Raw genomic sequence first — 72,089 nt, forward strand, 5'->3', positions numbered from 1 at the left:
ACACGATCGATGCTCCAAAACCAAAATTATATTCTTGAAGAAAGAGACATAACATCAATTGCCCAATCTTAGAAGAAGAAGAAAATACGAAGGAAGAGATCGCAAAAAGCAGCGAAGTCAGACCCAAGTTCAAAGACCAATATAGTGACTGCTGATGACCCCGTATATATGAATGACGTTGAAGATGATTCTCATTCAGGTGAAACCATGGAGACTAAAATGACCATTAGAAAAGAAACAAACAAGAAAGATCGTCATGAGTTACAATGGGCAGAACCCAAGAACAAGATAGGAACTTACCCAAACCCTACAGAGGAGATCAAGCGAGTCAAGCAATTAATGAGTTTGGTAGAAGAAATCAAAAGGGATCTAGAGCCAGCACCTTAAGTCATCGGGTAGTGGGCGTACTCCCTCTTACTGGAGAGAATGTTTACAGAGGGATTACTGACCCTATCGAAGAAATGGAAATCTCATCTTCCCAACGTCAAGGGACCGAAGCCCAAAAAGTACCACACACAAAGTATTCCCTCTCGCATGTACTCTTTCAAAAAAAGTCTCCTAAGAGTAGGGTAAATCGTTTTCTCCTCCACCCTTAGGGTTCTATACCAATCCCAGTCTTTCCACTCAAAGTCAAGCTTAAAGCATTACTCTTATGCAAGTCATTGTGTTCTCCTAAGGAATCACATATTTGTTCAAATACTTCGATATGCTTTCTCACATCCCCGTCTCCACTAAATTTTTGTGTGAGCTTGGCTATTTGTACTACCTTACTTCTAGGCTCTCTATCAGGCGTATTACTCATATTTTTAGCAATACATCGATCGATAGCTTGAGCAAATGTTTCCAAGTCACCTAAGTGAGCAGGTATAGTGGGGACATGCACTCTCGGGACTGCATGTGGAATGGGTGTTGGCCTTGGGTTTGGTGTATATGCAGCCCTTGAGTTCCAAGTTGGGTATGATGTTGTGCCATGTGGTGGCCCAAAGTTTGTATGTGTAGCCCTGGGCATAGCAGACATCGGATGTGACATAGCTGGTATGGTCTCATTGAAATAAGGGCTTGGATGTTGCGATCGTGGAGCATAAGTTGTTGAAACAATGGGAGGGGTAGGAGCTACATGCGTACGAGGGTCCATAGGTGTATATTTTTGATACACACTTGTAGGTACTATTGTAAGCATTGGGCCACCACATAGTGGCGCTTTACTAATAAATGATTTTCATGGCGTGTTTTTTGGCATGCCCATCAATGGGGTAGGCATGGTAGCCGTGGTGTCATCAAGAGAAAGATGAGCTAAACTTGGAAAGGTAAAGCTATCACTTGTGGGCTCAGATTGTACTGAGACCCTTGGCATAACAACATATGGAGAATCCATCTGGCTTACCGAGGGAGTCTCCATTTGCGATAAAGTTGGTTGCTTAGCCTTCCCTGGATCCAAGAATCTCATGAGACCCGTTGAAGGCATGTGGATCCCCTTGTTCTACCTCTCCAGCTCAATAACCCTATGGATGACATCACAAACTCTTTGTTGTTGCTCCTCTATGCTAGTTGCTCCCGTTGTGGAATGTAGGACATCTAACCAACCCACATGATATGTGTGACCTGTGTATAGGTTGGTTAAAGTCTCCATTTGTAGTTCATACTCCCAATTTTCATTTAGAAACGCTCCATCTAGGATTAAGGTGCTAGGGGTGTCCTTTGAACTAGATGCAATGTGGCTCTCTATGGGTTGACCCTTAGTGGTTGCTAACTCAGAGGCACTCGATTACTCGACTAGCATGGATGTGGAGATAGGGGCCTTCACCTTTAGCTCCCTCCATTGCTCTGCCTTGCGTAGGATCTCAATTTTCTTTTCCCTAGCTACAATGATATAACGCTCAACCTCTTGCACTTTGGCAAGGCTTCTCTTATCAGGTAACATAACCTCAGAGGGGAATAGCTCTGAAGATTCAGGGGGTGCAGTGAATGGAGTATTCACATGCACACTCTCCAGGAGCATGGGGTCTATGTTGGTCATGAATGGTGAATTTACTTCCCCACCCCCTTCATTTACATCGCTAGCTCCAAGTTCAAAGCGAGTGGCTCTACTCAAAGTCTCTTTCAAGCGGTTAAACACGCTCGGCCCGGACTGTGAGCCCATGGCATGCATGTCTTGGCTTAAACTATTGGGATTAGGCATCAGGTAACCTTCCATCATGTCGTAGTCAGAGGAAGAGTCACTAGATGCAAGATGTGGATCCTGAGTGGTACTACCTTAGGTTCCTGTTGAGGGCCCCTAGAGCCTAATGTGGAGGAATAAGAGTGCTCGTGTAAACGGAGACACTCTCTATGTGATCATCCTCTAGCACACGACCAAAGAGTAGGTGCATGTGACCTCAACACTCTAGAAGTGTTGGTGAGTGTCCGTGAAGGCCACTCTCCTAGTTTTTTGGGCATTTGTAACCTAATTTTTTTGTTATATTTGGTCCTTTTTTCTAACCAAGCCAGAGAATATGGCATGTGATAGCTCAAAGCAAGCGTCTTGGTTAGAGGAACGTGCCATGCTTTACAATCCTCGATTCAATTACTTAAAGCCCTTGGAATCCTTAAAATGGTCTTTTTCTAGTTGAGAAGAATGCTAAAATTAGTAAGTTCAAGGGGTAAGTGTGAAGGAAATGGTGGAGGACTTGAAGGACTTGTCCCACATGCCCTCCCCTCACTTGAGATTCTAGTTTTTATATATATAGTAGTGTCTATACTATATCATAAGACTGAGGACTAAGGCATAGGCCTGAGCTCGGGGAATGATCCCGATCCTTTCTTTTAAAATAATATTATTTAATTTTGTTTTTGTTTTTGTTTTTGTTTTGGTCTCATATTTTTTGAGCGTTTTTTTAAAATTTATTTAATTAAAAAAAAAAACTTTTGTGTGGATAATGTTGCACTTGGGCGCCAAGCTCACGCATGCATACAACTTCTCCTGGTAACTCTGTCTAACCTGCCTACAAATAACAATACTAATTAACACTAATTAGCACTGCACACACACTTCCTAACAGAGAAAACTGCACACTCGCAGACTACTCAACCTGCTCACTGTCTGTTGCTCACGGTCTGCTAACACCTGCACATTACAGCCACTTAACAGATCTAACACAACTCAACAAAAATCAAAAATGATAGAAGTGATTAGTTTCATGAGGTAGCGTTGAGTGCTCCTCAAGCTTAGTTCAAGGCAGTCCCTGACAGCGGCGCCAAAAATGTGCGCTTTGCCGCACGTGTCGGAGGCTGGAAACTTGCCAAAACACCATGTGCGAGCCACAAATGGTTGCAAGCACACAATTAGACAGTCCTAGCAAGCTCAAAGAGGCACCGATGTGTCACTCACCACTCAATCCTTCCGTCGTGAAGGATCCTGTGCCGTGAAGAAGAGGGAACCACCGCCGTCGCCTCGTTGCCGCAATGCTCAATCTCTCTCTCTCTCTCTCTCTCTCTCTCTCTCTCTCTCTCTCTCTCTCTCTCTCTCTCTCTCTCTCTCAAGCGCGCACACACACACACACCTGTGGGCACATGAAGGAGAAGGAGATAGAGGTAGAGCAAGGGCACTTCTTAGCATGCACCTCAAAGAATGGGGATTTTAGGTCAAAATAGACCTTTTATAAGAATATGGCCCATTCACACATGAGCGTCCACAGTGGCCAGTCGTTGCAAAAATACTGTAAAAATAAGTGGTGTGCCTCTCATCAGCAATCACGTACACACCTATAGGACCGACAAGCCCGGTCCATGACTCAAATAAGTAATAAGGCGTCCATCAAAGGTGATAGGGTGTCCGTCATGGTTAAAAGGTACCAATCACTTAATAGCAATTTGTATGCAGGCATGAAAAAGGGGCTAGTTTGTGATGAAATATTTATGTATATTCAACAAACCCATTTGTTTAGACCTTGAAGAACGCCTATCACTAGTGCTGTTATAGGAGTGAAGACACAATTTTGGTCATTGGTAATCCACCTAAACTCGTTCTTATGAATCTTATAATTCCTTATTATATAATGGAGAGATAGGAAATAAGGAGTTGAGATCCCTATTTCATGAGCATAAGAGATGATAAAATGTATGATGTTGTCTTCCTTTGCTAATAGTGGTTTGAATTCACTAGATGTAAGTCTTCTATGTGTTGTCATTAGATGAGTTTCTTGCAAATAAAGACATTCATTTGCATTGATTTATCAAGGCCACATACAAAACAATGTTTGAGAATGAAATTGATCCATCCATGAGTTTGTCTTGCTTAGACCAAGATAGTTGATTTCTTCTATGATGTTGTGGGAATTGGTCATGAAATAATGTCATCACTCTATCTTCAATAAACGATTTTTGGCTATTATTACTTTCAATATTGATGATCTTGTAGAAAGTGTTCTACCATTATGTAATTCTTCAATGACAACTAAGGGGTTTAAAGGTATTGTACGTATGTGATTCAAACGTTTAGAGACAAATTCTTGGAACAAGGGATGATGCACATAGTCTATCTTAGTTCAGAGAACATGTGATCCAAAAATATCGACATCTTTAAGAAAGTTTGCAAAGCAATTATGTGAATGGCATCTTTAGTCTAACTAATGAGATCCAAAGGTCCAACAAAAGTCTCAGTGGGTTTTAACAGAGTGTAACTAAGGTTTCTTTTATATCTGCAGCCAGAGAAAACTTGCAGACATGATAATTCTTTCTTAACAAAGAAGTGATCTAGGGTATCCTGGTATAGGGTTCATGGGCTTATAACTGTACTAGGTGATTTATTTATTTACTGCAACTAAAGTAACTATTTGTTGTTAAGAATAAGTGTGTGTACCGATTCCTCAAAAGATGAGACATCTAACACTTTGGAGTGTCTCCAAGATCGTGTCTAGGCATTTTACTCGTTGATCCCATGCTACTTGGGGTGTTGTGACTCTTTTTAGCCGATCTTTCACCTTCAAAGGTTGGAAAGTGTTTCAATGGTGATGGAGACTAGCAGGCCATGATATTTTGCTATTAGTGAATATCCAAGTGAGTATCGCACTACTAGTCCCTTAGCTACCTCAATCATGTGTTATTTTCTTACGTTAATTAATAGCTTGTTACATATTTCTTGAAATTTTTTTGCATCTTGGATGACACTCATCCAAGTAGTGCATTTTTCCATAGTTGGAGTTTGTGAGCAAGATATTGAATAAGTTAGAGACTGTTCCTTAAGAAACCCAAAAAAGTGACAAAAAATTCTCATTACTACAAAGGTGCTTACTACTAAATACTCATGTTGGGAATATTGAGTCACTTAATGTATTAGGATATTAAACCATGCAAACTTTTAAGGTTTTTTTTTCAAATTCTTATTTGTATTTAGGTTGATATTTCAAGAAAAGGCCTAAAAAGCATGCAGTAAAGCGTTATTTATGCATTGTACACCACAAGACAAAGGAAATCTATTGAGATTTTGGTAGCATCTTGTTTCTCACGTATAACTTTTTCAAAAAAACCTTTCCTCTCATATGCAAGAGCCCCATAGAGGTGATTTCTGTGTATTGTAAAAGCATATTGAAGTAGAAAAGGAGTAAAAAGGCTAATGCGAGCTTTCAAAAGAAGATTTAGTCATTTTCTCATGTATGAAAAGGGAGCCTTTTTCAGTTTTTTTCATACAATGCATATCATCATGAGCTTTTGTTCGGGAGGCACCGCATACCTAGCTAGGTACGATTGGGGGCAGGGGACCACCGCCCCCCCACCGGGTGACGGTCCCCAATGCAAGCTAAAAATGACAGATCTGCAAACCTGATGACTCGCACAAATCCATAGTCGAGCTAAACGTGAGGAGAGAGAGACAGAGAACGAGATAGAGTGAGAGAGCGTGCGACGCACCTCCTAGAGCAGAGTGCTATGTTGGCACGGCAAGAGAGAAGAAAGGAGAGGGGAGAAGAAGACACAAACACTGGGTGCAATCTCCCCCCGTGCAAGAGTCAGCATTTCCCTCTTGCACGGATTTCATTTGTAGATTCTTCAATGCTAAAAATGGCCGGCCGGCACAAATGACCATAGCTCCTAATGAGCACTTGGAGTAATAAATGTACATCTCCTTATCCATAACATACTCGGGGGTAGAAAAAGCAACTGCCCTCAGTTGCGAGGTACATAAGTGGTGGAGTCGAGTGCGAGATACAAGACGCTGAGTACATGCCTGCATAGCGCAATGAGTAACTAAAAACCAAAAGAGTAACAATGATTACTAGGAAGCAATTTAAAAGTGGAAAAATGTGTAACATGTGTACGGTATGATGAGAGTGCATAAAATGAAGTAAAGGTTCATAAGCGCGGAGTGCAACTTTTGTCAAAAATGTTGTTCCAAATAGACCACCATCTGTCACCCTTCCAACTTTCCATACCAGTTTATTAGATCCTTTCATATCAATCCATACGAAATGTGGTAAGCCAGTTCCACATATAATGTAACCACGGAGAGTCCTGTCGTACCAAGTGTAGGCACTCTAGTACACATGTATCAACATCCATAATTTTCCATAACATTATTGCAAAGCGGAGAGTCCTGCCTCACGAGGCATAGGCACTCTAATATACATGTCAATAACCATAAGATTTTGAAACAAGGTGTGGAGCGGAGGGTCCTGTCCTATTATCCAGGCGTAGGAGCTCTAACATGTGTAGAAATTTTTCCATTGCCATTCAGTCTAACCAATAAGATCCTTGCCATAACAATATATAATGTCTCAACTAGTGTGCTGGGAGAAATGTCAAATCACTAGAAGAAAAATAGTGTTGCTTATGTATGAAGCGTGTTAATACAAAGTGCAAATGATAATGAGAGTTATTAAGGTTAGTCATTACACAAGTTAGCCATCTAATATTACATAGACAGAGAGTACGAACCATGGGTAATTGAAATGATTTTGCTAGAGGGATAGTATCAAAATGTATTAAGAAGTTGCATACCGTAAGGTTCTCCCGTATGATAGAATAGTACGTAGTTGTACCTGCAAAAGTATTTCTCAAAGACAAAGCACTAAAAACAAGTTCTTGTTAAAATGACGAATAGTTTAATCGCACATCAAATGCATTAACATTTTAAAATCCACGAAGAACAAAATTGATGCAAAGTTTGATTTGCCAAGAAAAGATAATGAGAGTAGACAACTGGAAGTACAGAGGAGCGGATAAGAGGGATGTTATCAAAATTGACAGGGTGGTGTGCAATAATGGGATAACCAGTGGATATCGGTCTTCTGAGAAAGTGATGCCATACGCAATGTATAAATGTTAGAATAAGGCAAAAGTAGGTCTCCCAAAGTAGTTAGCTTAAAAATCTGGCGTAGAGGTAAATATCCTTCAGTAAACATAGTCCTACGCGAAGGAGTATTGGAAACATTGGCAGGGATGTGATACAAAAGCAAATAAATGGAACAATATTGAAGAATATGCAGCAACAATCTGACTGATAAATGATGTAACGTTTAAGACAATTTGTAGAGCAAGCAAAGCGAAAATCGAATTACATTACATCAGTACTAATGGGGATAAACTTACATTATGGAAATAATGGCTCTTGCAAATAATGATGAGTGAGGGATTTTCGTGTTTATACTTGTTAATTGGTTAATAATCCAAGTAACAATCAATTTGGGTGTGGGTAGCTAAAAGTGTACATAGTCAGAGTTTGCCGAGGTTCATCATTGTTAGAATATTAAAGCCTGATGTATCTTGATCGAGGGTGAAAATTTGACCCTAGCACGTTATGGTTATTCACTGTGTTTACAATGTAGGGCATGAAAGAATAAAAAATAAACTAAGAGCCAATAAGACCCATGAGAAGCAAATTATTTTAGAGAATGCCATAATAACAATTTATAACATCAATGTGGAAAAGAATTTTTTCTAATTTTTTTAAAAAATTACTCTTCCTCAAGAATTTTAGACATCTAATTGATTGTTAATATTGTAGTAGATTCTAAAGCCTAAAAAGTACCAACTTAATAACAATGATCACTGACTGCAATCCATAGATATCTGTTGATAGACCAAAAAGGAAAGAGATAGAGCGAGAGCCCAAGAATTGGTGTACATATCCATCAAAGCCCCGCAAGCACGATAGCCCATGGTTATCTCGCTCGTTGTGTATGGGTGTGTATGATTACATCAACAATAGATACCCTACTCTAACTCAACATGATCGCCATCTTCATCCTCTTTACCAGTCAAAGTTGCACCTAGCCCCTTCAAATGTTACAGATACTACATATTTGGGTAATTAAGGCTATGTATATAAGACATATCATAATTTAACGTGTAAAAGACAATGGACAAATGACATAAAAATGAACACCCTATTACCAATGTACAAGGAAGGTGTGCCTCATCTTAGCATAAAGTCTGTGAAAAGAAAGCCTAGTGTTGGCGATTGTATCAAGCCGAGGAAGGATTGGTCATGGTAAGCTTGGGATCTCGGATGAAGTTGGAGATTGTAGGACAAGGATTATAATGGTACTTGGGTAGGCTTAAACAATGATTGCAAAAGACTACAATTGTTTATGCTTAGTTTCTAGCAAGATCGTAGCTCCTATTGAAGGGTATGCTTGTTGCAAAATTGCCTTAACACGACACATGAACAAAAACGAATGTGCATATCTTGATGGTTTACCATACGCATTCTGACACTCAGGCTTGCACATAGTAGCGCCATCAAGGGACTTGATAGCCTGCAAAACGACCCACCTCCTAACCAAGTGGTGAGAATCAGGAGGCAAATTCACCTCCTCCTGCACAATGGCACTCCCATGAAGGATAGCAGTGCGTAGAAGTGGTGAAGAGATGCACACAATATGGTCTCCACTTTCTTCCTCAGTGGCATCAAAAACCCCTTGGGAAATGAAGTCGCGCAATTGAACGACTGTCTTTCGTTCACATTGAAGTTCCTCTACTTCTAGCAAGTTCACCATTAAAGGATAAATTTCATTCTTATTTGCATCATGTCTGACAAATGGCATAATTCGGCTGTATGTGGCCATGCCAAATACGTAAAGCCCCAAACGATAAGACTCAACCCGATGAAGCCATGCCTTCAGCATCCACAATGCCTCTTGCACAAGGAATGCCAAACATGTGCCAGTTAAGCCCTTGTGGCCCCATGTCCGCTGCATGATTGAAGTCGCTATCGAATCCACCTCCATGTGGAAACTTGGTCAATCAGCAGTTGCCTGTTGTAGGAAAGACAATATATAATCTAGACGGAATTTTTTTGAAGTGAGCACATGATTGTGAGGGAAAGGAGAAAGCCTACTTGGAGTAGACCCTACATCATGGTCATGACCACCTCCCAGTGCATCTTGCACGCGCTTATGATACTGAGCTTCAATGAGATCACACACACACTCCGTTCCAACTAGGAGAAAACCATAAACATTGTATGTTTCGGGTGTTGAAAGAGCTAGCTGACAACCGTTATTGGCTGTGGGTGTAGTTGGTGGTCAAGAAGGTACGAGTGCGTGCAGGGCACGATGCTCTAGAGTTGGTAAAGTTGGTAGGTGACGCCAACCCTGCATGGAGAGTGGTTGGTTAGAAGTCGATCGAGGTGTTGATAGGGGTAGCTATATATATATATATATATATATATATATATATATATATATATATATATATATATATATATATATATATATATATAATATATATATATATATATATATATATATATATATATATATATATATATATATATAGAGAGAGAGAGAGAGAGAGAGAGAGAGAGAGAGAGAGAGAGAGAGAGAGAGAGAGAGAGAGAGAGAGAGAGAGAGAGAGCTGTAGGGTGGCCAGCACATCGAACGTCACTGATGGTTTGTTGGCTCGCCAGGTGCGAGCTGCATGGCGGTGGTAACTTCCACTCGAGGGGGTTGAGTAGAGCCGGTTGTAGCAAACTAGGGGGAGAAAGAGTATGAGATAGAGAGAAACAAGTAGTTTCCGTGTAACTGTGTCTGCCAAGAGAGAGAGAGAGAGAGAGAGAGAGAGAGAGAGAGAGAGAGAGAGAGAGAGAGAGAGAAACAACTAGATTGATGCATGTGCTCTTATGCGGGTGTGTACCTAACAAAAAGAGTATTGGGCAACTGGTCGAGAGAGAGAGAGAGAGAGAGAGAGAGAGAGAGAGAGAGAGAGAGATGGTCTGCATGCTTGATAGGTGAACGAGAGGGAGAAAGAGAAAGAGGGGGTTGGTGAACATGCTACAGGCAATGGCCGGTCACAAGGTTGGCGAGTGAGGGATAGAAAGAGAGTGTGTTTGACTAATTCCCTTTATGCAGCTCCGAAGGTCTACATGTTAATCATGTAGATGATTACATGCTATGATGCTGGGTGTCCAAAGTTGTGGTTTAGCAGCTTGTTGCACGACAGAGGAGTGCGATTCCTTGGAGGTGGTGGGGTTGGAGATGGGGAGTTGTGTAGGGACAATGCATGTCAGCATTGTTGGCCGATGTCAAGCACGTGTGTCAACAATGACACATTTCTGCTAGCCTGCACGTTGCTCTTTGATCCCCCCATCGTGGGGCAGGGTCCCATGCGGAAGAGAGAGAATTGGAGAAGAAAATAAAACTAAATTAAATAACAGTTAAGAAAATAGAATGAAGTATGCTTCCCGTCTGAGCCGAAAACTATTCTCATGCAATTTCTCAACTTCCCTATGCCTATATCATTGGAAGTCGGGGTGCACACGAAGTCTTCTTCATTGGTTTGCTTGTAGAATTTTTGTATATATCTAGCTATGAGAGCTGATGCAAATGTGTTGAATGTTTCAATGGGGTTCAACATGCAACCCCTATGATGCTGCACTACTTTAGTAGGTGATGAAAAATAGGCGATTATCAATATTACTTACCTTTTATCTTTCTCTATACTAGTCTCTTAATTATGCCTTAAAAGAAACAATAAACCATGCTAGAAAAAATGAAATAATTTAACACATAAGAAGAAATTGACTTAGCTCTTGCACTCAAAGCTCTCCATAACTTAACGTGTATATGAAGGAAGGTCCCCAGAGCTCTGATACCAATGCTATGATTGGAAGTGCGGAGAGCCTTGCAAAATACGTAAATAACACACTGCAAGCTATAAACAACAAATTTGCATACCTGACGACGCAGTCGAGCTAAACACGAGTAGAGAGACAGAGAATGAGATAGAGTGAGAGAGAGCGTGCGGCGCACCTCCTAGAGCAGAGTGCTACGCCAGCACGGCGAGAGAGAAGAGAAGAGAGGGGAGAAGAAGACACAAACATTGGGTGCAATCTCCCCCCATGCAAGAGTCAACATTTCCCTCTTGCACGTATTTCATTTATAGATTCTTCAATGCTCAAAATGAATACACATTGGCTGGCCAGCAAAATGACCATAGCTCCTAATGAGCACTTGACTAATAAATGTACATATCCCTTATTCATAACAACCTCTTCATTAAAAATGAAGTCACCCTTTACGGAAGTGGAAGTTTTGGTTGTAAACTTCCTTCTTTGAATACTCCTTGTGAGTAGTTTGTTGATTAGAGGGTCGATTTGCACCTTTCTTGTGGTCTTGAGATAAGCCCGTGGGATGGAGACCTTAAGAAAGAAAAGGCTATGTGGCTTGAGGGTGCTTCAAAATTAACCCGTGGGATGGAGGGTAGTAGCCTCTTTGGTTTGCAAAAGACATGCCCACACGTAGTTAGATTAAAGTTCAATGAGTGAGAGATACAATTAAGTAGAAGAATAATCTAAGGATCTTAAGGATGATTAAAAAATATTAATCACTCTAATAGCTCTCGTACCAATTGTAGAGGTTAGGAAGGGTAGATTAAGGAGCCATTCATAATGTTGGCATGGTATTGATAATGCTAATTGCACAAAAAAAGTGGAGTAGAATATAAACACAAACTTGATTTATTGGTACAACTAAAAGTGTGTACGAAAGACTCCTTATATAGAGCTAATGAAAGCTTTTCATCTGGCATTATTGATGACATCATACAAAGGTTCCAAATCAACACATGAAAGTTGCAAACTCGTGAGTGACTTTTCAAGGCACTTTAGGAGTGCATTAACTCTTTCTAGGTGAGTCAACACCCTTTAGTACTGACCCCAATGGGTACCCACACCCTTAGGCACCTTTTCCACATGCTATCACATGGTTTTATGTCACTTATGCATTCCAATAGAATAGAGGTGTTACACACACACACACACACACACACACACACACACACACACACACACATGCCCGCAAAATGCTAGGGTGTCACAATCGTTTGTAAGGAAATGCCCAAAGCCTCTAGCCCATGTTGGAGTTGAATCACCTCTTGCACGACTAATGTCCACCTCGTCGATATAACTTGTCTTCTACCACCCCCAACTTACACATCTATGCAATCCGACCTTTGGTGCATTGGAGGGCCTCCTGGGGGATGTACCAAAGATGTTGGAGGAGTAGGATGGCAAAAGGGTACACATTGGGCATGAAATTTGGGGGGTAGCCAATCAACTTGCATATGTGATTTGGGCAAGATAACTCGAAGCTCCATTACAGAAGTGGACCGGTGCATAACTAGACTCATGTTAGCATGAGCAAAATCACTGTCAAAGCAGGTATGAGAACAACCATGCATTGGTGTTGAAAACTGCACTTGGATTCCTCCTCCTTGAAACCGCTCCTTAGACGTGGATTGCCTCTGAGAAGCTCGAGGCTATGGGAGTCTCATGTACAGTTACAAGAGTTGTGTGAGATAAGGAGCTCAATGGAACCAAGGGTGGAAAAATCAATCTAACATTGACACTTGCTTTTGAATTTGTGACCTTTGACCATCTATTACCCCAATCTGGTGTAGAGTAACTTCAAAAGCGGTGGTTGGCTTATAATACTAGTCTTACATAAATCTCATACATCAAGTCACGATTCAAAACTTTGTCACGCATAATCTATCAAGAATACAAACTTATCACCAAAAAGCCATGTAAATGAAATTATATATGCTCTTTCTATGTTTTAGTTACGAAATTATCTATGCTTTATCGAAATTGACAAAAAGTTCAAAGTTATGCCCATTTTTATAGTTTATATCTCTCATGTGAAAAATAATTTTTTTTACTGAGTGCAATTTTGAGGTACAAGGATATATGCTACTTATAAATTACATTAACACCATAAATTTTGGTAATTGATTCCCTAAATAGGGCACATGTCCATATAAAATGAAGACTCTTCAAATATACATAACATGATATATTTTAATACAACATTAAAATAACTTTTTATAAAGTACAGCATAAACAAACATATGGGATTAGTAAAGATAATAACTTTGTCCTTGGTTTTGACATTTTTTCTAAGTTTAATGTACCTATCTTTTATATTCATTTTATGCAATTTTGTGGAAGTACTCTTTATGGGATCCATTATACATAAATAATAACCTCAAAAGTATAATGAGACAATTTTTTAAAATTGTATAATTACTGTGTATAAGATCCTAAAAAGAAATTTTTGAAATTATTTTTTGGTTAGATATGGACTTTAATGGAGAGATATTTCATTGAGCATAACTGATTAGTATATAATTTCTAGTAATACTTCATTGCGCACTCTTCAACTCTACCCTCGATTTTAGGGCTAGGGTCGACCTCTTTCAACACTAAAGACCACGGGGTCTTGAATGAAGTCCAAGCCGTGGGACCGACAACGCGCAACACGGACACAACTTCAATTGTGACAAACGTTCGTTGATGGCGGCCAAGTTTACTTTTGCCTACGTCTGTTCACTTTATCAGGCTACAAACTGGAGGGTTGGATAACCAAACCCACACGGATGCGTGGTTAGCACATTAGCTTGCCAACGGGGAGGTTGCCGGTTGGATGCCTAGCTGAGGAATGGGACACCATCTGATTTTTGTGAACTGTCCATGTCCCTCGAGATCTGTGGGAATTCGAGCTCGTTGTCGATCCCATCTCTCAAGCTTCACTAAATATTTCGGGTCACTTAGTGTTGTGGGTCGGCCTTCGGATAGGTAACATTTGAAGTGTTAGCTAGGGATGTTTTTTGCTCAGTATGACAATAATAGTAACCGTACATCCTTCCTTTTTTGTGATTACCCCTGTAGGCCTCCTTGCCTAGGATAGGTAACATTTGAAGTGTTAGCTAGGGATGTTTTTTGCTCAGTATGACAATAACAGTAATCGTACATCCTTCCTTTTTTGTAATTATCCCTGTAGGCCTCTTTGCCTATCTCGTTTGTAATATCTTAGTTTCTCTCTAATACAATTCACTCTCCTACTGGTAGGCCTCCTTGCCTAGGATAGGTAACATTTGAAGTGTTAGCTAGGGATGTTTTTTGCTCAGTATGACAATAACAATAATCGTACATCCTTCCTTTTTTGTAATTATCCCTATATGCCTCCTTGCCTATCTCGTTTGTAATATCTTAGTTTCTCTCTAATACAATTCACTGCGCCTTAGTCTCCTACTGGCTCGCTTTTATTTATATTCGATTAATCTTTGAGATACCTCCTCTCTCAAGGAATCGCAGGAATTTCTACCTTTGCTCCCCTTCCCGCATAAAATAAGGTGAAGAGATGTGAATCGGACTCAGACCAGCGGTCAAGCATCGATTTCGTGTGGCAGCACGTAGCCACTCCAGCAAACTGAGATGCGCTCCCCTACGAGCCATTTAATTAAAAAAAAGCAAGCGCATGCTCCTCCTCTGCGTGCCTCGACCTGTCTCCCCTCCCCCCTTCTCGTCACCCTCAGCCTCTGCGCCCCCAGCCGTCTCTTCTACATGTTGTACTTTCTTCACCTGCTCTCCGTCCGTCTGACTTGCCAGAAACCGCCTTCGTTTTTTTCCAGCAAAGTAGGGCATCGATTTAAGATTCGGCTGCTTCCTACAATTTTGGGTACCCCCTACTGTTTTTTTATTTTAAAAAACAAACAAACATTTGAGGTGCGTCGCTGTCGTTTAATCACGATACGCATAGAGAACGTCCAACAGAAACTCCCACATCCCACTGCAGTGAAGCAGCTGCTCTCTCTCTCTCTCTCTCTCTCTCTCTCTCTCTCTCTGCGTTTGCATGCGCACTACTCGGAAGGAATAAGCCATGGCTGCTACTGCTGGACAAGTAATTACTGCGAGAGAGAGAGAGAGAGAGAGAGAGAGAGAGAGAGAGAGAGAGAGAGAGAGAGAGACGTCCACACACATAAGCACAGGCTGGTATTTGTTCCTTCTCATGTATGTTTTGTTCAAGGAAGCTGTATCATTGACAGGCACCTCCTTGCATCCCTCAGCTTTATACGATTGCCAAAGAAGGTTGCTCTCTGTGAGCAAGGTTGAGGTAGCAAGAATGCTGATCACTGATGCGTGGTTATTTTTTTTGACACTGGAAGGTTGAACTGTTGATAACTCCAACTTCTTGTGTTCCTTGCTCACAGAGTCTTCGGTGAATGCAACAAAATAGCGGTTGAGTTTTTTACTTGTGAATCGTTAAGAGTTTCAGAGTGCCCAAACATAAGGCAGATGAAACCTGGCCTATTAGACAGATCGATGTGGGTATATTGTTTTTACTGAACTAAAAACGAAAAGACTATAGCTAACTGATACGCTGTTCTAGGTTTTGATGTTTGTGGAGAAGCTTCAAATTCGTTTACTATGGTTGGGAGCACGACAAACCTTAATGATGCTTCTTAGAAAGATGCGAGTCTTTTTAAATATAATCAGAGCCAAGATAATACTATTCCTGAAAATAGAAATAGCCATGCATTGATTGATGAAGTTTGTATGGAGGATTTTGATGAATTGGATACTGCTTGATGATGTTACAGTGTTTGATGCTCTTGCTAATGATTTAGAAGAATTCGCACGTGGTGATATGGCTACTAAAGTGGATGCCTATAAGAAGATATATTGGGACAGGAAGGAAGTGCTTGTGGGCATGCCTATGGATATAATAGGGCCCAAGATTGTTGTGATCCTTGAGGAGATTATGGAACCTTATGTACATGATGTCTTGGTTGATCACTTTTAGTATAAGTTGATTGACTGAGAGGAAAATTTTGTTTAATCTTTTCCAAAATCCTTTTTTCTGCAAGTTTGTGATTGCCATATTATTTGGCTTTTTGATCTAGGTGGATGGTTGTTGTAAATGGACTTCTGGCTGCTGAGCATAAATACTCTAGCAGACCAAGATGGTCGGCAAAGTATGTCAAGCATTTCTTTTATAAAAGAAAGTATGAAAATCATTTGAGTAAGAAAATGAATGATTTTTGTTGGAAAGCTTACCATATTGCATTTTGGAAAGCTTACCGTGTTGCATTTGGCCGTCGCATGTGGATGGTGCAATATAAACAATGCGCACAGTGTGGTGCATTTCGGTGATAATCATGTACAATGTGGCTGAGTACGTATCTTGCCTAGAAACTTGACATGTGTCGTCACTGACTCTATGAAAACGGGCATGTGGGCTCATTTAAAATGCGTCTAGAGGCCATGAGAAGTGGAGGTGTTTGTGTTTACATGATTTTTTCTTTGCTATGGAATTTCCACACTGTTTTACTGTTTTCTCTTAAAATTAAGGCCTTTTAGGGTGAAGAATAGGTGTAAAATGACAGACATTACTAGGTCAAAATGTCTCATCAAGGGGAGAGGGGTGGGGGAGGAGTAACTCGCTTAGCACGACTCATATTTCAATACTCCTATATGTCACTTGATCTCGGAATCTACATTTCTTGTCAGATTTTGTATGGCTCCCCAGACTCACTGGACCATCCCCATGGCCCCTCAGAAATTCAACCCTCTTAGAGAGAGAAGAAGAGAAGAGAATTTGAACGTCGTAAAAAACTATGCCAAGAGACCTTAAAGATCTATCCGACGAGGAGAGTTGAACTCAAGACCTCTTATTCAAGAGGGAAATGGCATAACCAATCTACCACACTTTAGAGAGAGAGAGAGAAATGAAATGAAATGTTATATTAACGTCTTCAAAAGGCCATAGTGACCTATGAGACCCGAAAGTTACAAGGTGGTGGATCTGATACAAAGTCAGAGTAACAAAATAACCTAATCAACAGTACAAAAAGATATATATATTATGGGATTCTAGATAGGTCTATGTGAGCTAAGCCGAAAAACTAAGCAAAAATGGGCGGCTAGTTGGGATAGCTGAATCACAAAAGATCTAGCATCGGTCGTTGGCGAATCTCATCAATTTCCTCCATGGTTAGTAGTCTGACCGGGCGTCGTGCATGCCTGGCCAGCGTGCTCTGAATCTTTTGACGTAGCCTCCGTCGATGCTGTGTAGTCCTGCGCAGTCGTGGGTGCCTGGATTTCCCTAGTTCAATCGCTCGGTCAATCAATGTGCCTCTGGTGTGAGACGGGGGGGAGCTCTGCTGTGGGAGTGGCTCTTGCGGCTGTCCCGTGTCTGCTCTGAAGAAGTCTGTAATCCGTCTTTGAGACTGGTTAGGCTCGCCATTCATCAGGCTCTCTCTGTGTCTGCTCAGCTCAAGCAAGAACAAACCCAGGCATCTTTGATCTTCGTATCCCATTACTCTTGAGAGTGGTCCAAAACCCTCTCTGAACAAGCAATGGAAGTGGCCTCGTATCTCGTAGTAGACAGGGCAGCGGCATGTATAATGCAGCTATGTCTCAGGTTCCATGTCACACAAGGGGCATGTCCTGGCCTCTGCTGGTACTCCGCTATATCTCCCGGTTTCAATCCGCAGTTGGTGAGACGATATGCGTAACTAGCCAATAGCACACCGTATCCCATGAGACAGGTGGGTATCCATGTATCTGGGTCTCATCACAAAACCATCTTTCGTAAGCTGGAGAAGGTGGTCTCTGTAGAAAGCCATCTTCGTGCCCAGTTCTTGTGCTGGTTGTATCCATGTCCTCCTGGTGTCTAGCTGGGTCAGGTCTTGGCGGATGAGCTTGGTGATCTCTGACTGTGTAAGAATGAGAGATGGTGCATCCAGTGCATACTGGAGTGGTGGCAGCCTGTCTATGCTGAACCCATGCGCCTGAAACCATGATGTCATCTCCCCATACCAGCATGTTGTATCTCCTTGTATGGCTAACTGTCGGGAGGACTCAAGTGCTATGCGAGCATATCTGTCTCTGGGAAGTTCCCATGTGCGGTTTATGAAGGAGACTGATCTGGGGAGCGCCTCTACCACTAGTGGGGGGGCCGCCAGCTCTGCTCGGAGAATGGCTTGTGGTACTGATAATGAGCCGCGAGATCATAGAGACGAGAGGCTTCTCCATGTTCCCCCATCCGTCTGTGCGACCCGGCCTCTCGTGGTGATCCAATGAAGGTCCCCATATCTCAGCCCCATAGAGCAATGCTGAGGCCACCAAGGTGTCAAAGAGCGAGAGCTTCGTCTGGGGTTCCTGAAACTGAACCTGCGAACACATCCTCTCCAATCTACCCAATGCTGCGTGGGCTCTAGTCAGTCTGGTCTCTGCTGCTCTTCTGAGTGAGAATGTGGGTCCAGTAAAAACCACTCCAAGGTAAGTGTAAGCGTCTGTGTACTCCACAGTCTCCTGGCCGTATGTGAATGTAGGTGCTGATCTCCTGATCCACTATGGGGTGGTATTAAACACCATAACCTTGGTTTTACCAAGGTTGACAGACAAACCACTTTCGTGGGCAAACGTATGCAAAGCATCCATTTGGCGTTGCATTCCCTCTGGGGATTCGGAGATCAACACAATATCGTCCGCATATAACAAAAGTGGAATCCATGTCCCTGCCAACTGTGCACCTTTATCCTCGTCCCTGTCAATGTAGTCAGAAACCTCATCCACATACATACCGAAAAGAGTAGGAGAGAGCGGGCAACCCTGCTTCACCCCAATAGTGGAGTGAACTGGTATTGAGAGTCCCTCCGGGGTGCGTACATGCCCTACTACTGATCTGTATAATGCCATGATCCCCCAAATGAGCTCTGTGGGTACTCCCATTTCCTGTAATCTGCGCATCAGTCTAGCTCTGGGTACCGTGTCGAAAGCTTTGCGGAAGTCCACAAAGCTACAATAGATCCGTCTCTCATGAGATCTGCCTTCCTTGATGATGGCCCTAAGTGTTAGGATATGGTCAAGAGTAGAGAAGCCTCTCCTGAATCCTGCCTGCCCAGTTGCATGTATTCCTTCCCTCTCTACCCATCTACTCAGCTGTTGCTCAAGAATGGATGCATACAACCGTGCCAGTGTGTGTCCGATCATAATAGTGCGATAATTCCTAGGCTTTATGGGGTCTCCTGATTTGAAGATAGGTACGATTGTAGATAGGCTCCAAGTGTCCGATAGGCCCTCACACATGGCACGGTTAAACATAACTGCTAGAAGCTCTGCTAGTAGGTCTTTGGCATGCATGAAATGCTCAGCTACTAGGCCCTCATGATCATATGCTCTCCCAGTCTTCATCCTGTCAATAGCTTTCTTCACCATCTCAACGGTGAAAAAGACACATGTATGTGGGCATGGGTCGGGGGGGTTGGGGAGGGGCGGCTGTTCAGGTACTGTGTACAAAGATGATGCGTACTGACCCCAGGTCTCTGTGGAGGAAATAGCAGGGGGGGGGACTGCTCATGAAAGAGCCGCCACGCCTCACGCGAGTCTTGACTCATGAATAGCTGATATAGATCCTGCTCGAGTCGAGCCAAAAAAGCCCTCTTCTTCCGCCGCACCAGGCGTCGAAAGTCCATCTGTGATTGTCTGTGAGTGACGTCCCCCAACAACACCTCCCTCTGAAGTCTGGCTCTAGTCTGGCGTCACTCCTCATCGTACCAGCTGTTCTGAGGCATGCTCCCAGATCGGCGGCTCTGCTTAGGCTGGGGGTGTGGGTATGCTTCTGCTGCTGCCTCATGTAATGTCTGTGTCAGTATAGTAGTTAGCTCCTCCAGAGGTCGCCCCGGGTCCTCAGTGCATAGGCGTCTGTAGATTCCGTCCATGTATACAGAGTCCGTCTCCCTTGTGAACGTGTAGCGAGTAGGGGCTGCTACTCGTGGCCTGTGTGCTACACTGAAGTGGAAAGAGATGGTCATTGACACCAGAGCATGATCCACTGCCACCCCGACCGGTCTGTGCCCAACTGTGAGATCCTGGATACTAGAGATGAGATTCGGTTGTGCCATGACATAGTCTACCGTGTTAGCTCCATGTCTGTGTGGGAAGCATGTAAAACCTCCCGCAGTAGGAAATCTCTGTAGGCCGTTCAAGATGGCCAATCCATGTGCAGTGTCCATGTCTATCAGGTGTCGCCCATACTCAGTATATTCCATATCGTGTGATAGTCTGGAAAGGCCCGTATTTGCCACATCTATCTCTCTTAGCATCTCCTCTGAAGTATCATAAAACACTGCCTGGTGATGGGCAGTCCTAGCATTGAAGTCCCCGAGGATGATAATGTCACCGTCCCTAGAGAACTCCCATATGTCATCATCCAAAATAGAGAAAGGAGATTGTCCCCTTGGTGGTGCATAAACTGATGTACTCGGGGGAAAGTAACAAATAGCTAGATAGAGGTATCTGCTTGTCTCTGCTTTCAGTCTCACCCACATGTACCTCGCCTGCTCGTCCCTGTGGGCTATATGTATCAGTGGCTGCAGATCCTCTCTAAATAACATTGCCACTCCTCCTGTCTGTAGGCTGTCTCCCACCTATATCCACTGATGTGAGGCATGGATTGCCCCGGGGCCTGGTGTGTCTCAGAGTAGAAGATGATGTCTCTTCCAGTAAAGCTATCCTCAAAAGCACCCACATCAAGACGCATAGATCCATTGCAATTCCAGGCAGCTACTTTGAGTGTGGTCCCATAAGTCTCGCACCGTCATGTGGAGCGTCGCTCCAGTATTACTACTTTTCCGTCTCGGTAAAAAGCGATCTTGCCTTTTCCCCTTGCCGCTCTAATCTCCGGCATTACTTCCTGCATATGAGCGATCTGCGAGAGGGTGAGATCGTCCCCGAGAAAGGTGCCAGTCTCCTTAAGAGTTGGTCTTTTCTTCAAGAATGACTTCTTTGCTTCCATGGAGGGAAAACAGAGGATGAGTGCTCTTTCTTTTGAGGTTTCTCCACTGCCTCCATTTTTCTTTATGTTGCCCACTCTCTATGCCCTTGTGTGTGTTGGCTCATGAATCCCCATCAGGGCTGTGAGTTCTTTTACTTCTTCGTCCACATTGCCTTTGTCTTTAAGACCGCAAATTCTCACATGTAAGCGTGCACCCTTCTCCTCTGCTCCTCCTCTAGTGTCTGGTTAATGATGTTGTTGGGTGTGGACGTGGGCGTTATCTCCTTGTCTTTTCCTTTCTTGGCCACCTTGATCCATTTCTCGGCTTCGTCTGCCTTCTGTTGGGTTTTGGTAAGAACATCCACCCAAGAAGTCGTCATTTCTTTGTGCTGTTCTTCTCCCTCTTTGATGGCCCGTACTTGTTCCTTGATCGTGTTGATTTCTTCAATTACTGAGGGTTGCAGTTCGCCCTCTTCCAGTGTGTTTCTTGATCGGGCTTCGGCGAGTTCTTTCTTGAGTGACGCGATCTCTTCCTCTTGGGTCGTCACTCGGTCTTCCAGCGTGCTTATCTTGCTCTCTTGGATCAGCACACGTCCTTCGAGGATGTTTATTGTGCCCCAGAGATTCCGGTTCAACTTGGTGATGGTCTCCGTCATTTCCTCTTTGCATTTTCGAATGGCATCCTCTAGGGGGTCGGCTTTATCGTTTGTCTTCCTCATGCTTGATCGTTGTCTGCAAGGGGGGGTTAGATGCACGTGTGCACCCACACTAGCAGCGGTCTCGGCGAGTGGTAGAGCGGAGGCGGTACGGCCCGGGGGGGAAAACGGGGGGGACGGGGGCAATATAGGTTGGAGTCTCCGTCGATGGAGTGTGCTCCTGTGTATCGGTCGTGGTTGTCTCGATCTCCCGAGCTCAGTCGCCCTGTCAACGAGGGTGCCTCTCGTATGAATGCGGGTACAACCCTGTGCTGGTGGTTGGTCTCTTGGCTCCCTCGATCCAAAGAAGTCTGTGATTTGTCTCTGCGACTGTCGTGCTCCATGTCTCCTCAACAGACTATCTCTATGTCGGTGTAGCTCAAGTAGATATAAGCCAAGGCATCTCTGATCCTGATACCTCATGACTCTATCTAGGGGTCCAAAACCCTCCCTGAATAAGCAATGGAAGCGCTCTCGTATCTCATAATACACAGTGCAGTGGCATATGTAGTGTAGCTCTGTCTCTGGCTCTCTACCACATAGTTGACATATCCTAGACTCCGGCGGTATCCCTCTGAATCTACCCGTCTCAGTCTCCAGCTGGTGGGAGAGAGAGAGAGAGAGAGAGAGAGAGAGAGAGAGAGAGAGAGAGAGAGAGAGAGAGAGAGAGAGAGAGAGAATGAAATGAAATGAAATGTTATATTAACGTCTTCAAAAGGCCATAGTGACCTATGAGACCAGAAAGTTACAAGGTGGTGGATCTGATACAAAGTCAGAGTAACAAAATAACCTAATCAACAGTACAAAACAAAGATATATATTATGGGATTCTAGATGGGTCGATGTGAGCTAATCCGAAAAACTAAGCAAGAATGGGCGGCTAGTTGGGATAGCTGAATCACAAAAGATCTAGCATCGGTCGTTGGCGAATCTCATCAATTTCCTCCATGGTTAGTAGTCTGACCGGGCGTCGTGCATGCCTGGCCAGCGTGCTCTGAATCTTTTGACGTAGCCTCCGTCGATGCTGTGTAGTCCTGCGCAGTCGTGGGCGCCTGGATTTCCCTAGTTCAATCGCTCGGTCAATCAATGTGCCTTTGGTGTGAGACGGGGGGGAGCTCTGCTGTGGGAGTGGCTCTTGCGGCTGTCCCGTGTCTGCTCTGAAGAAGTCTGTAATCCGTCTTTGAGACTGGTTAGCCTCGCCATTCATCAGGCTCTCTCTGTGTCTGCTCAGCTCGAGCAAGAACAAACCCAGGCATCTTTGATCTTCGTATCCCATTACTCTTGAGAGTGGTCCAAAACCCTCTCTGAACAAGCAATGGAAGTGGCCTCGTATCTCGTAGTAGACGGGGCAGCGGCATGTATAATGCAGCTATGTCTCAGGTTCCATGTCACACAAGGGGCATGTCCTGGCCTCTGCTGGTACTCCGCTATATCTCCCGGTTTCAATCCGCAGTTGGTGAGACGATGTGCGTAACTAGCCAATAGCACACCGTATCCCATGAGACAGGTGGGTATCCATGTATCTGGGTCTCATCACAAAACCATCTTCCATAAGCTGGAGAAGGTGGTCTCTGTAGAAAGCCATCTTCGTGCCCAGTTCTTGTGCTGGTTGTATCCATGTCCTCCTGGTGTCTAGCTGGGTCAGGTCTTGGCGAATGAGCTTGGTGATCTCTGACTGTGTAAGAATGAGAGATGGTGCATCCAATGCATACTGGAGTGGTGGTAGCCTGTCTATGCTGAATCCATGCGCCTGAAACCATGATGTCATCTCCCCATACCAGCATGTTGTATCTCCTTGTATGGCTAATTGTCGGGAGGACTCAAGTGCCATGCGAGCATATCTGTCTCTGGGAGTCCCCCAAGCACGGGGACTCCATGACCCAGTTTCGGGGCCGTCGGCTCGTAGTCGGCGGGTCTCTTCGGCGAGCGTCGGCAAGGCGCTTCATGCGGACAGGTGATCCGTTTTGGACGTTGAAGTACTCCACGCGGAGGTCTTGACTTCCTCTACAAGATCGTCCATGCACATTCATGAACGCGCGCCCGAGGCGCTCCTCGTTCGCAGACGAAGGCTGCGGCAGATTCGTAGTCGGTTCATTTCGGGGAGCGTCGGCTTGGCGCTACGCGCGGACGGTATGTCCGATTTGGACGTTTAGGTGCTCCACGCGGAGACCTCGACTTCCTCTTCGAGATCAGCCATGCACACTCATGAACGCGCGCCCGTGGCGCTCCTCGTTCTGAACCGACGGGCTGCTGGCAGGTTCAGCCCACCCGACCCTAGGCGGTCCGGGGCTCCGGGGCCCATTTCGGCAATTTTACAAGATAGCCCAAAGTGGCGTGTGAGAGTTCCAGAGGGACCTCTTAGATACGCGCTCAAGGCCCGAATAGCCTCGTTTGCTCAACTTGAACATAAAGACGCTTCCGCACTCAACTAAACTTCAACTCCGCGCGGTGCCACCAAGGCTCCTGCGCGCGTCAAGCTAGACGTGATCTCGGGTCGTTTTCTGGACGAGCCCATCAACGAGCCACCAAAGGGACTGAAGTCGGTGGATGCGAGCCTCCCAGCATGTGAGCTCTAAGTTGCGAGGCCAAGGGAGAGAGAGAGATAGATAGATAGATAGATTTTATTATCGTCCTCGGAGGTCAAATATGACCTATGGGACCGAAGTTACATGTGATGTAGTATGTGTATGGCTGATGAGTGACTCTCGATGCTCCAAAATTGTAGTGATGAGAGTCGCAATGGAGAGCCCACACTTTGGCTGGGAGAGGAAAGTGTGTAGGTCTAAGTTATGGCTGAAAATGTGAGAGAAGCAAGTTCGGATGTGATCAAAAGCTGAGCACTCTAGTAGTGTGTGGTACTCAGACTCTCGAACTTGCAGTGAGCATAATGTGCACAATCGATTTGACTCTTCTCCATTGCCCCAACGCCCTATCTCGCATCGAAGGAAATGGGAGCTAAGCCGAATTGCTGCGATAGTGCGTATCGCGGACAAGGGAATAGGCTCAAGCATGTAAATGTGAGTACGGTTCCCTCTCTCAGCGAAGAACATGGTTTTGTAGTTGGGGGCAATATAGGTGGTGTAATGTATGAAGCGTGACCCACCGGATTTCTCCCAAGCCGTAATACATTGGCGTTGTAGAAAAGCTTCATTCACTTGAGAGTTAATTGAAGCATCATGTAGCAAGTGTAATGCATCCCATCTCCCAAACCACTTCTTTATGTCTTGCATCCATCCCGTGCTCAAGATCTTGCTTTTATGCGTCTTTTGAACTTTTTTGCTTGCTTCCCATGCAATTGTAGGAAGTCGATGTGAGGGGTTTTGACGCATCTTTATCATGTACTCCACAACCCTTTCCATGCCCATAACCTCAATTGGAAGAGATCCCGACTCAAGAAGTAGGAGCATATATGGTGTTTGTGTACTTGGAGAAAGTTTGTAAGAAAGCGCTTTTGGACATTCTCAAACTCTTTCCAAGTAGACTTTGAGATGCTCCCGCCCCACACTTCAACTCCATAAAGAAGAACCGGTGTCACCAATGTATCAAAAAGATACTTCTTGAGAACCCAACACTTGATGTTTCCCGCATTACACATGTTCTCAAATGCATAATATGCTCTCTTTCCCGCTTCCAAACGACGCATAGCACATTCATGCCACTTGTGATTGGATGGAACCTCAAGGCCAAGGTACTTAAAGCTCTCAACAACTTCAAGTGTCTCGTTGTTGTACACAATGCATGGCTTCTCCTTATGGTTGGTTTTCACAAGCATAACCTTTGTTTTGGATTCATTTACAATCAGCCCACTATGCAAGCAAAAGTTCTCAAGAACAACCGTAAGCTTTTGTGCATCTTCTAAAGTGTGTGCTAGAAGCACTACATCATCCGCATACAACAAAAGCATGATTACCGCATTGCAAATAGTGACCTCTTCAATGCCTTCTTCTTGCATAAAGTCAAGTACCATTTGTTCCAATTGATCGATGCATAGACCAAAGAGAGTTGGTGACAATGGACATCCTTGTTTAACCTCAATAGTGCTTACAAAAATTTCTGAAATTTCTCTTCCCATGCGCAATTGACAAATCACCTTCTCATAGATTCGAGAAACCGCAAGCATAAACTCACTTGGCACTTGGAGTTCTTTCATCCTTCTCCACAAATTGTTACGTGGAATCATATCAAAGGCTTTCTTAAAGTCCACAAAACAACAATACAATCGCTTGCCTTTCAACCGACTTTCCTCCATGAGAACACGAAGAGTGACAAGATGATCAATGGTACTATGGCATCGACGAAAACCCGCTTGTCCCTTTGCACGCTTGTCATTCTCTTCAGCTCAATCACTCAATTTCATCTCCATTATGCACCCAAACAACTTTGCCATAAGAGACCCAATCATTATAGTCCGTTAGTTGCTTACATTCTTTACATCCCCTCCTTTATGCAAAGGCTTAACCCAATTAGTACTCCAATCATAAGGCATACCATGTTGAAGTGCAAGGTTGAACATATCACACATTCACTCATGGGTAAAATCTCCTGTCCATTTGATCATCTCCGGCTTGATACCTTGAAGATCTCCGGCTTTGCGAGTGGCCAACTTTTCAAGCCCACCAGATACATCCTCAATAGTAAAAAAAGACGGCATACATGGGAGTGAACCATAAAATGGTATTTTTTCAGTATTTGTTTGCTCATATAATTGCCTACAATGTGTGTACATATCCACTAGACTCAAGTTACCAAAATTCTCAACCCGCTTGCCTCTCAAGTTTCTCCAAAATCTTCCACATGCATGTGCCTTTTCTTGGACTTGAAATTCTTGTTGCTTTACTTCCCATCTTCTTCTCTTCTTTTGAATCAATGCCTTGTATGTATGCAAATGACTTTGATAGTTGTCTTTGTCCATAGTTGCATCAAGCTTTATCAAGGACTTTCGAGCATCTTGACATTCTTTATCAAACCACCTTTTGCGTGATCTATCTTTGTTGATACCATGGAGATGCTTTATGGCAAAGCATTCTTCCGCACAAGAACAAATAGCTTTCTTGAAAGCTTCCCATTTAGTTTCCAATGGTGCATCACATTGAAGCTTTGTCATCCATAATTTTTGCTCAACCATTTCAATGTACATTGGTACCCGTTTGAAATCCATACATAGTGATAACTTCTCTTTCCTTTGGCTGAGATTATCATGCTTAGTTGCTTCTCCACATGAAAGGTCAATACATAAGGTGCGATGGTCGGATTCCGGGGTCCATTGACCAAACATAAAACTCTTTATGCGATACATGATGGCTTTAGAGAGTAGCATATAGTCAATCACACTATCCCCATTATGTCTCCTACATGTAAATCCATTGGTTCCACTCCACAAAGATACACCATTGGCAATGAGTATACCCGTGCTATTACACATGTGTAAAAGTAACTTTCTATAGTGATCCGGATCTTTCTCATCCATTGAAGTACGATCATACAAGTGAACTTCCTCCAACTCCCTTGAAATGTATGGTATATCAAATTGTTGAGTATCATGTTGCAATGTTTTTGTGCGAGCATTCATATCCCCAAATACAATAACATCACCTTCACCTTTGAAATAAGCAATGTCCTCTTCCAAATCAGAAAATGGTTGATCTCTATCCATGCAAGCATAAAAGGGAGAATCGTGATGAGGAATGTAGCAACCGGCTACAAAAATGGGTGCTCTTTTTGGTGTCATAATTTTCAGCCATACATAACGTTTGTACTTGTCATCTTTCATAATTGATACAAAATCTTCCAATCCTTTCTTAACCATACATGCTAACCATCCTTGTTCTCTTCGTTGCTTGAGATTCTTTGACCACATCAATGAATGTACATTGTAATCCTCCAAGCTGTTAATCCTTTGTGTATCATGCTCCCAAGTTTCAACAAGAAGTACAACATCGGCTTTGCTTGTTAGTTCATCAATGCCAACCCCTGCATTCCATGGGTATCCATTACAATTCTAAAAGCATATTTTCAATTGTAACTCGGTCTCATAGGTCACACATCCCTATTTGCTTGAGAGACTTGTTTCCTCCTTGGGCACATTTTCTTCATGAGAGATCTCCTTGTTTTTATTATTCTTTTCCTCATATGCCTTGCAACGCATATTTTGTTGCTTAATAGTGCGATCTTCACATACAAAACATTTTGTATCCCTCAAATAGATCCAACTATTATCAAGGATAATCTTTCGCTTGGTGTCATCCGGCATGGTGCATACAATTGGCCGTTCTCCCGAGCGAGGAGCTCCTTGCTTCCCCACTCTATGTGCTCCATAGACCATAACTCCAGACATGCCAAAGTGGGTTTTGAAGAAATCTTCAATAACAATGGCAAGAGAAGGAGGTGTCTCTAACTTCTCTTCGGGAATTCCACGAATAACAATGTTCTTGGAACGTCGCTCCCGTTCCTTCAACTCCTCCACATCCACATTCTCAACATTCTTTGTTTGAACCATAGCTTGCATGAGTGAGGAATTAGAAACCACATTGCTACCACATACATCAGCTCAAGACTTGTTTGTGCATACATTTTTCATGTCGCATACATCCCGGCTCATAGTGTCAAATTTCTCTTCTTTCAATACATGGTCATGCTCTGCTTTGCTCATCCGCTCCTTCAAAGCATTCAAGTCCACAAGAGAGCGTTTACATTCCTTGACTTCCTCTTCAAGTTGCATCAAACGTGTTGTTTGCATCTCAAGTGTCCTCTTGAGATTCTCATTCTCAACCACAAGTACCCTTAGCGTGCCATTCTCCATTGCAAGTGCTCGTAAGTCTTCGCCTTGTTTGTTTACGGTCTCTTGCAATGATACCAAGTACGCCATGATCATGGTTTCCGATGTCGTTGGTTGGGTGGTTGTGTTGCTATCTCCACACTTAGGAGATTTTGAATCATTTTCCACAACGGTTGTGGACCTTGTTGAAGAAGAAGAACCCTTGCGAGTGTCGGAAGACATTGTATGTAAAATAGGAGATGAGAATCAATTTTGTTGAACCTGTTCACTTCGGAAATGCTGCAACAGAAACGCCTTCCATAACTCTGAAAATTTCTGTCTTTACATCAATGCGTAGAGGACTTCGTGCTCTTCAATTGAGGCTATAGATCACCCAAATCGGAGTTCGGATGAAGAAGTTATGATCAAAAGAGTGGACTGCTGTCTAGTAGGTCAAAAAACGGCTGTGATTTTTGAGAGAGAGAGAGAGAGAGAGAGAGAGAGAGAGAGATGCTTCTGTTTCAGCTGCTGTTTGTTGGGCTCCAAAAGAGCCTCTTGTTATGGAAGATATACAAGTTGATCCACCACAGAAGGGTGAAGTGCGCATAAGGATTCTCTTCACGTCTTTATGCCATACAGATGTTACATTTTGGCAGGACTCGGTTTGTATCTGTAGAGGAGGTTTTTACACAACAGCATTATCAGAATTTCGATCTCTCACTGACAAGGAGTGTAGTAAGATCTCACTCACTTTCTGTTCTATGTAGCTTAAGCTTGGACTCTTTCCTCGCATATTTGGGCATGAAGCATCTGGGTATGGAAAAGTTTCATCCTCAAGCTATGAAGGCTCATGCTTTGATTGCAAATGTATGCTCATACACACGAGGTTTCGACAATCTGTAATTTCCACGATTTGCAGAATCGTCGAAAGTGTGGGAGAAGGCGTGACAGAATTTCAAGAGGGAGATCATGTTCTTCCAGTATTTACAGGGGAATGTGGGGATTGCCGCTATTGCAAGTCAACCAAGAGCAACCTGTGTAAAAAATTCCGAGGCGATGTCAAAAGAGGAGTCATGATATGTGACAATAAGAGTCGCTTTTCTGTGAGGGGAAAGAGTATCTACTTTTTTATGGGTTCTACATTTAGTGAATACACTGTGGTTGAGCAAGAGTACGTCGTCAAAGTCAACAGGGCTGCTCCGCTTGATAAACTCTGCCTTCTTAGTTGTGGAGTGACAACAGGTATGTTCTCTATGTGATAATAAGTGTTTCAAATAATTAAGAAATATTATGTAGGGAAAGGACCTCTTGTGGAATGTCAGCCTAATATAAATGAACTTTTCCTTCCATCAGGTACTTTGTTATTGCTGATCCTAATTGTAACCTAAATTAGAAAACTTTATTTCAGTCTGAAAATGAGAGTTGAAGCAAGCCTGAAAATAAAGGATGTTCATGGGCATGGACAAGGGGCATGGCTTGACCCTTTTCTGAATTCATTAGCTCAATAAAGGTCTTGCATAGATGCAGCATTTGCTCGACTTGTATGGCAAGGCTGTAATCCTATATGAAGGTGCGTGATTGGAGCTAGTTCTGCAGCTCTTAGGGAATCATGGGTGTTGTGAGATGTGGTTTAGTGCAGATTATCTCCTCCATTCTCCAAGCAGTCCGATGATGACGACTCATGATTTGTTTACATTGTTAAGTTTTGATCTTGTATGAGCCTTTTACCACCGAGCTTTCCATGCACTGACAATGCTAGTGTCTATTTCACGAGTGATACAGGCATACCGGATCTGACCTCTGCTACCAGCTTAGGTTTTCTGTGATGCCACATTTTAAATATATGAGAAGTACCTTAATATCATTTCATTGCGGCTACCTTTCCCTAACAGAAAATCTTTTGGCTTGCCCGTCTTCCATGCAATCTACAGTAACAGGAAAGTCATAGGGCTTGCATGTAGGAGCTAGAACAGGGAAACCAATCCTTTGAAATGCTGACAAGAGGCTTTCTATGACATGGACGCTTACTGCATTCTGGCTTCAATCTTTTTGAGTTTAATAGAAACAGATGAAGAGCTCTTTCCAGAGCATAGAAGAATAAAAAGGCTGTTTTCTTGCTCTAATCTCTTGAGAGACTGAGCAGTTCAATTTCTTTTCAGAGCAAAGAAGATTGACAAGGCTGCCTTCCTGCTCTTATCTGTTGAGAGGCTCAACATATCATATTTCATGCTAGTGTGACTGGTTTGCCCTTCAGTCAAAGGACGAATTATTTGCATACGAACTTCATGAGAAGAAGCTCTGATTTTTGGTGAAACAGGAAAGTACAAAACTGCTGCAAGGATGGCTGGTTTCCATGGGTTTACACACGCTTAAGAATGACTATGGTATTATATAAAATTAAGAACTTTAAGTAGCTTTGATATTGACTTGATAAGCAGCATTTTGCTTCTGTCCCCAAGGACATTTTAGAAGGATTAGCTGTTTGAGAGATTCTTAATCACCCACAAGTTGATGATGCTATTCAAGAAAGCTTTGATGCATTTTGCACGTCTCTCTGCTCCTGTAATAAATTCGATTATTCGCTTTGTCTGATGTCTTCTCCTTCAAAAAGTTCACCTTATCTAATGTGAAATAGGCTGCTATAGCACTAAGAAATATTATCATAAGCCATTGAAGTTTGCACTAAATACTTTACTTCAATGGAGACAGGTTTGGGTTCATCTTGGAATTTTGCAAAGGTTGAGAAGGGTTCAAGTGTTGCAATCTTTGGATTGGGTACTATAGGCCTTGGTGTAGCGGAGGGAGCAAAGTTGTCTGGTGCTGCTCATATCATTGGGATAGACACCAACCCTTTAAAGTTTGACAAAGGTTGTAAGCTCATTAGTTGTATTTTTTTCCTTTTATACATAAATCGGAAAGAAAGTGACCATAATTTTTTTTTAATGAACCAGCGCGAACTTTGGGCGTGAGGGAGTGCATGAATCCAAATGATTTTGACAGACCAATACATGAGGTGGACTTGCCAGATGCCAAGTTTCAGGCTTTGAACAAAGCATTCTAAGCTTGTGAGTTTTTTTTGTTCTGCAGGTTATAATAGGCAAGACGGATGGTGGTGTTGATTATAGCTTTGAGTGTGTCGGAAGTGCAAACGTGGTACAAACAGCATTACTAAGCTGTCATGAAGTAAGATGATGTACTTTCACGTTAGTTTACAAATTTTTTGTGATGTCAATCATTTTTAATGGCTATTATTGAGCATTCCTTTGACCATTTGTGCAGGGCTGGGGAAAGACAGTTGTCTGCGGAGTAGAAGGGGGAAACAAAACTGTCAATTCACATCCCCAGCTTTTCTTGTATGGTAGGACGCTGACGGGAACTTTGTTTGGTGGAGTTAAACCCAAATCAGAACTGCCAACTCTTGTAGCAATGTACATGAATAAGGTGACTCTCTCTCTCTCTCTCTCTCTCTCTCTCTCTCTCTCTCTCTCTCCCCCCCCCCCCGCTGCTCGCTGCTGCCCTGCCCTGCTCGCGAGCTCTGCTCTGCACCCCCCTGCTCGTGTCCTGCCTCTCTCTCTCTCTCTCTCTCTCTCTCTCTCTCTCTCTCTCTCTCTCTCTCTCTCTCTCCAGCTTACGAAAGATGGTTTTGTGGCGAGACCCAGATACATGGATACCCACTTGTCTCATGGGATACGATGTGCTATTGGCCAGTTACGCACATCTTCTCACCAGTTGCGGATTGAGACGGGGAGATACAGCGGAGTACCAGCAGAGGACAGGACATGCCCCTTGTGTAACATGGAACCTGAGACAGAGCTACACTATAAATGTCGCTGCCCCGTCTACTACGAGATACGAGGCCGCTTCCATTGCTTGTTCAGAGAAGGTTTTGGACCACTCTCAAGAGTCATGGGATACGAAGATCATAGATGTCTGGGTTTGTTCTTGCTCGAGCTGCGCAGACACAGAGATAGCCTGATGAATGGCGAGGCTAGCCAGTCTCAAAGACGGATCACAGACTTCTTCAGAGCAGACACCGGACAACCGCAAGAGCCACTCCCACAGTAGAGCTCCCCCTCGTCTCATACCAGAGGCACACTGATTGACCAAGCGATTGAACTGGGGAAATCCAGGCGCCTGCGACTGCGAAGAACTACACAGCATCGACGGAGGCTACGACAGAAAATTCGGAGCACGCTGGCCAGACATGCACGACGCCCGGTCAGACTACTAACCATGGAGGAAATTGATGAGATTCGCCAGCGACCGATGCTAGATCTCTTGTGATTCAGCTATCCCAACAAGCCACCCATTTTTTGCTTGGTTCACATTGATCAACTTAGGACCCCATAGTATATATCTTTGTTTTGTACTGTTGTTAGGTTATTTTGTTACTCTGACTTTGTATCAGATCCACCACTTTGTAACTTTCGGGTCTCATAGGCCATTATGGCCTTTTGAAGACGTTAATATAACATTTCATTTCTCTCTCTCTCTCTCTCTCTCTCTCTCTCTCTCTCTCTCTCTCTCCCGCTCTGCTCGCTGCTGTCCTGCCTTGCTGGCTCTGCTCACTCTCTCGCTCGCATGCCCCCCCCCCCCCCCCCCCCCCCCCGTTGCGTAGAGAGAGAAACTGCAAGTGTGTAGAGAGAGAAAGTAGACTTTTTTCAAGCGTAGAGAGAAAGATGGAAAGCGTAGAGAGAGAAAGTTTGCGAGCGTAGAGAGAGAGAGAGAGAGAGAGAGAGAGAGAGAGAGAGAGAGAGAGAGAGAGAGAGAGAGAGAGAGAGAGAGAGAAGAAAAAAAGGGGAAAAAAAGAAGAAGTTCACTTTTCTATCTCTCTCCCTCTCTTGTTGCGGCCTTCATTCAATCGTGAGAAAACAAAGTGCCAAGGATGACCCTATGGAGGATGCCATTCAAAAATGCAAAGAAGAAATGAGCGAGTCCATCAGCAAGATCAACCACCATCTCCTAGGTACTATTAACGCACTTGACTAGCGCGTGGCGGCATAGGAAAGCACGATACATACACTCGAGGATCGTGTGAAGGCCCAAGAGGAGGAAATCGCAGTACTCGAGAAAGAGCTTGCAGAGGTGCGATCGTAGAATCTCCTCGAAGAGGGAGAGCTTCAACTCTCAGTAATTGAAGAGCTTAACACGATTAAGGAACAAGTGCGGGCCATCGAAGAAGGTGGGGAGCAACCAAAAGAAATGACGACCTCGTGGGTAGATATCATCACAAAGACCCAACAAAAAGCAGAAAAGACCGAAAAATGGATCGAGATTGTCAAGAAAGGAAAGGGCAAGGAAATAAACCCCTCCCCCACACCAACCATCATTAACTTGACACTGGAAGAGGAGCAAAGGGGACGTGTGCGGGCCTTACACGTAAGGATATGTGGCCTCAGAGACCAAGATAATGTGGATGAAGAGGTGAAAGAACTCATGACTCTGGTGGGGATTAATGAGCAGACGCATACGAGGGCTTGGAGAGTGGGCACTAAGAAAAGTGGGAGCAACGGAGAAACCTCGAAAGAAAGGGCACTCATTCTTCGCTTCCCCTCCGTGGAAGCGAAGGACTTCTTGAGACTCTAAAGAAGACTGACATCTTTCTTGGAGATGACCTCACCCCTCTCGTAGATTGCTCATATGCAAGAAGTAATGCCAGAAATCAGAGCATCAAGGAAAAAAGGGAAGATTGATTTTTACAGGGATGGAAGGGTGGTGATATTGGAGCGACGCTCCGCATGACGGTGCGAGACCTATGGGACCACACTAAAGATGGCAACCTGGAATTGTAATGGGTCACTCCGTCTTGATGTAGGGGCCTTTGAGGGATAGCTTCACAGGGAGAGATCATTTTCTACTCTGAGACGCATCAAGCCCTTGTGCAATCCATGCCACAAGTGAGCTGATATAGATGGGAGACAGCTTGCAGACAGGAGATAAGATCGGAGCATCGAGGACGGGGCTCAGGGGGAGTGGCAGTTCTATTGAGGGAGGAGTTGCAACCATTGATATATATACCGTGCAAGGATGAACAGGCTAGGTACATGTGGGTGAGGCTCATGGCAGAGACGGGCAGATACCTCTACATTGCTATTTGTTACTTTCCTCCTAGTACATCAGTATATGCATCGCCTAGAGGACAATCCCCCTTTGCTATTTCGGATAATGACATATGGGAGTTTTCCAAGGATGGTGGATAGATCCATCTCTGTAACGTCCAACTCCCTAAGCATCTCCTTGGAAGTATCATAAAATATTGTCTTGTGGTGGGCAGTCCTAGCATTGAAGTCCCCTAGTATGATAATGAACTATCACAAGATAAGGAATACAGTGAGTATGGCAGATACTTGATAGATGTGGGAACTGCACATAGATTGGCCATTTTGAATGGCCTACACAGATTTTCGACAGCTGGAGGTTTTACTTGCTTTCCACACCGACATGGTGCTAGCACAGTGGACATTGTTATGGCCCAGCCAGGTCTCATTCCATTCTTTCAAGATTTCATGGTGGGCACTAGTCCAGTTGGAGTAGCAGTTGATCATGCTATCTTGTCTTTCACCCTGACGTTTCAGTTCAGCACAACTCCATTAGGAGAGGTCCTCACGCACACCCGATATACCTTCACGAGGGAGACGGATTCTGTGTATATGGATGAGATATACAGGCAGCTATGCACTCAGGAGTCGGGACAGCCACTAACTGAACTCACTCAGATATTGACAGAGACGCTCCATGCTGTAGCTTCAGAGGCATACCCCCACAGCCAGCCTACACGGAGACGATCTGGGAGCATGTCCCAGAACAGTTGGTATGACAAGGAGTGTAGAGAGTGGAGGATCAAATTACAGAGGGAAGTGCTCATGGATATTACCACTCATAGACAGTCACGGATTATCTTTCTCCACCTAGTGCGACGAAAGAAAATAGCTTATCTATCTCAGCTCCAGCGGGATCTGTATCAGGTATTTATAAGTCAAGACTCAGGCGAAGCATGGAGGCTATTCCACGAGCATTCACCACCACCAGCGGTCACCTCCACAGAGACATGGGAGAATATGCCACATCTCTCTACACAGCATCAGGGCAACCACCTTTACCGGACCCACCAGAGACATGCCCTGAGACATGTACTTTCTTTACTGCCGAGAGGGTAAGGAAAGACATTGACAGGATGAAGACAAGGAGAGCACATGATCATGATGGTCTGGTAGCAGAGCACTTTATCCATGCCAGGGATATGCTTGCAGAGCTTCTTGCTATGATGTTTAATCGAGCCATGTATGAAGGCTTTCTTGAGACTTGGAGTATGTCTACGATTGTGCCTATTTTCAAGTCAGGAGATCCCATGATTCTTGGGAATTATCGCATCATCATGGTTGGTCACACATTGGCTAGGCTGTATGCATCCGTTCTTGAGCAGAAGCTGAGTAGATTGGCAGAGCGAGAGGGCATACGAGCACTAGGGCAAGGAGGATTCAAGAGAGGTTTCTCCACTCTTGACCAGATTCTGACACCCAGAGCTATTATTGAGGAGGGTAGACACCATGGCAAAAGGATCTATTGTAGCTTTGTGGAATTCCGCAAAGCTTTTGACACGGTGCCGAGAGCCAGACTTAAACGCAGACTACAGAACATGGGTGTACCTATAGAGCTGATATGGGTTATTCTGGCTTTATACAGGACAGTGATGGGGCGGGTACGCACTACTAAGGGAATGTCTGACATGGTCCACTCCACTATTGGAGTGAAGCAGGGATGCCCCCTATCTCCGACTCTTTTTGGGATGTATGTAGATGAGTTTTCAGATTATGTAGAACGTCAGGGAGACAGAGGGGCTTAGCTAGCAGGGACATGGATTCCGTTGTTACTACATGTTGATGATATTGTGTTAATTTTTGACTCTCCAGAGGGCATGCCGCATCATTTAGATGCTTTGCATACATTTGCTCGTGATAGTGGATTGTTTGTCAACCTTGGGAAAACCAAGGTTATGGTGTTCAACACCATACCACAGTGGGTCAGGAGGTCAGCACCCACATTTACGTATGGCCAGGAGACTGTGGAGTACACAGATGCATATACCTATCTTGGGGTAGTTTTTGGTGGACCGGTGTTTTCAGCGAGGAGAGCATCAGAGACTAGACTGACGAGAGCAAATGCAGCCTTGGGAGGACCGGAGAGGATGTGTTCGCAGGTCCAATTTCAGGAACCGCGAACAAAGCTCTGGCTTTTTGACACTCTAGTGACTTCAACTATACTCTACAAAGTTCAGGTATGGGGACCCTCAGTAGACCATCATGGGAGATCTGGTAACACAGATGGATGGAGATATATGGAGAGGCCTTTGGTCTCTATGATCGCTCGGATGATTCGGGCTACGGCCTTAGTGCCGCATGAGATTATCCGAGCTGAGCTAGCCCCCCTTCCCCCTCGTGGTTGAGGCATTGACTAGATCAGTATCCTTTATACACAGTTTATGTGTCACGTGACACATCCAACCCTATGTGTCCGTGGACAAGCTACAGCACGACAAGGGTTTAGTCAGTCTATATTTAGAAGTGATCTGGCACTTTTGTGAGTCTATTCGTAGACCGTGCATGCCTAGTCACTTAGTGTAGATGCATATCCTCTGGTTGCACACATCATGATCATAAGCATTCCCATCAGAATCCTTCAGGGGAATTTTCCAGTGATTTTAGCCTATTTTACCGATTTTTGACATTTTTCACTTATTATTTTCAAGTGACTTTTGTTGGAAAGTAGGTAGGGCAAATTGAGTAAGTTTGTATATAAGCAAACCTATACTAGCACTAATTGGCAGAATTGTCAACAGGAGCCAAGCTCAGCAGGCAACTTCTCCAACAAGACCTTGGAAGTTTCCCCCTCCAACCAAGAAAAACCATCCCTCTAGCGTTTTCTCCATCAAGCACCATCGCCTAGATCTGCATCAGCCTTGCGTTTTCAGCATTTGGCTCATCACCAGCAAGTCCCTTGCCTTAGCGTTTTTGCATCAGCAGATCTTCACTGCAAGCAAGCCCAAGCCTAGCGTTTTCAGCAGCCTGCAAACACCAGCGTTTTCAGCCCTGCCATCGCCAATAGAACCCCCCATGACTAGCGTTTTTGGTCATAGCAGATTCAGCCCGGAAGAAACCTCCGTTTTCAGCCCTAAAACCTACAGATTTTCAACGTCAAAGACCTACAGAAACAATCTCAGAATCAGCGTTTTTGGACTAGCCGCAGATTTCAGCCCATAGCGTTTTTGGACAGTAGATGAAAGATTGCAGATTTCAGCCTTTAGATCGGTGTCGTCATCCCTGTCGTCATCGTTGACATAGCCTAGACTTGCATCAGTCACATGCATTCACTTTGTACTAGATTGTGCAATCATAAGTAGACCACTCTCGCCGACGAGAGTGGGGCCTTCGGAGGAGGGTTTTACAACGTCTCTGGTGTCGTATTTCTCCTCTCTCTCTATCTCTCAGTCTCATACACTTGCACGCATAGTGTCCATTCACTTTGTTGTGATCATAGCATTCTCTCATTAAGAACGGAAGGCTCTACCTTCCATAAGAACAAAAGGAACCTTGTGCACAGTTCCGAGCACTCATCTTGAGCAAAGCACAAACATTCATTCCGGTGCACCTAACATTATGGGATCTCCCCAGGGACAAATATGCTCGGCTTTGCCCTCGAGTCATCTCGACAACTAGCGCTACAAGGCGATACAACATGTTGGCATGGACAGACGACAACATGGTTTCAGTCACATGGTTTCAGTCACATGGTTTTAGCATGGATAGATTGCCTCCGTTTGAAAACTCCCTGGATGCACCCTCCCTGTCTCTCACGCGGATTGAGATCACCAGGCTCATATGCCAGGATCTGATTCAGCTAGCAGCCGACAAAGGAGTTGGGCACGAAGATGGCCTTCTACAGAGAGCATCTTCTCCAACTCACATGTTGGTATGGACAGATGACATCATGGTTTCAGTCACATGGTTTCAGTCACATGGTTTCAGCATGGATAGATTGCCTCCGTTTCAATACTCCCTGAATGCACCCTTCCTGTCTCTCACGCGGACTGAGATCACCAGGCTCATATGCCAGGATCTGATTCAGCTAGATACCAGGAGCACATGGATACAGCCGACAAAGGAGTTGGGCACGAAGATGGCCTTCTACAGAGAGCATCTTCTCCAACTCACGGAGGACAGTTTTGTGACTAGGCCTGCATACATGGGTACACTTATCTCATGGGATACGATGCGCTATTGGGCAGATACGCACATCCTCACATCAGCTCCAGATCGAGACTGGCCGATTTCGAGGGGTACCAGCAAGGCAGAGACAGAGCTGCACTACACATGTCATTGCCCGGCGTACTATGAGATACGCGGCTGCTTCCACTCTGTTTAGAGAGGGTTTCGGACCATTTTCTGGAGTCATGAGATACGAGGATCAGAGACGTCTCGGATTGTTCCCACTAGAGATGCGCAGACTTAGGGAGAGCTTGCTGAGGATATCAGGGGGGAGAGAGTCTCATAGACGAATCACAGATTTCTTTACACCAGCAAGGGGAGAGCCAGAGGAGCAGTCATCACAGCAGATCTCAGAGCCCACCCACACTAGAGGTACGCTGCTCGACTGAGCCACTGAGCTAGGCAGATCTAGATGCCCACGACCTTGGGGGGTCTCCCACCACCGACGAAGGCTGCAGCAGAAGATACAGATCACCCTAGCTCGACATGCAAGACGCCCAACCAGAGTATTGACCATGGAGGAGGTTGATGAGACTCGACAGCGACCGATGAGAGATTTCATTTGAACCCCCCCCCCCCCCCCCCCCCCTTTTCTCGTCTCAATCCCGAAGAATCAGCCGCAGATTCATTTCCTTTTTTTCCTTAGGGTTTTTTAGTGTTAGTGTTAGTTGTTAGTTAGTTAGTTCTTTGTAATTTCCGTACTCAGACATGATATCAGATTCACCAATTGTAACTTTTTGGTCTCATAGGTCATTTTGGCCTTTCGAAGACGTTAATATAACATTTCATTTCATTTCATCTCTCTCTCTCTCTCTCTCTCTCTCTCTCTCTCTCTCTCTCTCTGTGCAGAGGATCCACAGGATTCTAGCACGACACCCAGAATGTCGATCGGGATAGGCTTCATGCTACTGCTATATTGTATCATGGTGACATTTATCCCCATTTTGTACCTTTATGGTGATACCATTGCTCAGCCTACCAGCCACCCATAGGAGTCGGTAGCACTCCTATCAGTTTCTTTGTTTGTAGTTTTCTTGTTTGTACCCAGACTTGGTACTAGACTCATCATTGTAATCAGTTGGTCTCATAGGTCATTTTGGCCTCTTGTAGACGTTAATATATCATTTCATTTCATTTCATTTCTGCTTTATTTTCCTCCTTTTTGGGACACTTGGCTAAAATGTAGTCCTGATCCCCACATGTGTAGTGCCTCTGCTGAACTGAAATCTGTGGCTGTCTTCCTTCAAATGTCAACGTGGACTTGTTCACACAGCACCTTACATGTAATGAGACTATTAGCCACAGCCTTTGGGTTTGCCCACATGTGCATATGGTTTGGCGTGCAGTTTGTGCCCTGCTTTTTTGTTTAGGTTTTGGGGGAGAGGGGCGGGGGTGTGTGCACAGGTTTTACCTTTTGGGTTTGGGTTTACAGTTTCTTGGTTCTCACCTTATTCTTGAGGGGAAGGAGAGGATCTTGTTTTCCTATTGACGGATCTCGGCTACCAACAGGGCACATTGGATATGTTTCCAGATAATATACATATGCTAGATGCTTGCATGTTCTTTGGCAGTCAGCCATCCACTTCCGCGGATGCACACAGTGGTATCTTGACTGAGTGAGTTGATGCTCTTTGTAGCTAGTGGGATACTTCAGCCGGTTCCTCCAAGGCAGTGGAGGAGCGCCGCCACCCTTTCTTGAGACGATTTGCATGCGCTGCTACATTTCTTTACAGTCACATGGCTCGATTACTTGGCATTATTCCCCACTGCCATGGGTCATACTAAATGAGTCTTTTACGCCACCCTGAGCTGGGAGTACCTGTACATATAGTTTGATTTGCACGGCTCCTTGACCCGAGCATCCTCAAGGACCCAGAGTACTCAATAACACACACATACACACACACACACACACACACACACACACACACACACTTTTTTTTTGTAAATCGATTGATTAATTTACTAGTGGGAAACTTCAAAGTGAGGAAAACCCACTGAAAAGATCATATACAAGGGGAAGAGCACAGAACTCCTCATCTGTAGAGCGTAGCTAAAAACATTCATATGAAAGCTGATGCATCTCTAAGGTGATATCACCAACTTCCAAAGCAAACCGTAACGATTGCCGAAGAGAAAGCCTGAAGAGAGGGAATGGATCCGCATGAGTACGATGGAAAACATGTAAGCATTACGCTGACTCCACACGGTCCAGAAAGCCCAGCATCTGACCCACATGAAGAAGACCGCAAAATGCTGTAACGTCAGTGAGAAAATACCAAATGCCCAGAACCTTTTGTGAAAGACAACCCCAGGAAAACAGAGCCGCATACACGCCGAGACATGGCGAAGGAAGTCTCTAGTAACGCAACAATCCCACAACAAGTGACAAATATCCTCTTCTGCAGTCGAGCAACGAACTCAAGAAGAAGGACAAATATGACGCGCCCGAAGAAAAGTGCCAACGGGAAGCACTCCAAGCAAACAGCGCCAAAGAAACAAACGCTCCTTCAAAGGCAAATGGCTTTTCCACAAGGCAGAGAGGAGCCTCCTCCACCAGAGGTCAGATTTGTGCATGCGCCAAATGGCATTACAATGACCATCAAGCCATGCTCGTGGTAGAAGAATAGCATAAATTCGACTTGCAGAAATAGCTCAAAAAGGCGTTTCCCGAAAGGCCCAATCAAACATGCGATCACTATCAGGCAAAGGTGAAACAGACAAAAAGTCGAGCAACATGCTTTGAAGCTCTCTCCAAAACTGACGGTAATGCATGCCCAACCCAAAACGACGAGCAGCAAAGGAAAACTCAAAAGTATATCCAGCCTCATCGACCACATCCTAAACCACGAATGCCACGACCAGAGAGAAAGTAAGCCTGACAAGGTGGGCGGTCAACCAAAGTAAGAGAGAATGCCCGGCTCCAATGGAGACTTTCCAATCGGATCGAATCACCTTCCTGCCGAGGATTCCACGATAAATGCATCGTAACCTCTTTCCAAGCAGATACTAAAGAGGAAGCAAGTGGACATCCAGGATTGTGCCCTTCAAAAACCACCTCCCAGAGAGAGGGTTGCCAATGGCCAAAAGCAGAAGTAACAACGTGCTGACCGAGGAATGCAAACATCAAAGTCCAAGGCTGAATTTGTTGCACAAGAGTGGGCAACAACATAGCTTTCCGCGCAAACACATACCTGCACAAATCCAAGATAGTAAGTCCACCAAAACGTTTAGGAGTGCAAAGCTTCTCCATTGACATCAAGCGTAAGCCTTTTTTCGTAGCATGAGTCCGCCATAAATGAGACATAATTTCCGACATAAGAGAATCAAGACATCGGCGAGGCCAATGCATCAATGGCAAAAAGAACTGAACATATGCCAACATGATACTCTGAACAATTCGCAGACGAACATGCAAGGGCCAAGTAGAAAGCTTCCAGTAATACAATTTGACATTCAAGCATTGCATGACCCAATCGACTTTCTGAGAGTGAGTAACATTTCATCCAATTGGATAACCCAAATGCCTAGTGATCACATTTGAAGACACAATCTCAGGTGGCCACAACAGACTATGCCAATCACAAGAACGGAGAGGCAGAAGCTTTGATTTACAAAAGTTGACTTTAAGCCCAGCCGCAGTGCCAAACAGTTCCAAGGCTTCCATAATCACGTTGACATCCACCTGCTGATTACAAGGCATAAATAACGAATCATCAGCGTAAGCTTGGCCAACGAATGTACGACCTGAACGTAACCGCAGACCATGGAGACTCTGAACAGAGGTCAAAGTGATCATAGTTGCCAAGAAACGCGTTTCTTCACTCATGAAACGTACGAAACGTTTCAGAAACGTTTCTGTATGAGTTTGGACGTTTCAAAGGTAAAGTCAAGGCTCATGTTACATGTAAACCTTGAAGCCTCTTGTTCTTTGTTTCGGTCATGAAATCCTCAATGTCATGAATGTAGCTTCTATCTTACTTCTAATGATGAAAGTTAGTCAGTCCTATTCTCCCTCTTTTTCATGTATAATTGTAAGGTAATGCTTAAAACATAGATCTCAACTTATACCACTTAAACTTACGTACATTTCTTTAGTTTGCACGAAACTTCTGTTTTGGCGTTTCTTTCTCGGACGAAACCGTTTCGAAACTTCTGAAACTCGTTTCAAACGAAACGTTTTGAAACTCCGTGGCAACTATGAAAGTGATCAAGATAAGTCAACAACGGGTGAGTAGCAACAGCATACAACAGAGCACTAAGGGGGCAGCCTTGCCAGACCGAACAACCAAGAGGCCAAGATTCAGTTGATTCACCTTCTAATATCCCTAAAGATGTGCTACATGCATACAAAAAATAAACCACATTGGCGAATTTAGGACCAAACCCTAAACACGTCATGGTGGCGGCAATGAAGTCCCACTGTACAGTGTCAAAGGCATTTTCAATGTCAACTTGCATAACCAACACATCTTGTTGAGTGTACTTAGCGTACTCCATGCCAATCAAAACATTAGCTAGATTATCCATAATTTGGCAACGTGGAATGAAACCATATTGAGCCTGATGGAGTCCTGCAAAAAGATGGTCCTTAATGCGGTGCACTAGCATCTTAGCCAATATCTTATAAACCACCGGCATCAAAGTAATTGGACGCCAATGAGAGAATCGCTCACAAAGCGCTTGCTTAGGCAACAATTTAAGTAAACCTTCTTTCCAAGATATTGGCAAATCTTGTTTCTCCCATGCCGCGTTAATCATGTAAAGCAGTGGATGCTCAAGATCCTCCCAGAAGGAGAGGAAAAATTCCACAGTAAGCCCATCCCAGACGGGAGACCGCCAGCGGCCCAAAGCAAGCAACGCACTATGCAATTCTGAAGCAGTGAAGGGGTCCTCAAGACCACATGCATCTTGCGGGGATATAATCGGAGTAACAAAGGAAAGCATCAATTCACGCGCATGGCAAGCAACCAAAGATGTCTGAGAAGGAGCAGCAAATACCTTTCGATGATGCAAAACCATGGCATCCGCAAGTTCCTGCTTTGAAGAAGTCCAAACACTCGAGGAAAGCATAACGCGCTTGATTGCACATCAGATTCTTGAATGATGTAAATGCTTAAAAAATTGCTTTGAAGCACAACCTTTGTCCATGAAAGCCTGTTGACGAGCACGCGTCTGCCATTTAGGAAGCTTTCGCTTGTCATTACGCTGAATACACACAGAGGCTTCACATAGCTCCGACATCTCAGAATTAGACAGAGGCCGCAAATCAGCCAACTCTTGCAGTCGTTGACAAGCATGCTTCGCATCTTTGACTTCCCCTCGAGTGCACTGCATGTAATGCTTGCCATAGTCACAAATAACACTTTGCACCCTCATAACAAAGCGATACCAAGCGGCATCAAGATCAAGATGCATATGAACCAGCAGAGGGGGAGATCATTCCTCGAAAAACCTCATGTGTGAGATAAGCATTATTGACAAGTAGCAGACGTTTCCTGGGAAGAGCCCGATCACAACGAGTCTGCCTAAAACTCACATCCAGCAAAACACGGTAATGATCCGATAACTGCAAGGTGTAATCGATGTCGACCTCACATACAAATTCCTCATATTGTTGCAAATTAAGCAAATACCATCTGTCCAACTGCGCTCGATAAGAAGAACGGGCAACATGCTGAAAAGTAAAACCAGATGCATTTGGATGCAAATGCCGCCATATATCAGTCATCTGAGTAACAACAAAGAGATTATCCCAGTCTTGCCTTTCCGCAAACAACATATGTGAATTGCCAGTGGTACTATCATCCATCTCAGGGGTATTATTAAAATTACCACAAAGGAATGCACTCGAGGTCCATGAGCGAGAAGAGATGTCTCGCCATAGAGCAGCCCTTTGTCCAGATGATGTATACGCATAAACACCTCCAAATTCATACACCTTACTGTTCAACAAGCATTGAATCACCATCCAACGGCCGTTCGAATTATTATACAAGAGAACTGACCAGCATATGCAATCCAGTAACCTGCGAAATAAGAACACCGACCAACAAAGTCATGCTGGTTGTGTTCTTGCAAAACCACGATATCTGCCTTACATGTATGTACATAGTGCCAGGTCAGTCGCCATTTGTCCAGGTTACATAACCCACGCACATTATTTGAAATGCATTTAATGCGACTGTGCATTAAAACCATATTTACAACGGCACGAAACGGAAGGATCAAGTTGAGATGCCCATATGGACATCTCCATCCACCACATCCATGCCAGAACCCATCCGCTGAGTCAAAGCAGGAAACTTGTCCATAGAGACTGCCTGAGAAGTGGAAGCCTTGCCCAAAAGTACATCCTTATAAGAGTGCATCGCTTTTTCCCAAGCGTCAATCAACGTGCGATTGTCATTGCAGGGAAGCTTCTTAAATGATACATTCTTATTGGCGTTAACCAGAGGAACATAATTACGGGATGAAGGTGGAGTACGAATTTTTACTGTCTTTTTAGGTATCGCCCACGAGCCAACATCAGTCTACGCAACATTTTTCCCTTTCCCTGCATTTACATTCATCCGCAGACGGCGGATTTTTGTTTTTCCCTTTATTTGCATTAGAAGCCACCTTCATTGCAGGGATTCCATTCGATTTAGCTTCACCAACAGATTTGCCTATAGGGGCAGGGGTAGAGGAAGGAACAACTGAAAGAGGGGGCTGCAAAACAGGTTCAGGACATTCAGATTGCATGTGACCGAATTTACCGCATCGAAAACAGGAGTTAGCAAAGTTGCCCCATTTAAGTTTAAAAGGGCGCTTGCCCACCCAAGGATCCCCTGAATCCGGGGTTTGCTTATCCGTATCCCACAGAATGCAAAACCTGTTAGTGTTCGCATCCAATTTCGGCGGGCAAATGACCTTACCAAGTTGAGCAGCCAACAAAGGAAGGAAATGCCTCCACGTGCGTGGAAAATCAACAATTTCGACCCACACAGGACATTTGTGACGAATAAGACTTTGATAGTCCTTCGTAAGTGCCCAAGGCAGAACATGAGTCATCTGCGTGCCAAAAAAGAGAGGAGACATCTCCAGCAAGAGGTTTCTAGCCTCAGTATCTGCCAATAATACCTCATAGAAACCCCAAGCACCAAAATAAACGCCTCGGACGGCCTGGCGTTTGAGTAGGAAATCAACCCACTGTCCGACATCCTGCGCAACAGGCATTTTGCCAGGAAAAACAAAATGACCGCATTCATGGCATATTGCACTACCGAATCCATCAGGTCCTGTACTGGAATTCGCACCTCAAGGGCAGGTGCCTGACCATTCCAGGCTTTTTGGGCCTCTTCGAAGTCTTCATACAGACAAGTTTTGATTCCAGAAGCACTCTCCGAAACACTCTCCATGGCTCTACGATGCTTGAAGACGCACGGGAACTCTGATTGCATTAACCGGACCACGACCGAGAACTAAAGCAAATACTGTTTTTCCCTTTTTTTTGGTAATTTGACACTTTATCTATTTACAAAGACCTCAGAGATATGAACATCTCCCAAAGAACTCATACATCTGCTAAAAAACTTTGCCTGTAATACTGTAATTTAAACTTTGCCTGTAATACTGTAATTTGTGCGTAATTGTAAACTGTCTAACATTGTTACTGCAAAAATTCGAACTAAATTCTGACAGCAACGAGCAAGTACAAGTAGGCCGAATCTGCAGAACGCAATTAGGTAGCAGGCTGTCTCCACTTGTTGTCTGTGCGCAGTATACAGAATCATGCACAGAACCTGTTCACTGCCAGGGTTACAGCGGTGCAGCCTTGTTACTCGCGCTGGCGCTGATTGCAACACCCACACTCACACACTATCACACCCACACACACGCGAACACACACAGGCCCTCACAGGTTGGGCAGAGTGGTGCGCGAGCTGGCTTTCGCGAAGGGCACACACACGCATACACACACTCACACACACCTGCTAACGCAGGCGTAGTGGGCTGGAGCAGCGCACAGAAAGGCTCGCGACAGAGTGCAGAGTTTTCCCTCCCCCCTCCCCCCCCCCCCCCCCCCCCCACACACACACACACACACAGGGGAAAAGCACAGAACTACTCAGCTGTAGAGAGTAGCTAAAAACATTTATATGAAAGCTGATGCATCTCTAAGGTGATATCACCAACATCCAAAGCAAACTGTAACGATTGCCTAAGAGAAAGCTTGAAGAGAGGGAATGGGTCCGCATGAGTACGATGGAACATGTAAGCATTACGCTGACTCCACAAGGTCCAGTAAGCCTAGTATCTGACCACATAAAGAAGACCGCAAAATGCCGTAGTGTCGGGGAGAAAATGCCAAATGCCCAAAACCTTTTGTGAATGACAACCCTAGGAAAACGGAGCCGCATATACAGGCCGATACATGGCGAAGGAAGTCTCTAGTAACGCAACAATCCCACAGCAAGTGACAAATATCATCTTCTGCAATCGAGCAACGAACGCAAGAAGAAGGACGAATATGACGCGCCCGAAGAAAAGTGCCAACGGGAAGCACTCCAAGCAAGCAGCACCAAAGAAATAGGCGCTCTTTCAAAGACAAATGGCTTTTCCACAAGGCAGAGAGGAGCCTCCTCCACCAGATACCAGATTTGTGCATACGCCAAAGGGCATTACAATGACCATCAAGCCATGATTGTGGTAGAAGAAGAGCATAAATTCGACATGCAGAAATATCTCGAAAAGGCGTTTCCCGAAGGGCCCAATCAAACATGCGATCACCATTAGGCAAAGGTGAAACAGGCAAAAAGTGGAGCAGCATGCTTTGAAGCTCTCTCCAAAACTGACGGTAATGCATGCCCAACCCAAAACGGCGAGCTGCAAAGGGAAACTCAAAAATATATCTAGCCTCATCGACCATATCCTCAACCACACGAATGCCACGACTAGAGAGAAAGTAAGCTTGACGAGGTGAGCGGTCGACCAAAGTAAGAGAGAATGCCCGGCTCCAATGGAGACTTTCCAAACGGATCGAATCACCTTCTTGTCGAGGATTCCACGATAAATGCATCGTAACCTCTTCCTAGGCAGATACTAGAGTGGAAGCAAGAGGGCATCCATGAATGTGCCCTTCCATCTTGCCAAAAACCACCTCCTAGAGAGAGGGTTGCCAATGGCCAAAAGCAGAAGTAACAACGTGCTGACCGAGGAATGCAATGTCACGTGCCACATCCCAACCCTATGTGTCCGTGGACAAGCTGCACCACAGCAGGGTTCAGTCAGTTCGATCAAGTTAGATTAGCAGTGATCTGGCACTTTTGTGAGTCTATTCGTAGACCGTGCATGCCCACTCACTTAGCATAGATGCATATCCTCCGGTTGCACACAGCATGATCATCGGAATTCCCATCAGAATCCATTCGCATCAGTTAGGGGAATTTTCCAGTGCATTTAGCCTATTTTCCTATTTTTGGTTATTTTCACTTATTATTTTTAAGTGACTTTCCAACAAAAGTAAGTAGGGCAATTTTGCTAAGTTAATATATAAGCAAACCAAAGTTCACACTTTCTGGCAGAAGAGGCAGTAGGAGCACCTTGCTCAACATGCAACTTCTCAGCAAGACCAACCCCCGCGACTACTCTGGCGTTTTCTCCACAGAAGACCTAGCGTTTTTGCATCAGATCAGCCCTGGCGTCATCACGACACAGCAGATCAGCCCTGGCGTCATCACGACACAGCAGATCAGCCTAGCGTTTTTGCATTTGCAGAACCCCGGCGACGGGAGGACCAATTTCAGCCCCTGGCGTTTTTGGATTTCAACAGAAAATTAAGACCGGCATTATTCACCTAAAGTGTAGCAGATTCAGCCCGTAAAGACCATCAGTTTTCAGCCCTAAGAAACCTCATTTTCCAGCCAAGAAAACGCAGCCAAAACAGTCATTTTCAGCCACCGAAACAGTTCCGAAATTCAGCGATTAGAAGATCTCAGATTTCAGCCATCGTCGTCATCGTCGTCATTGTCGTCGTCATCGGCATAGACCAAGTTGCATAGTCCATTGCATACGCATTGTACACCTTTGTGCAATCAAAGTAGACCACTCTCGCCGACGAGAGTGGGGCCTTTGGAGGAGGGTTTTACAAACCTCTCGGTGTCGTATCTCTTCTCTCTCCTTCTCTCAGTCTCATTCACTTGCACGCACGATATCCACTTTGTTCGTGACCACAACACTCTACAGACGGAAAGCTCTCTCTTTCCCTAAAGAACTAAAAGGAACCTTGAGCAATAAAGATCACTGATCTTGAGAAAATACAACATTCATTCCGCTGCACCTAACATTGGTATCAGAGCTTTGGAAGTGTTCTGCATTACTCAAGGAAAGAACCACAAGAACCACAAGAATTTTTTTTGCTTGTTGCGATTGCATGAACCCAAGTTTACTTGGGCGTGGCGATTCCTAATCGTGTTTTGTTGAAGAGTGACAGGAATCCCAAGAAAGAAGGGCTTGTCCAGCCTCCCCTTGTGTCTCTTTTCATTCATTGAGAGCGGACCGTGCACTTAGCGGCCGGCCAATCGACGTGAGGTGGGAAAAAGCAACCTTGGTGTGAGCGCAAGGCCGCCAAGGGGTGCGCCCGCAGAAAAGGGTAGAACTCGGGTGAAGAGAAGATCCTTCTCCAACACGATTTGCAAACGAAAGAACACCTCAAGAACCCTAGATTCTCACAAATCAAGGACCTCAAGAACCCAAGTTCCTCATGAACTTAAGAACCCAAGACCCCCAAGAACCCAAGTTCCTCGTGGACTTAAGAACCCAAGACCCCAAGAACCCACAAGAACCCACGACTTCAGAATGGTCATCACTCGAAGCGGAATGGATACTTCGCTTGGAGGGGATGAGCATGAGAGAGGCGAAGAAGAATTTTCCCCACCAGGAGGTTTTTCCGACCCTCCCCCTTCCCCATCTATGTCAAGGATTGCACTAACTCCTATGGAGGCTTTGAACCAGATGTTTACGAAAAGGAAGTTAGAACGCGAAGCAAGAAATGCAGAAAGAATGACAGAATTTGATCGTGAATGCAAAGAAAGAAAAGCAAAAATGGAACGCAGACACGCAGAAAGAAAAGCAGAAATAGATCGCAGGCACGCAAAAGACAAAGCAGAAAGAGAAGCAGAAAGAAAAGCAATACAAGAACAAAGCGACCGACAAAACAAAGAGTTTTGGCGACTCTATTCTCAAGTTTAGGCACAGATGCAAGAGATTTGGGGGAAGGAAACTCTCTCAGTCTCTTCTTCTCCAAAGCATAATACACAGGATTTGCATGATTGTGTGAAGCATGATGATGATTTGAATGACAAGCATGATGATTTGGATGACAAAGATAAGCATGATGATTTGAATGATATTGCTAAGCATGATGATTTGGATGCGAATGATGAGCATGATGATTTGCATGATCGAGATGTGATTTCTCACAAGCATGATGAGTTGCATGAAGAAGATTTGATTGTTCACAAGGATGATGTGTTAGTTGATGCTTTTTCTAGCGAAGCTAACCTCGTTGTAGATTCGATCAATCACCAAGACTCGATCTTGGCTTTCGAGTCAAGGTCCACAGATACCCCACAAGACGATTCGATCATTCAAAAAGAAGCAATCTTGGCTCTCGAGCCTTGGTCCAAAGAACCATCACAGGAAGTATTATGTGTTCGCATGATTGATACGCACGCATTGTTCGAATGTTTCATTCGTGAAGGTTTCCTGTATTTTAGTCAGCATCGTTATGTGATCCCTTTTCCTAGGCATGACATATTGTATGTTGAGCACGTTTCTCTCATGGATGAGCACGCATGTATGCGGATTGTTCAGGAAAAGTTGAAAAGTTTGTATGTCAGGAAATCACTTTCCATGTCTCTTCCTTGGCATGACACAGTTTCTAAACGAGCACATGATAGTATGAGCACCAAGCATGGGCATTTCCATTGTGATTTGCCACAGCTGGTTGATTTTGATCAAACAGAAAAGATTCGATCTCATTGTTTGCATGTGTTTGATGAACGGGTTGTCACTCCGTCTCTATGTTCATCTACATTGCATACACAGTCTTTAGCGAAGACAAGATTTTTTTCCTTCACTATACATGGAATGGGTATGTTCATGGTTTTGTGTTGGAGATGCTTTCAGGAATTTTCAGCCATGAAGATTCTTGAAGACGAAAGAAGCAGATCTCTAGACGAAGTTGAATCAAGGAAGGAGATTCAGAAGACTTTGAGTCGCTTTCGACGCGGCCCAAAGAAGCAAGCGTTGCAGACCTTTATGAAGTTCAAGTACCGCACGACCCACACAACAGAGTGGGCCGACGAAGAGTCCCTTCCAGGATTCCGGATGCTTTTGGCGATCTCCCTCGACGCCATACAGTTCGGTACTAGTACCTCACTTTGAAAAGGAGGGGATGTCACGTGCCACATCCCAACCCTATGTGTCCGTGGACAAGCTGCACCACAGCAGGGTTCAGTTAGTTCGATCAAGTTAGATTAGCAGTGATCTGACACTTTTGTGAGTCTATTCGTAGACCGTGCATGCCCACTCACTTAGCATAGATGCATATCCTCCGGTTGCACACAGCATGATCATCGGAATTTCCATCAGAATCCATTCGCATCAGTTAGGGGAATTTTCCAGTGCATTTAGCCTATTTTCCTATTTTTGGTTATTTTCACTTATTATTTTTAAGTGACTTTCCAACAAAAGTAGGTAGGGCAATTTTGCTAAGTTAATATATAAGCAAACCAAAGTTCACACTTTCTGGTAGAAGAGGCAGTAGGAGCACCTTGCTCAACATGCAACTTCTCAGCAAGACCAACCCCCGCGACTACTCTGGCGTTTTCTCCACAGAAGACCTAGCGTTTTTGCATCAGATCAGCCTTGGCGATTTGTGCACAGCAGATCAGCCCCGGCGTCATCACAACACAGCAGATCAGCCTAGCGTTTTTGCATTTGCAGAACCCCGGTGACAGATGGACCAATTTCAGCCCCTGGCGTTTTTGGATTTCAACAGAAAATTAAGACCGGCATTATTCACCTAAAGTGTAGCAGATTCAGCCCGTAAAGACCATCAGTTTTCAGCCCTAAGAAACCTCATTTTCCAGCCAAGAAAACGCAGCCAAAACAGTCATTTTCAGCCATCGAAACAGTTCCGAAATTCAGCGATTAGAAGATCTCAGATTTCAGCCATCGTCGTCATCGTCGTCATCGGCATAGACCAAGTTGCATAGTCCATTGCATGCGCATTGTACACCTTTGTGCAATCAAAGTAGACCACTCTCGCCCACGAGAGTGGGGCCTTCGGAGGAGGGTTTTACAAACCTCTCGGTGTCGTATCTCTTCTCTCTCCTTCTCTCAGTCTCATTCACTTGCACGCACGATATCCACTCACTTTGTTCGTGACCACAGCACTCTACAGACGGAAAGCTCTCTCTTTCCCTAAAGAACTAAAAGGAACCTTGAGCAATAAAGGTCACTAATCTTGAGAAAATACAACATTCATTCCGCTGCACCTAACATGCAAACATCAAAGTCAAAGGCTGACTTTGTTGCACAAGAGTAGGCAACAACATAGCTTTCCTCGCAAGCACATGCCTGCGCAAATCCAAGATATAAGTCCACCGAGACGCTTAGGAGTGCAAAGCTTCTCCATCGACATCAAGCGTAATCCTTTTTTCAGAGCATGAGTCCGCCACAAATGGGACATAATGTTCGACATAAGAGAATCAAGACATCAGCGAGGCCAATGCATCAGTGGCAACACACACACACACACACACACACACACACACACACACACACAAGAAGAGTATTTTAATGTCATAGGAAACTATCCCAAGAGACCTTAGAGATCTATCCTACGAGGAGAGCTGAACTCAATACTTGTTATTCAAGAGGGAAATGGCATAACCAACCTACCACACTTGGGTGATAAAAAAGGTTATACCATTTTTCTCTTTTTATTTGTGCACACACACGCACACACCCGAGAAGAAGAGTACTTTTACGTCATAGGAAACTATCCCAAGAGATCTTAAAGATCTATCCTGAGGAGAGTTGAACTCAAGACTTGTTGAGAAATGAAATGAAATGTAATATTAATGTCTTCAAAAGGCCAAAATGACCTATCAGACCAAAAGGTTACATGTGGTGAATCTAATACCAGGTCTGGGTACAAAAAGTACAAAGAACTGAAAAGAAAATAGTGGGTAGGGGTGGGGTGAAAGCTGATACAAAGGGAATACAAAGGGTGAGCTGATACAATGGAGCTCTCTTACAGTCAAGGCGTCATATACATATACATCAGTATCTGGGACAGCTCCTATGTCGCGCCAATATGGTATGGATCTTTTGTCGCAATTTGCGTCCATGTCGAGAGGGCCCCCTCATCTGTGGGCGACAGGACTGCCCCAACTCTATCGCCCGATCAAGCAGTATGCCTCTGGTGTTGTTATGTTGTGGGGCTGCTCGAACTCCTTTGTCTGTGACCGAAAGAAATCTGTAATCTTCCGCTGTCGTTGGATCTCTCTCATTGTGCCCCTCTTCAAGAGATCCTCTCTGTGTTTGCGAATCTCCAGTAAGTATAATCTGAAGCATCTCTGATCCTGGTATCTCATGACTCTAGAAAGTGGCCAAAACCCTCTCTGAATAGACAGCGAAAGCGGCCTCATATCTCATAGTATACTGGGCAGTGACATATGTAATGTAGCTCTGTCTCTGGCTCTATTTGGCACACATCCTGGATTGAGAGAGAGAGAGAGAGAGAGAGAGAGAGAGAGAGAGAGATGAAATGATATATTAACTTCTTCAAAAGGAATGACCTATGAGACCAAACTGATCGGGAATCGGATACCATGTCTAGGTACAAAAAAAAAAGAGATGCTAAAAATGAAACTAGGAGTGCTACTAGCTGGTACTGTGTGGGATGTTTGATCACTGATACAATGGGTGCCTAGTACAAGGGGGTGATATAATGGGTCATGAATCTATCCTCATCTGTACTTTGGATGTGGAGATAGTATGGCTCGAATCCTCAACTGCAGTCTCCATTGATGCAGTCCTCTCCTTAATCGCGTGCGTCTCGATCTTCCTAGCTCCAATGCTCGATCAATGAGAGTATCACGAGTGTGAGTATGAGCTGAGCTTTGCAGCGGTGGCTGCTCCTCTGTCACTTTAGTGGCTGGTGTGAAGAAATCGGTAACCTGTCTCTGGAATTGTCTCTCTTTAGATCTCCTCAGTAAGTTGTCTTTGTGTCTGTGTGACTCAAGTAGATACAATTCAAGGCATCTCTGGTCTTGATAGCTCATGACTCTAGAGAGGGGTCCGAAGCCGTCTCTGAATAGACAGTGGAAGGGACCCTGTATCTCATAGTACAATGTGCACTGACATATATAATGCATCTCCGTCTTTGGCTTTGCATGGCATAGGCGTCATATCTTGCTGGCTGCTGGTATCCCTCTGAATCTACCAGTCTCAAGCTTGACTGGTGGGAAGATGTCTGTATGTGACCAATGGCACACCGTAACCCATGAGAAAGATGTGTATCCATATAGCTGGGTCGAATCACAAACCCATCCCATGTGAGTTGGAGGAGATGCTCTTTATAGAAAGCCATCTTCGTACCCAACTCTCGTGTCGGTTCTATCCATGTCCTCATGGTGTCCAACTGGGTCAGGTCCTGGCGAATGAGTCTAGCTATCTCCCTCCGTGTAAGAGACAACGATGGTGCATCAAGGGAGTACTGGAAGGGGGGTAAGTCGTCCATGTTGAAGCCATGTATATGGAACCATGATGACAAGCATGATGTGTCCCCTTGTAAAGCTAACTGTTTGGAGGATAGTGCCAATCGGGCATATCTATCTCTGGTAGTATCCCATATGCTGTGCATAAAGGAGATTGATCCGGTAAGCACCTCTATCTCCATGGGGGGTTCTGGGGGGCATGCTAACTCCGGTCTAATGATTTTATGTGGTACGGAGGCCTTGGGTAATCAGCCGAGAGATCATAGATACCAAGGGCCTCTCCATACCTCTCCACCCATCCTGACCTAGAGAGGGTCCCCAAGCATACCCTTCGGTGAGTCCAATATCAACACAATAGCATCAGCATATAGCAACAATGGAATCCATGTGCTTGCCAACTGGGCACCTCTGTCACCCTCTCCGTCAATATAATCAGAAACCTCATCTACATACATACCAAATAGAGTAGGGGAGAGTGGACAGCCTTGTTTCACTCCAATAGTGGAGTGCACCAAATTAGATATCCCCTTTGGAGTGCGTACATGTCCCACCACTGATTTGTATAGAGCCATGATCCCCCAAATTAACTCATTGGGCACTCCCATCTCTTGAGTATGCGCATCAATCTGGCTCTGGGCACCATGTCAAATGCTTCTCGGAAATCCACAAAGCTACAGTAAATCCGTCTCCCATGTGCACTCCCCTCCTCGATGATGGCTTTGAGTGTCAGAATGTGGTCAAGAGTGGAGAAGCCTCTCCTGTTTCTGAACAATTGAGAGGCAAAGGGTGTCTCTGGGTGTGTTTGTCCCTAAAGCTATTGACGTGTGTTTCTCCTAGATAGGATTCTGAGACCAGCAAAAATGAAACCTTTTTTATATGCAGTACTTGACTACCGGATACTCTTTTGTTGTAGCATTTCATGTTTCGAGAACATTGTGCATGTTAGGAAGAAGATTGAAGTTTTAAGAAGCTTTTTTTTTCCTTCAAAGGAGTTTTCTATTGGTATGAAGTATTTCTTCTTGTTTGGAAACAATCAGACAGGACATTGTGATTGGTTGTCTTATAAACTCACTGAACAAGCCTTGGCAGGCCAACTCTTGAGAAATTGATATCTTGATTGAATAGGAACATTGGTAAGCACTGCATGCGTGGTCTTTATACGAGTGCAATCGGTTAGGATTTATTTTGCAAGCATCAATCAGGGGCATGTTTGCTAATGGAAATTTTTATGGCTTTTCAGGAGTTACAACTTGACCAATATATTACCCATACGCTTCCTTTCCCTCAAATCAATGAAGCCTTTGAGTTTTTGCTTCAAGGGAAAAGTCTGAGGTGTGTGATGCAGTGCTCACATATTCCGGTTTGTACTGTAAATTCCTGGGCTGATGTTGAAAAATTCCAGTTATGATTTCATTGAACCTTGATTTTAAGGTGAGAATTAGGGTATTCTAGTCATAATTCCAGATTAAAAAATGGTTCTGTTTTAATTGTGTGATGCACTTTATATGAGGATTTGAGTTCGAGACTCGTTGTGTGATCTTCCAGGTCTTGGGAATGCTACAACATTGCAAATTCTGGTTCTGCTCTCTCTCTCTCTCTCTCTCTCTCTCTCTCTCTCTCTCTCTCTCACTCATATTTTTCCCATGCTGGTTGGATGGACTTAATCATCACTCCTTACAAACCAATGTCATCAATGAGTCCAACCTTTTGGGGACCAAACCTTGGGTTTGAACTCATACCCACTTTCTTAAATGAATAGCTCTACTGTCAGGCTAGTGTGAGCATTGTAATTGTTTGTGCAAGGCAATATCACACGTTGCAGTTTTGGCCCCTTGTCATTGCAATTTGCACAGAGGCTTTATTTTGTGATCTCACACACACTTTTGTGTTGAAGCAAGTTCCAAGCTTGAACTTTACAGGTAGAGATCCTCTTTCAGTCGCAATCAACTTGGATGCCTACATCAAGGCTTCATTGATGGCTATGAAAAGGTTCGCGATATTTTAGTGGTAAGAGTACCATGTCGGCTTCAAGGAAGGAAGGAAGCCCGTGGTGCATAGGCTACAAGGATTTGGTGTACGAAATTTCTATCATTGAGGTAATAGAGCTACTTGATGCAAGTTTCATTTATCATGTGGAAGATTCATAGTGGCTATCTTCATTAGTAGTAACACCCAAGAATAATGGTAAGTCGCATGTGTCTGTAGACTACAGTGTAACAAGCAAAAGGGAACGCTTTCCCTTCCCCTTCCAAGGTGAAATCTTGAATGAGGTGGTAGGGTACATGTGCTATTTAGTGTGTGATGGCTACTCATGAATGCTATATAGTGTGTGATGGCTACTCACAGTCCTTTCCAAGTTAAAATTGTAGAATAGGATCAATGAAAGAGGCAAATGAGCATCTCACCAAGCATTGTCCTAACATTAATCCTCAAGAAACTTGCAAGACAGACAAACGTGGCAATTGCAAAATGGGAATTTGGCGAAAGTTGTGCAATATGTAGAATGGGCCTCTAGTGTGTTATACCAATATGTAGAATGGGCCTCTAGTGTGTTATACCGTGATCGGAGTTATGTATTGGATAGATGCCAAGGGTTCAGACTCGTGGGTGTAACTGTTTTCAAGTTTGCTAAGAACTCGTGTGTGCACCTTGAATGTTTTTGTTGTGATGACGATGAATGATGAATATAGTAGATTCTATTCATTTGGTATAGTCTTGTGGTTTCACTATTCTCTATTCTCTGTGTGTTCTTTTCAATGTTCATAGGATAGTCGTGTGTGTGGGTATGGACTGTCATGTTCTCACGCTGAAGGAGGAAGTTGGGTGGTCCATGATGATTGTGTAGAGTTGTCAATTAGTCTTTGTTGAATGCACATCTGCGACCTTGCACCCTACTCGCCATGTACTGTAATTACGGTTACAAGTGTTGCACGAGAGAGCAATGTTGGAGATTGTTCATGAAGAACTATGACCTTTGTTGAAGGACATGATTGCAAGGTGCGGATGGATGTTCTGCCCCATGCCTCTGGGATGAGTATGTAGTAAATGGCAAGGATTCTATTATTTCTACAATATTTTTTAGTCCCACCCTCTCCGCAACCAAGTTTCCAGTGCATGTGATGTTAGACACACCAGAGGGCCCATAGGGGGAGATGCTTATCCCTTCCAAATATTAGCCATGTTACATGGTCAGGCAAGGGCCGCGTACCATCGGGTAAGAACCACGCGTAAGCATCACCATGGCCAAATACTTGATGCACCACATACTGGGAACCGCGGAGAGAACTCATAGCAACCAGCTAGGAACCTCCTACTCGGGTGACCCACCTAGGAGGAGGTTACACTCGAGTGTCCAGCCCTAGCAACGTGAACTCTAGGTGAGCACAAGGTGTCCCTCTAGAGTGTCACCCAACGGGGGATTTGAACCCACGACCCATAGGTTGAGAGGCCAAAGCCTCATCGTTAGACCAACTCTTTGGGGACTTTCCGATGCATGTTTTATGAGAAGTCCAAGGATGACCCAAATGTACATGTGCACTCTTTTGAAAAGGGCTATGTTGCTATGTGCTCCTCATGAAAGGTCCTTTGGTTCATCAAGAAATGGTTATTCAAGGGCTTTTGTACCGAATTTCCCCCCCCCACAATTTATGGAGCAATTGCGGAGTTTACAACGTAATTCAAAGATGTGGAGGTGTGCACAACACAATTTTGAATGTTGTGCAGAATTGTGAATGTTGTGCACCGTGTTGTGTCTTGTTGAATAAGTTGTGAATGCTCACTTTGTTCATGGGTTGTGGAAACGTCAGAGCATTGCTCTCGGTAGTAATGACTAGAATATAAAGCAAGAAAAAAAAATTCTCAAACTAGAGTGCTTTGTTGATTGCGATTGCATCGAATGGAGATTAAGCAAAGTATTGAAAATTTGTGTATGCCATTTCAACACTTCCCAATTGAAAAAAAAAATCGATAAGTTTTATTTTTGATGCTATCAAAATCTTTTACAGTGGGGTAGCCTAGTGGTTTTGAGCACGGTAAGTGCATACTAGAGGCGAGATGGGCAAGACGAAGGCTGAAGTTGCATCACCAAAGCTTTGGTATGGAAGAGCCGAGAGACTCTTTTGCAGTGGGAGGGGAGAGATATGAGTGAGGTGGGCACATCTAATATCTTACAGCTAGATACGTTTTCCTTACAAATACTTGATAGCTTCATTAACAAATCATTGAGCCTTCCACTTGCATCAGTCCAACAACTATTCTTAATTCTCATGCATTCAAATTTTTGTGTTGTCTCTGACATGCTAGTAGTTGCATAAGATTCAGTCACTAACACATGTTGTAGTATCTTTTTGTGCTTTGTAAAAGGGAACCACATTTGGCATACATGAGGCAAGAGCCTTTGAGCAGCAATTCATGCAATGAGCACATCGAGAAAGAAGATTGCAATAGGGGAGTTGCCCTTCTGTTGCATCCCAACAAAAACAGTTTATAGCTTCCTCGGCCTTCCCTTGTTTACATACCCTCTTATAAGAGCACTCCAAGAGACTTCAATAGCACTTCCTCGGCTTGCCCTTGTTGACATACCCTCTTATAAGGGCACTCCAAGTGACTTTAAGAAACCTCAATTTGCATCCAATTCGTTCACATGCTTGCACCTTGAAGAGCCTTCAAGGTGCAAGCATGTGTGAATGCATTTGAAGAGACTCCTCATCATCCTCTTCATGTCTACGCTTGATTTGTGTTGCGAGTGTTGCTTCTTCCTCGGAGTTGTTAGTGGAATATTCTCCTCTCTATGGATATTTGTTGGCAGCACAATTGGTATAGATATCGACCAACATACACGCTCACTAGTATGCTCCTAAATATGTGACTTTATGATGTGAAGCAACATTGTTCATTGTTGACTTGGTACAAGTCCTTCTTTTGAGCACTTGCTTCTAGTTCAAATGCATAAAGACCATGATGAGGACTCGAGCACTTTTTGTGCTTTTTGAAGTGCATCACTTCTGGCATACATATTGACCAAGGCAATGCTAAGCATGACATCTCTTTTCAAGAGCATCTTGCGTAGAGCCACATGCCTTCAAGATGCACATGTGGAGAAAAACCCTTGCTTTGCACTTGTTGAAAATAGCACAAAGCTCCTGGCCCATAGGCATATCCTGCAATTAATGTGTTCCGAAAGATGACATCCCGCACAAGAGCACCACATTTGGCATATATATCGATCAAGGCATTGCTAAGCACGACAGTTTTTTGTAACAGTCTCTGACTAACAATATCAGAGTGAATTTTTAAGCCCATATCGACATCTTTTGTACATCCACATGCCTGCAAGATGCACGCGGATATGATTGCATCTAGAGAGAGGCCCTCGCTTTGCATCTACTGAAAACAATTGAGAGCTTTCTGGCCTTGCTCCTGTTGCACGTATCTTGCAATCAATGCACTCCAAGAGACAACATTCGGGATAGGAAGCTCCTTAAAGCACGTTTTGTGCTTTCTGAAGTGCACCACATTCAGCATACGTACTAAGCAAGGCATGACCAAGCACGTCAAGTTTTTGTTGCAGCCCTTGATAACAATATCAAAGTGAATTTTTAAGCCCATATCAACATCTTGCGTTCAGTCTAGAGCTTTCTGTCCATGCTTCTGTTGTGTGTGTCCCACAGTCAGTTAACGTCGTTCCAAGTAATAAGCTACTCAAGCACCTGCTGAAAACAACCCAGAGCTTCCCGGCTCGGCCCTTATCGGGCATATTGTGCAATCAGTGCGTTCCAAAGGACGACATCCTGCACCACATTTGGCATACATATCGAGCAAGTCAATGCCAAGCACGACAAATTTTTGCAACAACCCCACCCATGATTAACAATATTGTAGTGAATTTTTAAGCCCATATCCGCATCTTGCGTACAACCACATGCCTTCAAGATGCACGCTTTTGTGATCAACTGGAGAGAGGCCCTCATTTTGCATCCGCTAAATTCAGTCGAGAGCTTTCTGGCCTTGCTCCTTTTGTGTGTGTCCTACAATCAAGGAACTGCAAGAGATGGCATTCGAGACAAGAAGCTCCTTAGACACATACTATGCTTTCTGAAGTGAACCACATTTAGCATACGTATAGACCAAGGCGTTGCCAAGCACGACAATTTTTTGCAACAGCCCTTGACTAACAATATTCGAGTGAATTTTTAAGTCCATATCAACATCTTGCGTAGAGCCACATGCCTTCAAGATGCATGCATGGGTGATTGCATATGGACAGAAGCCCTCGCTTTGCATTTGTTGTGAAAACAACCTAAAGCTTTTTGTCCCTGGTCCTGTTGTGCGTATCTCACAATCAGTTAACGTCGTTCCGAACAGTAAGCTCCTCAAGAACTTACTAAAAAACTCCAGATCTTCCTAGCCCGGCCCTTCTCAAGCATATCTTGCTATCATAGCGTTCCAAAAGACAGCATCCCGCACCACATTTGGCGTACATATCGATCAGGGCATTGCCAAGCATGACAATTTTTTGCAACAACCCTCGACTAACAATATTAGAGTGAATTTTTAAGCCCGTATGGGTATCTTGCATACAAGCACATGCCTTCAAGATGCACGTGTATGTGATTGCATTTGGAGAGAGGCCCTCGCTTTGCATCCGTTGAAACAATTGAGAGCTTTCTGACCCTACTCTTGTTGCATGTATCCCACAATCAATGCACTCCAAGAGACGCCATTTGGGACAGGAAGCTCCTTAGGCACATTTTGTGCTTTTTGAAGTGCACCACATTTAGTAGACGTATCGGTCAAGGCATTGCCAAGCATGATTTTCTTTTGCAATAGCCCTTGAATAAAAATATGAGAGTGAATTTTTAAGCCCATATCAACATCTTGCATAGAGGCACATGACTTCAAGATGCACGCGCAGGTGATCGCATCTGGACAGAGGCCCTCACTTTGCATCCGCTGAGAATAGTCTAGAGCTTTCTGTCCCTGCTCCTATTGCACGTATCCCACAATCACTTAACGCCGTTCAGAATAGTAAGCTCCTTAAGCACCTACTCAAAATAGCCCAACGCTTCCTGGCGTAGCCCTTGATGGGCATATCCTGCAATCAATGTGTTCCAAAAGATGACATCTCGCACCACATTTGGCAAACATATTGACCAGGGCATTGCCAAGCATGTCAAATTTTTGCAAGAGGCTCTGACTAACAATATCATAGTGAATTCTTAACCCATATTGGCATCTTGCACACAACCACATGCCTTGAGAGACACCTCGCTTTGCATGCGCTAAAAATAGCCGAGAGCTTTCTAGCCTTGCTTTTGTTTCTCATATCCCGCAATGAATGCACTCCAAGAGACATCATTCTAGACAAGAAGCTCCTCAAGCACGTTTTGTGCTTTCTAAAGAGCACCAAATTTAGCATATGTGACCAAGGCATTGCGAAGCACGATAATTTTTTGGAACAGCTCTTGACTAACAATATCAAAGTGAATTTTTAAGCTCATATCAACATCTTGCGTAGAGTCACATGCATTCAAAATGCACGTTTAGGTGATTGCATCTGGACATAGGTCCTCATTTTGCATCCACTGAGAATAGCCTAGAGCTTTTTGTCCCTGCTCCTATTGTGCGCTACCCGTAATCCGTTAATGTTGTTTCGAATAGTAAGCTCCTCAAGCACCTGCTCAAAACAGCCCAGAGCTCTTGGCCCGGCCCTTGTCGGGCATATTTTGCAATCATAGAGTTCCAAAAGACAAGATGCGTTGCTCAGACTACTTGCAGGTCATTTAGGACATACATTATTTTTTTTTCCTGGTTAGAATCAACGTTGCATGTCAATTCCCATAGCTCCTTACCATTTTTGCGTACTCTACAACTCTGCAGAAGGAAATTTGTGCAAATTTTACATGGTTTGGGAGTTATCTACTTTTGCAGATTCTTTTGTTTAAAGGTCCTTTGCATTGCATGAGTTTTTTGGCGTGTTAATATGTATGCATACACAGGTATACACTTGCAGATTGATATGCAGACCATGTATGTGTATTGTGGTGATTTAGAGTGCTTTCAGAGCTAATTTGCTACATCTAGAGAGCTCGGATTGAGCTTGGTTGTTCTCTTGCTTTGTCCATTTATGGTTTGCTCTCAGTGACAAGAGTGTGGGCTACAAATTTTAGCAAATTTGTATGCATAAGTTGAGAAAGTTTTGTGGATGTATGCACTCTTGTGGACTCTCAGGATTTGAGAGTGGATTCATAACAGGTTATGTGCATTGACTCGTGCAATTGAGTAGATTTCGGAGATTGTACTGCATGGATTTGTAGAGATTTTGTAGGCATTTTTGGCATGATTGTGAGCTGATTTTCAACTGATTTGGATGCTCATTTGATGCACGTTTGTTGCATGCTTTGATGCTCATTTGTATTGCCATGTGGATGCACATGATGTGTGCTTTTCGACGATGATATTCTCCGTTTTGAAATGGCATATGTGGGCTGATTTTCAGCTACTTTTTAGCATCACTTTGTGCCATATTTTGGTTGGTTTGCATCCCGGTTCTTGTTAGTAATTGCCTCACTTGCAGATGTGCTTTTTGTTTCGGATTATATGATTGTTTTCGAGGTTCAGAGAGTTGAGACTTTGGGGCAGCTCATGTATGCTTGAGTACGGATTTTGCGCATGATTTGCTCATGGTTTTCAGCATGTTTATGGCATGTATGGTTATTATGGTTAGATAGCCAGAATACTGCCAAACCTTTGCTAGTAGATATTTTTGCGTTTTGTATGTTCATGCACATGGTTTGCAATCGTATTTGATTGCATTTTCCACTCAGTGGTTGCTTTGCAATAGTGTTTTGGCATCGCACCATGAGAGTGTTTGCTCATCGGATTATGGCATTTGACATGAATGTGGTAATCTTTTCAGGAGGGAGATTGTTGATGATAGATTCATTGGTTATCGCATAGAGCTCTTGGATTAGAGCAAGTTTTTGGCATCAAATGAGCGATTTTTTCTCACTTGTCTCAATCGCCATATTTGCTGATAGTTCTCTTTGACAGCTTATGCTTAAATGTATGCTATATTTTAACTTGCTTGGTGTATGAATTAGCTAGGCTTTGGCTATTGTTAGTTGATCGATTTGTGCTTGAGCTTGTTCACAAGTTCAAGTACATCATTGTTAGAGTTTATGCTTTTCTATACGAGGTTTGATGATTAAAATTTGAGCATTGCAAAGCAAGTATGCATGATGCATTGACTAAGTTGGGCCAAGTATTGCCACTACACGACATGAATGCTAGGCCGCCAGAGTCTATGAATGATGATGAGTGGGAGGACTTGGACGAGCTTGCACGTTTGAAAATCATATTACATCTTGGTGAGTCTGTTTATCACACCGGTTTGCAAGCATTTACAACTAGAGATTGATGGCACAAATTGTGCAATGCTTTTGGCTCAAATGAGTCTAGAGAGATCCCTACAGTTAGAGTGAGATCTTGTAGATAGAGAGATGTTGTGTGTTGACATTGTAGTTATACAGGGCATGTACGTAGGTGTTGTTTTTGGTGGATGAGAGAGCATAGGAGACAACACAAGAGAGATGCTATTACTTTGATTACTCCACGCATGCATGGGTGTATCCATGTAAAGCTAAGTCCAAAGTGTTTATGTGCTTCAAACAATTTTTGGCTATGGCTAAAAATGTACAATGGACACCCTTCATTTAGATTGAGGGGGGGGGGGTATATGTCTCATGCGTTTAATGCATTTTGGGCTAGTTGATAAAACACCAATGCACAATGTCATATACACCTCAACAAAATGGTGTTGCTAAAAGAAAAAAACAGGTCACTTACGAAAATGTCACGATGTATGGTCAAGAGTCAAGCTTTGCCATATTCATCTTGGCTTGAGGCCATCATGTGTGCTACTTAACATGTGTCCTACTTATGTACTTAACATGTGTCCTACGAAAGCTTTGCAATCTATGACTCCTTATGAAGCATGGCATGATAGGAATCCATCTATTGATCATATGCGTATTTTTGTTGTTTAGCTTATGCTTTGGTACCACAAACGTAGTGCAAAAAATTGGAAGATAAGGCTGTTAAATGCATTTTTGTTGGTTACAATATTGAGAGCAAAGGTTACAGGTTATACCATCTGCAAAAAAAAACCTATCTTGGTTTATGGAATATTTTTCTCACAAGACATTTATGACAATTTGTTGCCTCTTTTTAGTGGTGGAAACTTAAATGTAAATTCCCATGAGATAAATGCACATCCTATGGGTGTGTCTGAAAATACTATGATCAGCCTATTTCTGATGCAAATGTACATGATGTACTTGATGTGGAAAGACCTGAGAATGAGCAGGCTAGAGGTATGCCAAAATGGCTGGTGCATAATTTTCATGATAACAAATTGGATGCAACTTTGTCTGGTCGTACTTGTTGAGGTTCTTGCCATGCAGCTTATGCATTAGATTGTTATGATTTGAGAAACATAGAATTTTGAAAATTGGGGATAGGTGCCATGCAATCAGAATATGATGCACTTATAGAAAATGACACATGGACTTTATGTGACTTCCCTCCTAGCAAAAAGGACATTGGTACGAGACGGATTTACAAGTTGAAACGTAAGCTAGATGGTAAGACTCAACTTGTTGCAAAAGGCAATGCACATAAAAAAAAGGCATAGATTATGAAGTGACTTTTGGTCTCACTTGTCGTATGACTACCGTGCATTTTCTATGTGCATTGACATCTCCATTTGGATGGGATGTACATCAATCAGGTTGTGACTGCTTTCTTGAATGGTGAATTTATAAAGAAGTTTATGTAACACAACCTCACGGTTTTGTCAAGAAAGGACAAGAAGATAAAGTGTGCAAATGTAAGAAAGCTTTGTATGGGTTAAAGTAGTCTCCTCATGCTTGGTATGAGAAAGCTGTCACTCATTTGGTCAAACAAGACTTTCGTAACAATCCAAAAAAAATCACTTTGTATGTGAAGCATGAGGCTAACGTACTTCTCATCGTTGTTATCTATGTGGATGATATGCTGGTCATTGAACCAAATGAGACACATATTTCTGAATTTAAGGCTGATTTGAATGCTATTTTCAAGATAAAAGACTTGGGGCTTGTAACATTTAATGGCCTAGAAACTTGTTGTAGCAGAAAATAGCATGAACATAGTGAGCATTTTATTAGAATAGATTCCTAATGAGAATAACAAGAGTGCTTGGGTGGAGAGAGAAACAAAAAGTATAACACCTAGTTAGATAGCATGAACAATACTTCAAAAGAGAGAGAAATTAAGTTATTTACAACAGTTTAGGACTAGATTTACATAGAGCCGGTCCCCCCTCCAAAACCCTTTGCATTATGGTTTCTCCCATCAAAGAGAAATTTTACAATACAATTCTTTGTGTTCCTTCAATACTAGCTAGTGCAATGAAGATGGAAACTTCAAGCACTAAGCAAAACACTTATTAAACACAACATCAATTCCCTCAGATTCTCAAACCCAAGACCCCACACACCTTCGAAGATGGTGAGAGCTAGCGGGGTAAGAGAGTAGATTGAGAGGAAGAAGGAGTAGTCTTACGAGAAAGATGTACATCTCCTCACATAATCACTCATATTAGCATAGCTTAGTTTAGTAATTAGCATGGTAGAGGAGATGAGCATGCATTGAAGCTTGGCTCTTGGTTGGATTTGCATCACAAAGCCAAGAGTTGCTGGTGTACGCCTCCCTTCTCACAAGCTTGGAGTAGGTGATAAGCTTTCCAGTAAAGCTTGAGAAGGAGAAAGAGAGAGAGAGTCTTCTTGCTTCACACATGAGTTTGTGTGAGTGCGTGTGGATAATGCCTTGAGAAAACCAGCCTCCTCTCTCTCTCTCTCTTGGTCGACCCCTCTTGCTATTTGCTCATGCTGCAACCCTATTGGACCTCCCCAAGCTTAGCCAATGGAATTTCAAGAGCATAAGTGATAGCCTTCTGACATGTGTCCCTGTTTTCCCCCCGGGGGATTCACTCTATATATAAAGCGGGACGCCACGTGCGAGCGGACAACTTTGATAAAACCCCTATATACGACTCATATTAGGGAAAATGACCCCCCTTTCTACGCTTATACGACAATCATTGCAAAAAATTATCATACCCCTATCTTACATATAAAATTTAGGTCTCACATGATCTAAATGATTAAAATTAGTCAAAGAGCGTGTAGCATAGTGACTGAAAACGTACTAAGGAACCACTTATGTTGATAACTAGATGTACTCTCAATGTGTCTTAGTTTGACTCTCAAACTACGTACCCGTTCAGCTTGCACTCTAGCTACTCATCCAATTCTGCCCCATCTAAATTACTCAAAAAACATGGTCATATAGTTGTGCTAGGTTCTTCGTGTAAATTTGCATTTATACACACTCTTTATAGCTTTCATCCCTCAACAAATGAACTATAATCACAAAACAATCAATTGATACAAAGCAGTGTTAGTTCTTGCATGGATCTTTGTAGCTATTGACTCAAAAGTTCAAGGGCAGACTCTTTTGGGAAGCAATGATTTTGAAACCAATAAATATGATACCCCCTCCCTTATTTTTAATCTTAGGAGATATGCCCCTAACTTATACGCTTATGTAACTTGTAAAAAAACCCCCCTCCCTTGTACTTACGTGGTGCAATACGTTTTCCATGGTGAATCCCCCGGGGTTTTCCCTTTCGTGAGAGCTTTAGGTAATTAATTAATGCAACTAAACTCTCAAATTACCCCTTTGTCTCCTGGCGAATAGGAATTAGGCAAGCCATTGGGTTGCTGAATGCTCATTGGACCCCTTTGGAGACTGTCCAATAGTCTTCTAGAGAGCTTAATTCTTATTGGTTCTTTTATTAAGTGTTTTTAAATTAATTAAACTAGATTTACTCTAGTCTAATTCTCATTAATCCACCTCCAAGGCCATCCAATAGGATTTGAGTACACCTTGTCGGCATCTGGGCTAGGGAGCTGACATGCGTCCCTCATTCGCTTTGTGTAAAGGGAGCTTGTGTGTGTGTATGTGTGAGTTTCTCTCTCATCTCCTACTTCTAGGCCTCGCCCCCTCCTATGTAGGGATGCATGAAGACTTTTTGAGCACATACAAAGCATCCAATTTTCCTAGGCTTTTGACCTTTGGACACAACCTTTGAATTTTGGAACCTTAGCATTTTGGAAGTCTTAATGGACTGAACCTTAGGGTCTTTTAAGCCCATTGTTGCACCTTGATCTTTTGCAGATGGCCCCCTCTTTGGATCCCTATTTTCCCTCCTTTGGATCCCTATTGTGGCTGGTCTACTAGCTTAACCAATATTCTAGCTTTTTCTCCCCTGGCACCTCCCCATATTAAATGATCAGTTTAACATGAGAAAATCATTTAGGAGAATTAGATATTAGTTATTATGACATACCTCTCTCTTGAAATCATAGTCGTCCTCGACTATGGGATAGAGAAGATAAAACATATTCATTAGTCCTTTTTCTAGCGGGTAGAGGATCCCTATGTTACCCTACGACATCGTTCCAGAATGGATGACTAGTCCATTTGGCGCTTGAGAGCCTAAGCTGCCGCAAGCATGTCTGCACATTAGTCCTATCAATCATTCATAGTAGAGTGACAAGCTCTATTTGGTGTTTGGGAGACATCGTCTCTGCAAACTTGATCTAAGCATGCATGCTACTTCATTTTTGTGCACAGTGAAGAAAAAGAGAGTCTTATAAGATAAAAACTTTGTTCATTTTTAGCATTTGTACATTTGCTTACTCTAGGGAAGCGTTGTAAGCATTGACAAGTTTTAGGTTATCCTTTAATTGTATGCCTTGCATCCATCTAGCATCTTCAAAAGGATAATTCTTAAACTTAATAACATATCGTCGGATAGTCTTACCACCTCTTAGTACCTTGTCTTCATGTCGAAGAATGGACTCGGCCTGCAGCACCTCTTCTTGGTCCTTGATTTCTGGTGGCTCTTCAATAGTTGGTTCTCGAGGTGGCTCTCCTTTGTAAGGCTTTAGTAGGCTCACATGGAAAGCATTGTGTATGAGCCAATGGCTGGGCAACTTGATTTGATAGGCCATCTCATTGATTGGCCTAAGAATCTGGAAGGGACCATAGTACCTATTTGCTAACTTAGCATAGTACTTCTGGTGTCCCGTAGGATTCTTGCCCATTGTGTGCCTTAATTGAGCCTTGGGAAATTTTAATAAGACCCAATCATTTTCTTTAAAGGCTTGGGCTCTTCTGTGCTTATTAGCAACAACCTTTTGCCTTTGCTGTGAGATAGAGATAGCATCCTTAATCTTTGGAAAGATTCTTGTAGGTCTCGGCTATACTCATCTGCAGCGAAGATCTTCGCGTGTACCTTAAGTAGCAAGGGACTTTTTGATCTTTCCTCAATTACCTCGAAGAGTGCTTTTCCCGTGGAAGTATATACAGTGTTGTAAGCATACTCCACTAAGGGTAAGTACTTCTCCCATTGGGATCTTTGATCTACTTCTGTTACATAGGCTTTTAGTAGATCAAGAATTGTTAGGTTAGCTATTTCACTTTGGCCATCCGTTTGCGGGTGATAGGCCGAAAAGAAGTTTAGCCTTATCCCTAACTTCTCAAAGAGACCCTTCCAAAAATTACTGGTCATTCTAGGATCTCTATCCGACACTATGGACATTGGTAAGCCATGGTACTTGAAGATTTGTGAAATGAAGAGGGTTGCCATTTGATGGGTTTTGATAGTCTTTTTGACATGTATAAAATGAGCTTGTTTTATTGAACGTGTCTACTATCGTCCATATTCCCGTATTCCCATGGATAGACTTAGGCAATCCAAAGATAAAATCCATGGATATGCTCTCCCATGGTGAACTAGGGATTGGCAAAGGTTGAAGCAATCCAGGTTGCTTCCCTCTATCGAACTTTGTCTTTTGGCATACCACACATTTAGAAACATACTCTTGTATGTTTTCTTTCATGGTAGGCCAATAGAAATATGTTTCAATTCCCTTGAGGGTAGATTGAATCCCTCTATGCCCCACATAAGGAGGAGCATGAGATTCATTACTTTCTTACGTAGTGAGTTAGTAACACATAGTCTATTGCCATATAGAAGATAACCATCTTGTAAGGTAAATGGTTCCTCTTTCTTCCCTAATGCAAGGGCTGAAAGCACATCTCTAAAATCGGGATCAATAGCATACTCATCTATCATAGAAGATAGATCATTGTGAGTTGCTATGGAAACCGCATTCACTCTCGGTTGTCTTGAGAGTGCATCGGCTACTTGATTATGCTTGCCAGAAATGTGAGCAATATGAAAATAAAATTGCGAAAGGTAGTTTGCCCACCTCATTTGTTTGTCGGAGAGCTTGATCTGCGTCATAAGGTACTTAAGACTTTGGTGATCCGTTCGCAGAATGAAAGGAGTCCCCAATAAAGAATGCTTCCATGAGTCTAAGGCATGTAGAACTCCAAGGATTTCCTTTTCATATATGCCTAGAGCTTTCTCAACAGGGTCGAGCCTTCGACTTTCATAGGCTATGGCGTGCCCTTCTTGGAGCAAAACAGCTCTAAGGCAATCACCACAAGCATCACATTAGACCTCAAATGGCTTTGAAAGATCTGGTAGTGTAAGCACAGGTTGAGAGATAAGCTTTTCTTCAAGCTTTTCGAAAGCATTGTTCCCCTTGGCAGACCATGTATACCTAACGTTTTTCTTTGTTAGGTCATGTAATGGTCCTGCAATTTGTGAGAACTTTTCTATGAAGCGTCTATAGTATGCACACATACTTATAAAGCTTCTTAGTTCATGAAGATTCCTTTGTTTAGGCCATCCTTTTATTCCCTCTAATTTTGATGGATCCATTTGGATGCCATCTTGAGAGATAATGTGACCTAAATACTGAATCTCTTGCAAGAAAAATTCACTTTTCTTTCGATTAACATAAAGTTTATTCTCTCTTAGAGCTTGAAATATTACCTGGAGATGTTCCTTGTGTTCGTCTAATGAATTAGAGTAGATGATGATATCATCAAAGAACACTCTAGTAAAGGTTCGGTGAGGCCTGAATCGCTTCTCCATCAAGCGGTTGAATGTGGATGGTGCATTGGTCAAGCCAAAAGGCATGACAATGTATTCGTAAAGACCAAACGTAGTGCAAAATACGGTCTTTACAATGTCTTGATCAACTATCCTTATTTGATGATAGCCACTTTTTAGATCAATCCTACTAAAGTAGGTGGACCCTTGTAGCTACAAATAGGTCTTCTATTCGTGGAACGGGAAACCTATTCTTGATAGTGATCCTATTTAGTGCTCTATAGTCGACACACATACGATATGTGCCATCTTTCTTTTGCACTAATAGCACAGGAGAACAAAATGGAGATGAGCTAGGCCTAACCATGCCCTTCTCAACTAACTCATGCACTTGCCGCATAATCTCCTCTTGTTGAGCTTGAGAAACTCTATAAGGAGGTTTATTAGGCGGTGAAATTCCTGGAAGAAGTTCAATTGCATGGTCATCATTGCCTCGTTTAGGAGGTAGCTCACAATCGGGATGTCGTCAATAAAGACATCTTGAAACCCCTTGAGAAAAGGTCAAATGATCATCAGTTTTCTGTCCGCAGACTGACTTTGCAAATTTGGTCACAATTTTCAATCCAGTGATCCAAATCTTACCAAATTTGGTTTGTGGGCTTATTACAACATGGTAAAACTAGTGGTATGTTGACTTGGTAAAAAAAGTTGAAAAATGGGACAGATGTAAATAATTACGATTATTTATAGCTGGTAACTTTTTCCATCTTTTTGATCAACTGAGCATATACACATGTTTATCACATCAATATAAGCCTATGAATCAAGTTTCATCAAGTTTGGACAAATTTTTTCCCAATTTACACTCAAAACTTAAAAAGTCAGTACAAACTTTAGTTTTTATCCAATTTTTTGCCAGTTTAGTGATCCAAACTCTTGGGCCTTTACAAAAGTTGTTTGCACACATGCAATGAGTCAATGGTATGAACCTTGGTCAATTTGGAGTAGAAAGTTAATAATCGTGATTATTAACTTTAGACCCAAAACTGACACTTTTTTTGAACTTTTTCACTGGACAGTCTTTTCATGATCTATTTTGAGCCTATAAATCAAGTCAAAACTTAATTTGGCTTAAAATGTCAAGAAAAAGTAAATAATTTGAGTTTTGAAAAACTTTTGAAAATTTTACCTCAAAGTGTCCTTGAGCTTATCCATTGGTTCATACAACTTTTAGGCTTACTCTCCAATTGTATTGAGTGGTTTGGAGTCTTTTCGTGTTATTTCTAGCCGTAGATCTGAAACTCTGCAAATTTACATAAACAACTCATAGATGATTCGTTTGGAGTGAGCAATGTTCTGATATCCACCTTGGATCCTACTTACCCTACTCCTACGTTCTCATGCAATGGGGTTGTGGAAAGTGTCCACAAACACTCATTTTCTTGTGTTTTTTATGTTTTCAGAGCCTTGATCTTAAAACTTGTCTTGTCTACCAATC

General features: G+C 43.5%; 2 protein-coding genes across 8 annotated transcripts; one reads left to right on the forward strand and one right to left on the reverse strand.

Annotated features, from left to right (window-relative positions):
- Positions 1-8,549: 8,549 nt before the first annotated feature.
- On the reverse strand, positions 8,550-9,170 carry LOC147429749 (uncharacterized). Its single transcript, XM_086495053.1, has one exon. It carries the CDS (start codon positions 9,168-9,170, stop codon positions 8,550-8,552), a length of 621 nt encoding a protein of 206 aa, XP_086351179.1.
- A 5,541-nt stretch (positions 9,171-14,711) lies between these two features.
- Positions 14,712-56,797, forward strand: LOC147429750 (alcohol dehydrogenase class-P-like). 7 transcript variants are annotated; one of them, XM_086495985.1, is made up of 10 exons: positions 14,716-14,930; positions 29,007-29,143; positions 29,249-29,295; positions 29,401-29,723; positions 31,191-31,349; positions 31,433-31,494; positions 31,569-31,664; positions 31,761-31,922; positions 55,757-55,848; positions 56,062-56,797. In XM_086495985.1, the coding sequence occupies exons 1-10, from the start codon at positions 14,816-14,818 to the stop codon at positions 56,273-56,275; spliced, it is 1,407 nt and encodes a 468-aa protein (XP_086352111.1). In that variant the 5' UTR covers positions 14,716-14,815; the 3' UTR covers positions 56,276-56,797. The 7 variants fall into 7 exon arrangements, with proteins under 7 accessions (XP_086352110.1, XP_086352111.1, XP_086352112.1 ...); XM_086495988.1 differs by having other exon boundaries at positions 14,718-14,930; positions 55,757-55,947; positions 56,062-56,190; XM_086495990.1 differs by lacking the exon at positions 14,716-14,930 and adding exons at positions 15,167-15,365; positions 15,463-15,580 and having other exon boundaries at positions 29,249-29,723.
- Positions 56,798-72,089: the final 15,292 nt, after the last annotated feature.

The sequence above is a fragment of the Adiantum capillus-veneris genome, chromosome 22 (assembly GCF_014529385.1).
Source record: "Adiantum capillus-veneris isolate H3 chromosome 22, ASM1452938v2, whole genome shotgun sequence".
Lineage (NCBI taxonomy): Eukaryota > Viridiplantae > Streptophyta > Polypodiopsida > Polypodiales > Pteridaceae > Adiantum > Adiantum capillus-veneris.

Bases quoted from the DNA above. Each gene is read 5' to 3' on its own strand.
- LOC147429749 (XM_086495053.1), bottom strand. From the start codon at position 9,170: ATGCAGCGGACATGGGGCCACAAGGGCTTAACTGGCACATGTTTGGCA.
- LOC147429750 (XM_086495984.1), top strand. From the start codon at position 14,816: ATGTTGTACTTTCTTCACCTGCTCTCCGTCCGTCTGACTTGCCAGAAA. The intron at 14,931-29,006 runs GTACCCCCTACT...CTTCTGTTTCAG, and splicing joins GCTGCTTCCTACAATTTTGG to CTGCTGTTTGTTGGGCTCCA. The intron at 31,665-31,760 runs GTAAGATGATGT...CCATTTGTGCAG, and splicing joins CATTACTAAGCTGTCATGAA to GGCTGGGGAAAGACAGTTGT.